The sequence below is a fragment of the Rhinoraja longicauda genome, chromosome 41 (assembly GCF_053455715.1).
Source record: "Rhinoraja longicauda isolate Sanriku21f chromosome 41, sRhiLon1.1, whole genome shotgun sequence".
In the NCBI taxonomy this organism is placed as follows: Eukaryota; Metazoa; Chordata; class Chondrichthyes; order Rajiformes; family Arhynchobatidae; genus Rhinoraja; species Rhinoraja longicauda.
Window position 1 is genome coordinate 6,998,457 of NC_135993.1, and position 71,395 is coordinate 7,069,851.

At 47.9% G+C, this 71,395-nt stretch overlaps 3 protein-coding genes across 3 annotated transcripts; 1 reads left to right on the forward strand and 2 right to left on the reverse strand.

The window, feature by feature from the left end:
- Positions 1-4,975: 4,975 nt before the first annotated feature.
- On the forward strand, positions 4,976-16,397 carry LOC144611810 (olfactomedin-4-like). The gene is made up of 5 exons (XM_078431077.1): positions 4,976-5,035; positions 9,095-9,247; positions 12,095-12,304; positions 14,061-14,208; positions 15,592-16,397. Exons 1-5 carry the CDS (start codon positions 4,976-4,978, stop codon positions 16,395-16,397), a joined length of 1,377 nt encoding a protein of 458 aa, XP_078287203.1.
- Positions 16,398-22,956: 6,559 nt separating this feature from the next.
- Positions 22,957-34,094, reverse strand: LOC144611751 (olfactomedin-4-like). The gene is made up of 5 exons (XM_078430988.1): positions 34,044-34,094; positions 30,254-30,406; positions 29,151-29,360; positions 26,614-26,764; positions 22,957-24,834 (listed from the first exon to the last, which is right to left on the reverse strand). The coding sequence occupies exons 1-5, from the start codon at positions 34,086-34,088 to the stop codon at positions 23,993-23,995; spliced, it is 1,401 nt and encodes a 466-aa protein (XP_078287114.1). The 5' UTR covers positions 34,089-34,094; the 3' UTR covers positions 22,957-23,992.
- Positions 34,095-38,356: 4,262 nt separating this feature from the next.
- On the reverse strand, positions 38,357-48,044 carry LOC144611803 (olfactomedin-4-like). Its single transcript, XM_078431061.1, has 5 exons — positions 47,994-48,044; positions 44,617-44,769; positions 43,514-43,723; positions 40,977-41,127; positions 38,357-39,198 (listed from the first exon to the last, which is right to left on the reverse strand). The coding sequence occupies exons 1-5, from the start codon at positions 48,036-48,038 to the stop codon at positions 38,357-38,359; spliced, it is 1,401 nt and encodes a 466-aa protein (XP_078287187.1). The 5' UTR covers positions 48,039-48,044.
- Positions 48,045-71,395: the final 23,351 nt, after the last annotated feature.

The following is a 71,395-nucleotide window of genomic DNA, read 5'->3' on the forward strand; positions in this document are numbered from 1 at the left end:
AGGCTAATAAATACCTTCGATTTGTACCAGCATCTGCAGTTATTTTCTTATACTACTTGGCTAATGAAGTATGATTATGATTTGAAAGTTGTAAGAAAATAACTGCAGATGCTGGTACAAATCGAAGGTTTTTATTTCACAAAATGCTGGAGTAACTCAGCAGGTCAGGCAGCATCTCGGGAGAGAAGGAATGAAGAAGGGTCTCGACCCGAAACGTCACCCATTCCTTCTCTCCTGAGATGCTGCCTGACCTGCTGAGTTACTCCAGCATTTTGTGAAATAAATGATTTGAAAGTTAATCAGCTGCATCTTGACAGGCAAACTTTAATCAAAATCCAGGCAACAAAAGAAGTTATCATGTGCTGTGGCCTCCGAAGCACAGTTGTCACCTGGTGAGGGTTTATTGGTGATCCTGGTGTTTGATCTCATGTCTCAGTTTACACATCCAGCTAACTGCTGGCACCATTAACAGCAGAGGGAGATAACGTTGTGACGTGCTCACAGTGTCCTGGCTATATAATGGACGGCCTCTGTGGAATCATTTACTGCACTGGGTGTCAACACTCCACAAGATCGGCAAACACTTCTCACCCACTGACAGACCGGTAAGTCAAAGTCTTCACCGTTTCAGAAGCAGAGATTATCTGATCGAAGGTTTGCTCGGGCTTTCAACCTGGTGCAACGAACAGCAAGAACCCAGACCATGTAAATCAGCCCATTAGGACACCAAATGCTGGAGTAACTCAGCGGGACAGGCGGCATCCCTGGAGAGAAGGAACGGGTGACGTCCCGGGATCGAGACTCTTTCCTCCGACTGAGAGCCAGGGGAGAGGGAAGCGAGGGACATGGGGAAGAGCAAGGTGCGAAAAGGAGAGATCAAAAGGGGACAAAGATCACGGCAAATGTAGAGTAGATCATTGTTAGCTGGATAAGAAAATAACTGCAGATGCTGGTACAAATCGATTTATTCACAAAATGCTGGAGTAACTCAGCGGGTCAGGCAGCATCTCGGGAGAGAAGGAATGGGTGATGTTTCGGGTCGAGACCTTTCTCCAGACTGATGTCAGGGGGGCGGGACAAAGGAAGGATATAGGTGGAGACAGGAAGATAGAGGGAGATCTGGGAAGGAGGAGGGGAAGGGAGGGACAGAGGAACTATCTAAAGTTGGAGAAGTCAATGTTCATACCACTGGGCTGCAAACTGCCCAGGCGAAATATGAGGTGCTGTTCCTCCAATTTCCGGTGGGCCTCACTATGGCACTGGAGGAGGCCCATGACAGAAAGGTCAGACTGGGAGTGGGAGGGGGAGTTGAAGTGCTCAGCCACTGGGAGATCAGTTTGGTTAATGCGGACGGAGCGCAGGTGTTCAGCGAAGCGATCGCCGAGCCTGCGCTTGGTTACGCCGATGTAAATAAGTAAATAAGAGCAGCGGATGCAATAGATGAGGTTGGAGGAGGTGCAGGTGAACCTTTGTTTCACCTGGAAAGACTGTTTGGGTCCTTGGATGGAGTTGAGGGGGGAGGTAAAGGGACAGGTGTTGCATCTCGTGCGGTTGCAGGGGAAAGTTGCCGGGGGTTGGGGTGGTTTGGGTAGGAAGGGACGAGTGGACCAGGGAGTTTCGGAGGGAACGGTATCTGCGGAACGCAGAGAGGGGAGGGGATGGGAAGATATGGCCAGTGGTGGGGTCCCGTTGTAGGTGACGGAAATGTTGGTGGATGATATGTTGGATGCGCTGGCTGGTGGGGTGGAAGGTGAGAACGAGGGGGATTCTGTCCTTGTTGCGAGTGGGGGGAGGGGGAGCAAGAGCGGAGCTGCGGGATGTAGAAGAGACCCTAGTGAGAGCCTCATCTATAATGGAGGAGGGGAAGCCCCGTTTTCTGAAGAACGAGGACATCTCGGAAGCCCTAGTGTGAAACACCTCATCCCGGGCGCAGATGCGGCGTAGACGGAGGAATTGGGAGTAGGGGATAAACATTTTGCAGGGGACCGGGTGGGAAGAAGTGTAGTCCAGATAGCTGTGCGAGGCGGCTGTGCGAGTTGTTAGCTGGCCTTGGGGGAAGGTGTCTGCGAGACGTAAAAAGTAATATTTCAACAGGAGGGCGGTTAAACTAGTCGGAGAACTAGGATGGGGGAGGGATGGAGAGAGAGAGAGGGAAAGCATGGGTTACTTGAGGTTAGAGAAGTCAATATTCATACCGCTGGGTTGTCATGGGGTCAGGAGGGCAAGCTGTATCTCATAAGGTCATCAGTGATAGGAGCAAAATTAGGCCATTCGGCCCATCAAGTCTACCCCGCCATTCAATCATGGCTGATTTATCTCTCCCTCCTAACCCCATTCTCCTGCCTTCTCCCCATAACCCCTGACACCCGTACTAATCAAGAATCGACCTATCTCTGCCTTAAAAATATCCATTGACTTGGCCACCACAGCCTTCCGTGGCAATGAATTCCACAGATTCACCACAGGAATTGAGGGGAGTTAACCAGTATAATCACCCTCCGCTCTTTCAGTCTAGATGAAGGGTCCCGACCCGAAAGGTCGACTGGGTGTTCCCTCCACAGATGCTGCCTGACCCGCTGAGTTCCTCCGGCAGATTTTTGGTTTCCAGCTACTGTGGTCTCCAACGACCAACGATCCAAGATGGCGGCCAAGCCAGGCGACTGTTTGTGCGCTAGTCACAGACGTGGAATCTGCAATGATGCTGCTGGCCTTGCCGAGGCAGCGTGAGGTATAAATGGAGTCAATGGAAGGGGGGGCGCCATTGATACCACACGCTGCCTCGGCAAGGCCAGCAGCATAATCAAGGACGAGTCGCACCCCGGCCACTCCCGCTTCTCCCCTCTCCCATCAGGCAAAAGGTATAGAAGTGTGAAAATGCACACCTCCAGATTCAGGGACAGTTTCTTCCAAAGATACTAGAGGAACAAGATAGACCACTCGACCCTAAAAACCGTAGTATGTCACGACGGCCATTTTAGTAGGCAGAAACTTGCAGAAATATTTTTAAAGAAAAATAACAAAAATCTGTGAATTGATAGATGAGATATATACTGCATTTTAATGGTATCATCACACATACTGTTCCCCCAAACACTGATTACACTGCGAGAGGCAGAGCGAACGGTGGGTTTTGCTTACTAAAATGGCTCCTTTGCGGACTACACTTCAGTATAGGTTATTTCAATGGTGTGGTCCATCTTGTTCCTCTAGTATCTTTGGTTTCTTCCCGGCTGTTATCAGGCAACTGAACCATCCTACCACATCCAGAGAGCAATAGACAATAGACAATAGGTGCAGGAGTAGGCCATTCAGCCCTTCGAGCCAGCACCGCCATTCAATGCGATCATGGCTGATCACTCTCAATCAGTACCCCGTTCCTGCCTTCTCCCCATACCCCCTCACTCCGCTATCCTTAAGAGCTCTATCCAGCTCTCTTGAAAGCATCCAATGAACTGGCCTCCACTGCCTTCTGAGGCAGAGAATTCCACACCTTCACCACTCTCTGACTGAAAAAGTTCTTCCTCATCTCCGTTCTAAATGGCCTACCCCTTATTCTTAAACTGTGGCCCCTTGTTCTGGACTCCCCCAACATTGGGAACATGTTTCCTGCCTCTAATGTGTCCAATCCCCTAATTATCTTATATGTTTCAATAAGGTCCCCCCTCATCCCCCCTCAGCAGTCCTGAGCTACCATCTATCTCATTGGTGACCCTCGGACTATCTTTGATCGGACTTTGCTGGCTTTACCTTGCACTAAACATATTCCCTTATCATGTATCTGCACACTGTAAATGGCTCGATTGTAATCAGGTATTGTCTTTCTGCTGGCTGGTTGGCACGCAACAAAAGCTTTTCACTGTACCTCGGTACACGTGACAATAAACTACACTGAACTCACCACGCACTACAATCCCTCCACTTTTAAATCTCTACATCGACAGCAGCATTTCTTACTTTAACCGCACTTCTGATGCACTAAACGTCATTCACGATATTCCCTTCATCCTGTGTCTGTACACTGTGGATGGCCTGATTGTAATCATGCATTGTCTTTCCGCTGACGTGTTAGCAAGCAGCAAAAGCTTTTATAGACAATAGACAATAGGTGCAGGAGGAGGCCATTCGGCCCTTCGAGCCAGCAACGCCATTCAACGTGATCATGGCTGATCATTCTCAATCAGTACCCCGTTCCTGCCTTCTCCCCAGACCCCCTGACTCTGCTATCCTTATGAGCTCTGTCTAGCTCTCTCTTGAATGCATTCAGAGAATTGGCCTCCACTGCCTTCTGAGGCAGAGAATTCCACAGATTCACAACTCTCTGATTGAAAAGGTTTTTCCTCATCTCAGTTCTAAATGGCCGACCCCTTATTCTTAAACTGTGGCCCCTGGTTCTGGACTCCCCCAACATTGGGAACATGTTTCCTGCCTCTAACGTGTCCAACCCTTTAATAATCTTATACGTTTTGATAAGATCTCCTCTCATCCTTCTAAATTCCAGTGTATACAAGCCTAGTCGCTCCAGTCTTTTAACATATAACAGTCCCACCATTCCGGGAATTAACCTAGTAAACCTACGTTGCACGCCCTCAATAGCAAGAATATCCTTCCTCAAATTTGGAGACCAAAACTGCACACAGTACTCCAGGTGCAGTCTCACTAGGGCCCAGTACAACTGCAGAAGGACCTCTTTGCTCCTATACTCAACTCCCCTTGTTATGAAGGCCAACATTCCATTGGGTTTCTTCACTGCCTGCTGTACGTGCATGCTTCCTTTCAGTGACTGATGCACTAGGACACCCAGATCTCGTTGTACGTCCCCTTTTCCTAACTTTTCACTGTACCTCGGCACACGTGACGATAACCTAAACTCAAATGCTTCCGTTTCCATTCGGTGTGGTTTCCTGACTTTCTGGAGGGCCAGGTATTTAATCTCTTCTGAAACTCCTCCTTCTGCAGGTGAACGGGGAGGGAGATAATGGCGATATCGTTCCTACTTCTGATCGTGGCCATCTTGGAACCCACGGCGCAGACTTATGTGAGTTTGTTTCTCATTTTCACTTACCTGAAATAACCTTGTCCCCTTCACACCCCCCCCCCCCCCCCCCCCCTTCTCCCCAGTTCTTTCTGTGTTTGAGTAAAGTGAAGTTCACTGTGACTGACGAATGCACAAGAGCCGTCAATCTCCTCCAGGCTGTGTCTCCAAGACTGTTCTGGTCAATGCAACACAACACGCAGAAGAAGGGTCTCGACCCGAAACGTCACCCATTCCTTCTCTCCACACACGCTGCCTGTCCCGCTGAGTTACTCCAGCATTTTGTGTCTACTCACAAAATGCTGGAGTAACTCAGCGGGTCAGGCAGCATCTCGGGAGAGAAGGAATGGGTGACGTTTCGGGTCGAGACCCTTCTTCAGACTGATGTCAGGGGGGCGGGACAAAGGAAGGATATAGGTGGAGACAGGAAGATAGAGGTAAAACTGGGAAGGGGAGGGGAAGAGAGGGACAGAGGAACTATCTAAAGTTGGAGAAGTCAATGTTCATAGAAACATAGAAACATAGAAAATAGGTGCAGGAGTAGGCCATTCGGCCCTTCGAGCCTGCACCGCCATTCAATATTATCATGGCTGATCATCCAGCTCAGTAACCTGTACCTGCCTTCTCTCCATACCCCCTGATCTCTTTAGCAAAAAGGGCCAAATCTAACTCCCTCTTAAATATAGCCAATGAACTGGCCTCAACTACCTTCTGTGGCAGAGAATTCCACAGACTCACCACTCTCTGTGTGAAGAAATGTTTTCTCATCTCGGTCCTGAAAGACTTCCCCCTTATCCTTAAGCTGTGACCCCTGGTTCTGGACTCCCCCAACATCGGGATCAATCTTCCCGCATCTAGCCTCTCCAACCCCTTAAGAATGTTATATGTTTCTATAAGATCCCCCCAAGCTGCCCAAGCGAAATATGAGGTGCTGTTCCTCCAATTTGCAGTGGGCCTCACTGTGACACTGGAGGAGGCCCATGACAGAAAGGTCAGAGTGGGAGGGGGAGTTGAAGTGCTCAGCCACCGGGAGATCAGGTTGGTTAAGGCGGACTGAGCGAAGGTGTTGAGCGAAACGATCGCTGAGCCCGCGTTTGGTTTCGCCGATGGAAACCTTTGATTTGTAGCGGCATCTGCAGTTATTTTCTTACACCAGCATTTTGTGTTTATCTCTGCAATTTCTTGCGGTCTTGGGTGGTGCTGTTCCCAAACCGAGCTGTGGTGCATCCCGATAAGATGCTTTCTACGGCACATCTGTCGGTGTTGGTGAGAGTTGTAGAAGGGGATGTATAGGAAGGGGCCGGGCAGCACACGGCCGCAGTACGTGCCGGCAGTAGCCGTTAGCCAAGGAGAAGTGTCTAGTGCCTCTCGCGTTCACTAAATGTAAATCGTCTGCCCTGAACAACTCTTTACTCAGGAAGACTAGATAACGTTTAGCTCCTTTCCACCCTCTTGTGGCCAAAAGAAGAATCTGCAACACTCAGTCAGTCTGAAGAAGGGTCTCGACCCGAAACGTCACCCATTCCTTCTCTCCAGAGATGCTGCCTGACCCGCTGAGTTACTCCAGCACTTTGTGTCTATCTGCAACCACAACCAGACTGTCTGGGTGGAAATGCCTGACTACACACGGTGTGAAGCAAACTAGCCCCTTCTTCCCCTGTAATGTGTCAGACTGTAACGTTCGTCTTGTGCTAAAGGACTGAATGCTTCCTGAGCTTTTTATATACAGATGTTCAGTTTGGCTGAGATAGACACAAAATGCTGGAGTAACTCAGCAGGTCAGGCAGCATCTCTGGAGAAAAGGAGTAGGTGACATTTTGGGTCAGAACTAGGGTTGCCAAATGTCCCGTATCAGCCGGGACATCCCGTATTTTGGGCTAAATTAGTTTGTCCCGCCCTCGTCCCGTATTAGTAGGGTTGCCAACTTCCTCACTCCCAAATACGGGACAAAGGGTGACGTCACCGCCCCGCGCCCCACGTGACCTCACCCAGCCAGCGGCCACGTGCTACGCAACCCGCCTCCCGGCCCGGGCGGCCGCCATTGGTGGAGCGGGAGCACGTGGCCGCTGGCTGGGTGAGGTCACGTGGGGCGCGGGGCGATGACGTTACCTTGTCCCCTATTTGGGAGCGAGGAAGTTGGCAACCCTTCCTCAGACTGGAAATTACTCCAGCTCTTTGTATCGATCTTTGGTATAAACCAGCGTCTGTAGTTCCTTCCTTGCAGTCGTTTACTTTGGTTTAGTTTTGTTTATTATTGTCACGTGTACCCTCCCATTGGCAGTTTTATCCTTCACCCCACCAAGGCTCAATGGCCTCAGCCTTGCCCCCTCTCCCACTAGGCTTGTATACACTGGAATTTAGAAGGATGAGAGGAGATCTTATCGAAACGTATAAGTTTATTAAGGGGTTGGACACGTTAGAGGCAGGAAACATGTTCCCAATGTTGGGGGAGTCCAGAACAAGGAGCCACAGTTTAAGAATAAGGGGTAGGCCATTTAGAACGGAGATGAGGAAAAACTTTTTCAGTCAGAGAGTTGTGAATCTGTGGAATTCTCTGCCTCAGAAGGCAGTGGAGGCCAATTCTCTGAATGCATTCAAGAGAGAGCTGGATAGAGCTCTTAAGGATAGCGGAGTTAGAGGGTATGGGGAGAAGGCAGGAACGGGGTACTGATTGAGAATGATCAGCCATGATCACATTGAATGGCGGTGCTGGCTTGAAGGGCCGAATGGCCTCCTCCTGCACCTATTGTCTTTTGTCTATTGTCTAACTATGGTGTCACTGTGTGGTGAGCAGGCTCAGAAGGCTGAGGAAGTTTGGCGTGTCCCCTGCGACCCTCACCAACCTCCACAGATGCACCGGAGAAAGCATGTTATCGGGATGCATCACAGCACGGTTTGGCAACAGCTCCATCCAAGGCCGCAAGAAATCTCAGCGAATTGTGGACGCAGCCCAGACCATCACACAAAGCAACCTCCCTTCCACTGACTCCAACTACACCTCACGCTGCCTCGGCAAGGCCAGCAGCATCATCAAGGACCAGTCTCACCCCGGCCACTCCCTCTTCTCCCCTCTCCCATCAGGCAAGAGGTGCAGAAGTGTGAAAACACACACCTCCAGATTCAGGGACAGTTTCTTCCCAGCTGTTATCAGGCAACTGAACTACCCTACCACAACCAGAGAACAGTGCTGAACTACTATCCACCTCTTTGATTAACCTTGGTCGGACTTTGCTGGCTTTACCTTGCACTAAACATTATTACCTTATCATGTATCTATACACTGCGTAAATGGGTCAATTGTAATCATGTGTTGTCTTTCTGCTGACTGGTTATAGACAATAGGTGCAGGAGGAGGCCATTCGGCCCTTCGAGCCAGCACCGCCATTCAATGTGATCATGGCTGATCATTCTCAATCAGTACCCCGTTCCTGCCTTCTCCCCATACTCCCTGACTCCGCTATCCTTAAGAGCTCTATCCAGCTCTCTCTTGAATGCATTCAGTTAATTGGCCTCCACTGCCTTCTGAGGCAGAGAATTCCACAGATTCACAACTCTCTGACTGAAAAAGTTTTTCCTCATCTCAGTTCTAAATGGCCTACCCCTTATTCTTAAACTGTGGCCCCTTGTTCTGGACTCCCCCAACATTGGGAACATGTTTCCTGCCTCTAACGTGTCCAACCCCTTAATAATCTTATACGTTTCGATAAGATCTCCTCTCATCCTTCTAAATTCCGGTGTATACAAGCCTAGTCGCTCCAGTCTTTCACCATATGATAGTCCCGCCATTCCGGGAATTAACCTAGTAAACCTATGCTGCACGCCCTCAATAGCAAGAATATCCTTCCTCAAATTTGGAGACCAAAACTGCACACAGTACTCCTGGTGCGGTCTCCTTGGGCAACAAAAGCTTTTCACTGTACCTCGGTACACATGACAATAAACTAAACTGAAACTGAAGCTGAAACTGAGATGCTAATGTAACTGAACGGGAATTACTCAGGAACGGGAATGCACCACCAGAATCTTTGCTCTGCTATTAACCCAATGTTGATGTGGTTACAGACCTCCAAGGTTGCCAATGGGACCGTTAACAGTGATGGAGTGTGTGTCTGCTCAGTGATACTGCCCGACACCACGTTCCCAGCGGATAAAATGGAATATCTGGAAGAAACAACATCGGAACTCAATATCAGTGTCCAGGCCGAAATCACCAAGGTATGCACAAATCTAGCATTTATTTTGAGAACACTAGAATATGAAAACAGGGATGTCTTATAAGGTCTGAAGAAGGGTCTCGATCCAAAACGTCACCCATTCCTACCCTCCAGAGATGCCGCCTGTCCCGCTGAGTTACTCCAGCATTTTGTGTCCATCTTCGATGCTTTATAAGACCCTGGTCAGATGGCATTTGGAGTATTGAGAACAATTTTGGGCCCCTTAACTCAGGAAGGGTGTGCTGGCTCTGGAGAGGATCCAGAGGAGGTTTACAAGAATGATCCCAGGAATGATTGGGTTGATATGTGATGATCGTTCAATGGCAAGTCAATGGATGTTGGGAGCAGGGCCGTCTTAACGCATGGGCCTGATGGGCACTTGCCCGGGGCCCCACGAGCATAGGGGCCCCATGCTGATCTGTGTATGTTAAGTGACTTGCAATAAATAAATACTATTTTAAAAATGTAGGTTCAATAAGTTCTTTTTTCGCAACATTTTCGGTCCCTAAGTGCTTCTCACAGCGATCTGTTTCGCAACAATTAGCTCCCTAAGTGCTTTGCTTTTCCATCCCTAAGTGCTTCTCACAGTGATCTGTAAGTGCTTTTCGCAACAATGTAGCACCCTAAGTCCATCGCTAAGTGCTTTTCGGTAAGTGCTTTTCGCCGGCACGACAGGGGGGGGCTGGTAGGGAAAGGGGGGGTGGGGGAGAGTAACGGTAGGGGCCCCAGTACACTGCTTTGCCCAGGGGCCCATAATGCTGTAAAAACGGCCCTGGTTGGGAGGCCAAGTCAATGGATATTCTTAAGGTGGAGATAGATAGATTCTTGGCTAGTACGGGTGTCAGGGGTTATGGCGGAGAAGGCAGGAGAATGGTTGGTGAGAGGGTGATTCACTTGCAACTGGGAAAGAACTGTCTCTGAATCTTGAAACTTGCATTTTCACGCTTCTGTATAGGGTTGCCAACATCCTCATTCCCAAATACAGGACAAGGTGACGTCACCGCCCCTGCGCCCCACGTGACCTCACCCAGCCGGCGGCCACGTGCTCCCGCTCCACCAATGGCGGCCGCCATTGAAACGTATAAGATCGTGAGGGGCCTTGATCGGGTGGATGCGCTAAAGATGTTTCCGATGATCGGGGAGACCAGAACTAGGGGGCATAGTCTTAGAATAAGAGGGGGCTCTTTTAAAACTGAGATGAGGAGAAACCTCTTCACTCAGAGGGTGGTTGGTCTGTGGAATTCGCTGCCTCAGGGAGCTGTGGAAGCAGGAACGTTAAATAAATTTAAAACGGAAATAGATTGTTTTTTAATAGACAAGGGAATTAGGGGTTACGGGGAGCGGGCAGGGAAGTGGACATGAGCTATGGTTAGTATAGTAAGACCTGAGTAATCTCCTGGACAAGTTTCGATCGCCTAGCTTGGGGTCGGAGAGGAATTTCCAGGATTTTTTTCCCAAATTGGCCTGGGTTTTTATCCTGTTTTTCGCCTCTCCCAGGAGATCACATGGTTCTTTTGGGTGGGAAGAAGGGCGATAGTGGGAAGGGGGTTGGGGTGGGATCAGCCATGAACGTATTGAATGGCGGAGCGGGCTCGAGGGGCCGGTTGGCCTACTCCTGCTCCTATTTTCTTGTGTTCTTGTGTCACGTGGGGTCGCGGGGCAGTGACGTCACCCTTTGTCCCTTATTTGGGAGCGAGGAAGTTGGCAACCCTACTAACTCGGGGCAAGGGCATGACAAACTAATTTAGCCCAAAATACGGGATGTCCCGGCTAACACGGGACAGTTGGCGACCCTACTTCTGTATCTTTTGCCTGACGGGAGAGGGGAGAAGAGGGAGTGAGCCTGGTCCTTGGATCATGCTGTTGGCCTTGACGAGGCAGCGTGAAGCCTTTACAGGAATGGTTACACATTGGATCAACACCTACTCATTCTAACAACAGCTGCACAATACAGGGATGCTGACACATCACAACAAGGTTGTGGATAAAAGAGAAAGCCAAATTCAAAATGTAGGCCTTTTATTTTGAGATGTAAACGGCTCTCCATTCTCCATTATCTGAATGGTGTCAAGTTAGGAAGAGGGGATGTTCAACGAGATCTGGGTGTCCTAGTGCATCAGTCACTGAAAGGAAGCATGCAGGTACAGCAGGCAGTGAAGAAAGCCAATGGAATGTTGGCCTTCGTAACAAGAGGAGTTGAGTATAGGAGCAAAGAGGTCCTTCTACAGTTGTACCGGGCCCTGGTGAGACCGCACCTGGAGTACTGTGTGCAGTTTTGGTCTCCAAATTTGAGGAAGGATATTCTTGCTATTGAGGGCGTGCAGCGTAGGTTCACTAGGTTAATTCCCGGAATGGCGGGACTGTCGTATGTTGAAAGGCTGGAGCGATTAGGCTTGTATACACTGGAATTTAGAAGGATGAGGGGGGATCTTATTGAAACATATAAGATAATTAGGGGATTGGACACATTAGAGGCAGGAAACATGTTCCCAATGTTGGGGGAGTCCAGAACAAGGGGCCACAGTTTAAGAATAAGGGGTAGGCCATTTAGAACGGAGATGAGGAAGAACTTTTTCAGTCAGAGAGTGGTGAAGGTGTGGAATTCTCTGCATCAGAAGGCAGTGGAGGCCAGTTCGTTGGATGCTTTCAAGAAAGAGCTGGATAGAGCTCTTAAGGATAGCGGAGTGAGGGGGTATGGGGAGAAGGCAGGAACGGGGTACTGATTGAGAGTGATCAGCCATGATCGCATTGAATGGCGGTGCTGGCTCGAAGGGCTGAATGGCCGACTGCTGCACCTATTGTCTATTGTCTATTGAAGGTGAGTGTAACTCACGGGTGTTGTCCGCAGGTGAAGGAATACGGGCAGATTCTGTCGGTTCTGACGTCCAGGCTGGTGAACCTGACCCGGCGGGTGGAGAGCATCGAGACCGGGGGCTTCTACACCCAGCTCGACTTTGAGCTGCTCAAGCTGGAGATACGAGAGCTGGTGTCCCTCACCGCCCAGCTGAATGCCACGCTCAACGGGAGCAACACCATCATCAACCAGCTCTACAAAGAGGTCAGGAGCATCGCCCACAGGAACATGATTCAATTTACTGCACCTAGGGGTTGCCAACTATCTCACTCCCAAATAAGGGACGAGGCGACGTCGCCGCCCCGCGCCCCATGTGACCTCATCCAGCCAGTGGCCACATGCTCCCACTCCACCAATGGAGGGCGCCTGGGCCGGGAGGCGGGTTGCTAGGCAACCTCTGTTAGGCGGTGCCCGGGCCTACTGTCCAGACCTACACTGTCCAGACCTACACTGTCTGGGCCTACACTGTCTGGGCCTACACTGTCCAGACTTACAGTGTCCGGGCCTACAGTATCTGGGCCTACAGCGTCCGGGCCTACAGCGTCCGGGCCTACAGCGTCCGGGCCTAAAGCGTCCGGGCCTACAGCGTCCGGGCCTACCGCGTCAGGGCCTACCGCGTCAGGGCCTACAGCGTCCGGGCCTACAGCGTCCGGGCCTACAGCGTCCGGGCCTACAGCGTCCGGGCCTACAGTGTCCGGGCCTTCAGCATCCGGGCCTTCAGCGTCCGGGCCTACAGCACCCCCGCGGCCTAATACGGGACAAGGGCGGTCCCGCACAGGACAAACCAATTTAGCCCAAAATACAGGAAGTCCCGGCTAATACGGACCAGTTGGCAACCCTAACTGCACCACTCTTCTCTATCCTAAAAACATACACAAAGTGCTGGAGGACCTCAGCGGGTCAGGCAACATCTCTGGAGTTTAGAGTTCAGAGATACAGTGTGGAAACAGACCCTTCGGGCCACTGAATCCGTGCCAACCAGCGACCGCCCCTACACTCGTTCTATCCTGCACTGGGGACAATTTCACAGCAGACAATTAACCTACAAATCCGCACATCTTTGGAATGTGGGAGGAAACCGGAGCACCTGGAGAAAACCCAGCTCTAAACTGAGTTCAGGAGGACACACTTCACACACTCGATTCTGCTTGTGTCCAGGAGACCCGGGTTCAAAACTGATGAGGGGTGCTGTCTGTACGGAGTTTGTACGTTCTCCCTGAGACCGCGTCGGTTTTCTCCGGGTGCCCCGATTTCCTTCCACACTCCAAAGACGTGCGGGCTTGTGGGTTAATTGGCCTGTGTAAAATTGCTCCTACTGTGTAGGATTGGAAACATAAAACTAGTGTGCGGGTGATTGCTGGTCGGCACGGACTCGATGGGCTGAAGGGCCTGTTTCCACGCTGTATTGCTAAACTAAACACACCTCACAAACCCGATTCACTCGAGTCTAGAGTTGGTGTTTCATTCTTGGTGGAAGGTGGCACAGCTGCCAGAGCCCCATGGGTTTCAGGGCTCTCACAGCGCCAGAGACCCGAGTTCGATCCTACCCTCGGGTGAAGTCAATAGACAATAGGTGCAGGAGGAGGCCATTCGGCCCTTCGAGCCAGCACCGCCATTCAATGCGATCATGGCTGATCATACTCAATCAGTACCCCGTTCCTGCCTTCTCCCTATACCCCCTGACTCCGCTATCCTTAAGAGCTCTATCTAGCTCTCTCTTGAATGCATTAAGAGAATTGGCCTCCACTGCCTTCTGAGGCAGAGAATTCCACAGATTCACAACTGAAAAAGTTTTTCCTCATCTCCGTTCTAAATGGCCTACCCCTTATTCTTAAACTGTGTGGCCCCTGGTTCTGGACTCCCCCAACATCGGGAACATGTTTCCTTTCTCTAACGTGTCCAACCCCTTAATAAGTCAGTTGTGTAATCCTCCTCCTCCAGCGTTCCCTTTGTGTTTCAGATCGAGAACATGTCCCTCATCGTCCACCAGCTGGAATCGCACGACACGAACAACGTGCTGCAAATCCGGAAGGACATGGCGGCCCTGAGGGAGCGGCTGGAGGAGTGTGAGCAGGAGCAGGCCGTAACCCCTCCACCCATCGACTACGGTCAGTTATCCAACACCACGCGCGGCCCCACAGTGACCGGGGAGGGAGGCACTGACCACCTGAGTCAGGACGTCTGTTACACTAACCGTAACACAATGACGTCACTGACTCGGGTCGCCAACTGTCCCGTATTAGCCGGGACATCCCGTATTTTGGGCTCAATTGGTTTGTCCCGTACGGGACCGCCCTTAGAAACATAGAATCATAGAAAATAGGTGCAGGAGTAGGCCATTCGGCCCTTCGAGCCTGCACCGCCATTCAATATGATCATGGCTGATCATCCAACTCAGTATCCTGTACCTGCCTTCTCTCCATACCCCCTGATCCCTTTAGCCACAAGGGCCACATCTAACTCCCTCTTAAATATAGCCAATGAACTGGCCTCAACTACCTTCTGTGGCAGAGAATTCCACAGACTCACCACTCTCTGTGTGAAGAAATGTTTTCTCATCTCGGTCCTAAAAGACTTCCCCCTTTTCCTTAGGCTGTGACCCCTGGTTCTGGACTTCCCCAACATCGGGAATAATCTTCCCGCATCTAGCCTCTCCAACCCCTTGTCCCGTATTAGGCCCGGGGGCCGCTGTCGGCCGGGACAGTGTAGGCTAACGGAGTGTGTTCGGGGAGCAGGGCCGAGTGTGTTCGCCTCACGGAGGTTGCGTAGCGATCCGCCTCCCGGCCCGGGCGGCCGCCATTGGTGGAGCGGGAACACGTGTCCGCTGGCTGGTTGAGGTCAGGTGGGGCGCGGGGCGATGACGTCACCTTTTGTCCCTTATTTGGGAGTTCAAAAGTTGGCAACCCCAGTGGAACGTGCTGCCAGGGCTAGTGGTGAAGGCAGATACGAGAGTGGTGTTCAAAAGGCTTTTAAACGCGCACATAGATAGGCAGGGAATGGAGGGATATGGATTGCATGCAGGCAGACGAGATTAGTTTATCTTGGCAAAATGTTCGGCAGAGACATTGTGGGCCAGAGGGCCTGTGCCGTTATACAGATAGACACAAAATGCTGGAATAACTCAGCGGGACAGGCAGCATCTTTAAAGAGAAGGAATGGGTGATGTTTTGAGTCGTGACCCTTCTTCAGACTTCTTCAGGTACATGGATAGGACAGGCTTGGAGGGATATGAACCAAATGCAGGCAGGTGGGACTAGTGTAGCTGGGACATGTGGGCACGTTGGGCCGCAGGGCCTGTTTCCATGCTGTATCACTCTACCTGTCACCTATGTGGAAACATTGGTATTGTTGCCTTTTCTAATTTAATTTAATTTTAGATGTATATACTGTGTACTGTATGTGTATTCTAATGGACCATGAGTCTGCTTAATAATTTTTTTTAATAATAATAATAATATGACTCCAAATGTCTCGTTTCGATTTCTTAACAGGGAGTTGCAATCATGGCGGCCTACTTAATATAAGCGAACCTTTCATTGTGCAACAGAACTGGATGGGGTCGAGATACCAAAGTGGGGCATGGGGAAAAGAGCCCCTTCCCACTGGACAGGAGACGTATTTTGTGGCTCCCTCAATTGGGGGATCTTCATTAGAAACCTTCCGTCTCTACTCCTCTTATGACGATTTACTGCTCCTCCAAAATGGGACTGATAGGAGGCCCGGGAATTATGACTACTACAGTACTGTACAGGGGGGGGGGGTGGTTTTGTACAATAACTCTTTGTACTACAACAGTTACCAAAGCAGGAGGATGTGCAGGTACAACATAGATACAGGGACCACCATGAAAAGGACTCTGGATAACGCGGGCTATAACAACCGGTTCTCATACTACAACGAGAACTACCAGGACATGGACTTTGCTGTCGACGAATACGGCCTTTGGGTCATTTACTCCACTGAGGAGCATGCTGGGAATATGGTTCTCAGCAAAATCAACACGGCCGACTTCACCGTAGGGAGGACCTGGGTCACCAGGCAGCTCAAACCCGGCGTCTCCAATGCCTTCATGATCTGCGGGGTGCTGTACGCCATTAGGCCTTTGAGCACACGGTCGGAGGAGATCTTCTACACGTTTGACACCAGGACGGGCGAGGAAGGCAGGGCCGCCGTCAGGATGGAGAAGGTGAAGGAGACGCTGCGCAGTGTCAGCTACAACCCGTCCGATCACAAGCTGTACGTGTACAACGACGGCTATCAGGTCTCCTACGATGTGACGTTTAAACCGGAACAATAGTCGGCCGCCAGTTGAAGTGGAATTCCTGATGACCGACTTCTCCTGACCTATCTTCCATGTTTCTACGTTTCCATGTCACGCTGCACAGAAACAGGCTCTTTAGCCCACTGAGTCCTCCCTCTACTAATCCCATAGAGTCACACAGCATGGGACTGGCCCATCGGCCCGACTTGCCCTTGCCAACCAAGATCAATAAGCACAGAACATGGTCGATGCTATCAGTAATATGCAGTTATGCCAGGTATCGCTAATTAACGATGCATACAGTCTCTTGCCCAGAGTAGGGGAATCGAGGACCAGAGGACATAGGTTTAAGATGAAGAGGAAAAGATTTAATAGGAATCTGAGGGGTAATTCTTTCACACAGAGGGTGGTGGGTGTATGGAACAAGCTGCCAGAGGAGGTAGTTGAGGCTGGGACTATCCCAACCTTTCAGTAGCAGTTAGGCAGACGCATGGAAAGGTCAAGTATGTCCTCTCCACATCCACTCAAGCCAGCTTCTTCCAACTTCGAACCATAGCTAAAATCAAACCTTTCCTCCAATTCGACGACACAGAAAAAATCATTCACGCTTTCATTTCCTCCCGCCTAGACTACTACAACTCCCTATACACTGGGATCAGCCAATCTTCCCTGTCCCGCCTGCAACTGGTCCAAAACGCCGCAGCGAGACTCCTGACGGGTACCCGTAAAAGGGACCACATCACCCCGATTCTGGCCTCTCTCCACTGGCTCCCTGTACGGTACAGAATCAACTTCAAGCTCCTCCTATTCACGTATAAAGCCCTAAATGGACATTCCCCCCCCTACATCAAAAATCTTCTAACCCCCCTCTCTAACTCCAGGTCCCTCAGGTCGGCCGACTTGGGGCTACTCACTATCCCGCGGTCTAGGCTTAAGCTCAGGGGTGACCGCGCTTTTGCGGTTGCAGCTCCTAGACTGTGGAACAGCATCCCTCTCCCCATCAGAACTGCCCCCTCCATCGACTCCTTTAAGTCCAGGCTCAAAACCTATTTCTACTCCCTAGCGTTTGAGGCTCATTGAGGAGGCGCTGTGAACTGTTTGCGTGCTACTGTATGTTTCATTTTTTTCCTTAGTACCTAATCAGATGTACAGCACTTTGGTCAACGTGGGTTGTTTTTAAATGTGCTATACAAATAAAATTGACTTGACTTGACTTGACTCTATCCAGGCCTTTCACTATTCTATTATGTACATGGTGTAGATAGAGCGGCTTTGGAGGGAGCAAACGCTGACAGGTGGGACTAGTGTAGCTGGGACATGTTGGCACCAAGTTGGGGCGAAGGGCCTGTTTCCACGCTGTATGACAGAACCTGGGTAGAAAATCAGGGACTTAAAGCTGAATTTCTGTAGCTGACTTTCATTGGGTTACATTTAATAAGCGAGTTTGGTATCTCGATAGACGCAAGGAATCATGGGATTTGTCAAAGGCCATTCGGGATAAACAAAGATCACGAGGGCAGCCCTGTATAAACTGTGGGTACGTATTTGGCGGAACTCTGTGTAACTACGTCTAAACGTATACATGTAACTTGATGGCTAATGTACACTGAAACAAATGGTTGAAAAATGATTAAATGAAATGAAAGCAATCAAGCGTTGTATGAACTTCTGTACATTTACTGATTGAGTTCTGGATTTCAGTTCATATCAAATCTGGTTGAACATAAAGTTGAACTTCTGATCAAAATGAGCTGCAAGAGCAACAACATCTTATTAACACACCAATGGAGGAAGTAAATAGACAATAGGTGCAGGAGGAGGCCATTCGGCCCTTCGAGCCAGCGCCGCCATTCAATGTGACCATGGCTGATCATTCTCAATCAGTACCCCGTTCCTGCCCTCTCCCCATACCCCCTGACTCCGCTAGCCTTAAGAGCTCTATCTAGCTCTCTCTTGAATGCATTCAGAGAATTGGCCTCCACTGCCTTCTGAGGCAGAGAATTCCACAGATTCACAGCTCTCTGACTGAAAAAGTTTTTCCTCATCTCAGTTCTAAATGGCCGACCCCTTATTCTTAAACTGTGGCCCCTTGTTCTGGACACTGTTACATAACATTGTGTTACATAACACTGTGCAGACGGTGAAAATAGCATCAATATGCGGAACTAAAGAGATGGGTAAAGTGTTTCTCAGGATGTTAAACCACTTTAGACGACCTGTAAATGTGGACATTGGCAATCTTCTTGGTTTTGTGTACTTTTTCTCTGGTCATTTGCTGATAACCACCGCTGGGAAGGGGAATCTCTAAATAGGCTTGGCGAAACATCAAGTCTTCTTGAATGGGAAATCCTCTATCCGCCATTATGCAATCCCCCAGGATCAACTAAGTTCAAAAATCCAACAATTGGTGTATCATAGAAACATAGAAACATAGAAAATAGGTGCAGGAGTAGGCCATTCGGCCCTTTGAGCCTACACCGCCATTCAATATGATCATGGCTGATCATCCAACTCAGTATCCCGTACCTGCCTTCTCTCCATACCCCCTGATCCCTTTAGCCACAAGGGCCACATCTAACTCCCTCTTAAATATAGCCAATGAACTGGCCTCAACTACCCTCTGTGGCAAAGAATTCCACAGACTCACCACTCTCTGTGTGAAGAAATGTTTTCTCATCTCGGTCCTAAAAGACTTCCCCCTTATCCTTAAACTGTGACCCCTTGTTCTGGACTTCCCCAATAACGGGAACAATCTTCCTGCATCTAACCAATAGTTTCACGGTGTGGTGTTTCTTGTAGTTGGTCCATGTCAAAGCCTGCAAATGTCGATGCCGTTTATTCACAAAATGCTGGAGTAACTCAGCGGGTCAGGCAGCATCTCAGGAGAGAAGGAATGGGTGACGTTTCGGGTCGAGACCCTTCTTCAGACTGTCAATGCCGTGGTCGTTCCATAAATATCTCTGTGCAGTGGAGAATGTATCTCAGTGCTGGGCATTTATGTATTATCTGTCTCGGCTGTGCGGACCTTATCATATCATATCATATATATACAGCCGGAAACAGGCCTTTTCGGCCCTCCAAGTCCGTGCCGCCCAGTGATCCCCGTACATTAACACTATCCTACACCCACTAGGGACAATTTTTACATTTACCTAGCCAATTAACCTACATACCTGTACGTCTTTGGAGTGTGGGAGGAAACCGAAGATCTCGGAAAAAACCCACGCAGGTCACGGGGAGAACGTACAAACTCCTTACAGTGCAGCACCCGTAGTCAGGACCGAACCTGAGTCTCCGGCGCTGCTAAGCACGCCCATTACGTACATGTCCAAGTTACAATGCAAAAGAAAATGGTGCAAGTATATTGAGCTAATTTATACCAATCACAAGATTATAACTGAAAATTAGAATGTCAAATACTAATTAAAATTATCCAAGGTAATGGGAATCAGAAGAGACACGATTAGTCAGGAGACTCGTGACTAGGTTTTGTACTGCACAACTTTGTACATGCAGAACTCTTTCAGAAGTCAACAAACGTGCACACAGCCCATGCCCTTGGACTAGTATAGTAAAGAGGTGAAAACCCCACAAATACTCCAGCTTTTTGTGTCTATCTCCAGATGAAACCAGCATCTGCAGTTCCTTCCTACACAGTGTGTTGCTGAACCATCGCAACCCTACAGGAACGGACTCTGCATGCAGGGCAGAGCAAGCCACTGAACTCATCAAGGGTTCGAGACCCGTCAGCTGCCCTCGCCTGGTTTAGCCCGCCAGCCAAATCGGTATTTCCAGGGTGTGGCCAACGTAGCATGCTGACAGTATCTCGCAGCCACTGAAGAAGGGTCTCGACCCGAAACGTCACCCATTCCTTCTCTCCCGAGATGCTGCCTGACCCGCTGAGTTACTCCAGGATTTTGTGTCTACCTTCGGTTTAAACCAGCATCTGCAGTTTTTTCTCCTTCCTTGCGCAAAAGTTGCACTGGCACTTCGTGGCTTCATTGATTAGTAAAAAGCAACATCCACAAAGGATCTGTGTGTCTCTTATTCACAAAATGCTGGAGTAACTCAGCAGGTCAGGCAGCGTTTCGAGAGAGAAGGAATGGATGACGTTTCGGGTCGAGACCCTTCTTCAGACTGGTTTCAGACTGTCTCTCTTGTGACTACTCATTGCTACAGGAGTAGTTGGCAATGAAGGTTTCAGAAGGAGCTGGCTTGAAAAGAAAGCTGTCTCGATGCTGTTTCAAGAATGAGGAACCTTTACTGAGGCTGGTAACAGGGGGGGAAAGAATGCAGACTTTAACATCGTGGAGCTCGCAGTCTCGGGTTGAGACCGATGTCGGGAAGCTCCACGTTCGACTAGCCCCGACCCGGGGTAGATCGGCCGGCGATGGGGAGCTGAGATTCCCCCCCCGATGCAGGAGCTTGATCGCCCCGACAAGGAAGGCCCAATCACCGGCTACGGGAGTCAAGATCGTCCCGTCTGGGTGGCAGTGTTAGCTGCGAGGAGGATGCTAGGAGGCTGCAGAGTGACTTGGATAGATTAGGAGAGTGGGCAAATGCATGGCAGATGCAATATAATATGGATAAATGTGAGGTTATCCACTTTGGCGGCAAGAACAGGAAAGCAGAGCTTTACCTGAATGGTGGCCAATTAGGAAAAGGGGAGATGCAACGTGACCTGGGTGTCATGGTGCACCAGTCATTGAAAGCAAGCGTGCAGGTGCAGCAGGCAGTGAAGAAAGCGAATGGTATGTTGGCATTCATAGCAAGAGGATTTGAGTATAGGAGCAGGGAGGTTCTGCTGCAGTTGTACAGGGCCTTGGTGAGACCGCACCTGGAGTATTGTGTACAGTTTTGGTCTCCTAATCTGAGGAAAGACATTCTAGCCTTAGAGGGAGTACAGAGAAGGTTCACCAGATTGATCCCTGGGATGGCAGGACTTTCATATGAAGAAAGACTGGATAGACTAGGTTTATACTCGCTGGAATTTAGAAGAATGAGGGGGGATCTTATTGAAACATATAAAATTCTTAAGGGGTTGGAGAGGCTAGATGCGGGAAGATTGTTCCCGATGTTGGGGAAGTCCAGAACCAGGGGTCACAGCTTAAGGATAAGGGGGAAGTCTTTTAGGACCGAGATGAGAAAACATTTCTTCACACAGAGAGTGGTGAGTCTGTGGAATTCTCTGCCACAGAAGGTAGTTGAGGCCAGTTCATTGGCTATATTTAAGAGGGAGTTAGATGTGGCCCTTGTGGCTAAAGGGATCAGGGGGTATGGAGAGAAGGCAGGTACAGGTTACTGAGCTGGATGATCAGCCATGATCATATTGAATGGCGGTGCAGGCTCGAAGGGCCGAATGGCCTACTCCTGCACCTATTTTCTATGTTTCTATGTTTCTATGTTTCTATGTTTCTATGTTTCTATGACCCGCTGAGCTACTCCAGCACTTTTGTGACTCAAGGGCTGGACGTTGGTTAGCACAGTTGTCCCTTGGTACGATGCGGTCAGGTATCGCGTAAAGGGGACATGGACTGCATAGAACTTGATTATAGACAATAGACAATAGGTGCAGGAGGAGGCCATTCGGCCCTTCGAGCCAGCACCGCCATTCAATGTGATCATGGCTGATCATTCTCAATCAGTACCCCGTTCCTGCCTTCTCCCCATACCCCCTGACTCCGCTATCCTTAAGAGCTCTATCTAGCTCTCTCTTGAATGCATTCAGAGAATTGGCCTCCACTGCCTTCTGAGGCAGAGAATTCCACAGATTCACAACTCTCTGACTGAAAAAGTTTTTCCTCGTCTCAGTTCTAATGGAGTTTGACCAAGGCATATCAGCAGGATCGGGCAGGGATGAAAAGGAAGCAGAGGGGAAATCCAGAAGATGAGAAGGGTTTTTTCAGTTTGATACAACAACCGAAGGCACAGTAGCTCAGTGGTAGAGTTGCTGCCTCAGAGACCTGGGTTCATAGAAACATAGAAACATAGAAACATAGAAAATAGGTGCAGGAGTAGGACATTCGGCCCTTCGAGCCTGCACCCCCATTCAATATGATCATGGCTGATCATCCAACTCAGTATCCCGTACCTGCCTTCTCTCCATACCCCCTGATCCCTTTAGCCACAAGGACCACATTTAACTCCCTCTTAAATATAGCCAATAAACTGGCCTCAACTACCTTCTGTGGCAGAGAATTCCACAGATTCACCACTCTCTGTGTGAAGAAATGTTTTCTCATCTCGGTCCTAAATGACTTCCCCCTTATCCTTAAGCTGTGTCCTGGGTTCGATCTTGACTACAGGCGCTGTCTGTTCAGAGTTTGTATGTCCTCCCCTGACCTGCGTGTGTTTTCTCCGGTGCTCCAGTTTCCTCCCACACTCCAAAGACGTACAGGTTGGTAGGTTAATTGGCTTGGTATAAATGTAAAATTGTCCCCAGTGTGTGTAGGATAGTGTTAGTGTGCGGGGATCGCTGGTCGGCGCGGACTCGGTGGGCCGAAGGGCCTGTTTCCGCGCTGTATCTCTAAACTAAACTAAACCAGCCAGCTGAGACTCAATTTTGACGTTGTTTATTAACATATTAACATCTCATTTTACAAGTAAGATCATATCAACTTAAACTAACAACCATTAGTTCACCTGAGTGATATTCAATGACAGAAAAAGACATAGGATTGTGCATCAAAGACTGGATCTGAAAAATATTTCTCCCAAATTAATGTTCAGGACATTATTCCTTCATGTTTACACCCAGTCTTACTACAGTCATTGTGCAGTTGTGAGATGTTATATTGATTACATGAAAAGCAATTATTAGCAACATTGTAGCGTGTTGATAAAGGCAAGGAGCCAGGTATTTCGGGAAGGTATATTTATTGTATCGTGGGTCTCAGACGGGTCTAGTCTGCCGGAATGGCATGGCGCCCAAACCTTGTCCTTATATCCCTGAGTCCAGGACCGCCTCCCGGGACTGGTCCATTCCCGTGCCGAGGGGTCGGTAGCAGTATGGCCCTACCCTTGGGAGCCGCCACAACATAATTAAAAGTCTATGCACCTTAAGTTTGTATTAATTTGATGGAGTGTTGCACATGGATATGCTGGATATTCTGCATTTTAATGGTATCACCACACATACTGTTCCCCCAAAACACTAATTACACTGCGAGAGGCATAGCGAACGGCGGGGTTTGCTTACTAAAATGGCGGATGTTACGCTCCTTTGCGTACTACACTTCAGTATAGGCGATTTCTACGGAGTGGTTCATCTTGCTCCTCTAGTGTCTTTGGGTGGGACTAGTGTGGATGGGACATGTTGGCCGGTGTGGGCAAGTTGGGCCAAGAGCCTGTTTCTACACTATACGTCTCTATGACTCTATGACACCAGAACAAGTGAAAGTGGGTGTCAAACGCTCCCACTCCCATAACTTGAATCTCCCGAGAGGAAAAATACCTTTGGCTCACACAAGCCGCCCAAATTTGAGTTATTTTTTGTTGTAGAACCATTGGTGTGCTGTTGAAACTTTGACGTTAAGATGGAAATGAAACGAAATCCTAGATTCGGCCACAGAAATTCCAAGCTAGACCCTGATTTCCCAATGACACTGACAATCGGCTTTGATGTCTTGCCATTATCTTTTGGAGGGTGAAGGGGCGTAAGGTTTAAATATCACATCGTACGTCACCTCGTAGGCGTCGTTGTACACGTACAGCTTGTGGTCGGATGGGTTGTAGTTGACACTCTGCAAGAGCTCCAGCATTTTATTCATCCTGATGGAGACCCTGCCTTCCTCGCTGGTCCTGGTGTCAAATGTAAAGAAGATCTCCTCCTCCCTCGTGTTCACAGGTCTAACTGCGTACAGCACCCCACAGATCATGAAGGCATTGGAGACGCCTGGTTTGAACTGTTTGGTGATCCATGTCCTCTCTACAGTGAAGGAGGTCACGTTAAGTTTACTAATGACCATATTGCCAGAATTCGCCTCAGTGGAATATATCACCCACACTCCAGACTCATCAACTGCAAAATCCATGTCCTGGTACTTCACACCCTGGTATGAGAACCTGTTATTATAGACTGCGTCAGCCAGGGTCTGTCTCTCTAGTACACCGGTGTCCACATTATACCTGCACATGTCCCTAGTGTTGTAACAGTTGTAGTACAAGGAGTTATTGTACAAGATCATCCCGCTGCCCTGCCCTGTCTTTACATAGCTCGGGTGACGGCCAGGAATCACCAGGCTCTTCTCGATCGGGTTCTTGTAGAGCAGCAGCTCGTCGTACGAAGAGTGGAGTCTGAAGATGTCCATTCTCTGTTCGCCCACCAGTGGTGCCACCCAGAAGAGTTCCTCTTTCGTGGGCAGAGGAGAGGGGTCCTTGCCCCAGCCTCCGTACTTAGCACCAATCCCTTTCCAGTTCTGTTGTACCACGAAAGGCTCGGATACATTGAGTAGGCCGCCATGTTTGCAGCTTCCTGGTGGAACAGAATAACATTGCGTCGAGATTTGGGTGTTCACCTTTCCTGAATATATCATTCTTGGGCGTCAATGGTTATGGGGAGAAGGCAGGGGAATGGGGTTTGGAAGGAGAGATCGATCAGCCATGATTGAATGGCGGAGTAGACTTGATGGGCGGAATGGCCTAATTCTGCTCCTATCACTTACAACATGATCTTATGACCTTAGAACTGAGTCATAGCCAGGACTGATGCCAAGATTCGAGGACCTGAGCCACAGGGAGAGGTTGCCGGTACTCGAAGGTCGAACTGAGGGCATTTCGTAGAGATCGGGCAGGCTAGGATTTTATTCCTTGGAGTGCAGAAGGATGAGGGGTGATCTTATCGAGGTGTATCAAATCATGAGGGGAATAGACAGGGTGAACACTCAGCCTTTTACTCTGAGTTGGGGAATCACGAACCAGGGGACATACTGTAGATTTAAAGAGAGGGGGGAAAGATTTAATAGGAACCTGACGGGCAACTTTAGCAGATAGTGGGTATGTGGAATGGGCTGCCAGAGGAGGTACTTGAAGCAGATACAATGAGAACATTGGCTGTAAAAGTTACTTGGACAGGTACATGGATGGGAAAGGATTGGAGTCATTGGGGCAAGCTTAGATGGGGCAGCATTGACAAGCTGGGCCGAAGGATCTGTTTCCATGCTACAAGACTCTAAGACTCTATGACTCTAGTCTATGGAGTCTTCTGTCCATAATGGACACACTTTTGTCTACTTTTCACCTCCACACCTCATACGTCTATAAAAATGATGAGAGGCTTTGATAGGGTGGACATTCAGAAACTTTTCTCCCATGGTGGAAATATAGTGCTCTCCATAACGTTTGGAACACATGGCTTCACAGGTGTTTGTAATTGCTCAGGTGTGTTTAATTGCCTCCGTAACGCAGGTACAAGATTGCTCTCAGAACCTGGTCTTTCCTCCAGTCTTTCCATCACCTTTGGAAACTTTTATTGCTGTTTATCAACATGAGGACCAAAGTTGTGCCAATGAAAGTCAAAGAAGCCATTATGAGACTGAGAAACAAGAACAAAACTGTTAGAGACATCAGCCAAACATTTTTGGTGCCCTGAAATGGGGGGACTATGTATAAACACTGCTGTAATTTATACATGGTGAAACCAAAATGTATAAAAATGGCCTTTATTAAAATCTGACAAAGTGCACTTTAACCACATGTGATTTTTTTTCTATTACAAATCTCAAATTGTGGAGTACAGAGGCAAATAGATAAATGATGGGTTTTTATTCCAAACATTATGGAGGGCGTTGTATGTGTGACCCAAGCGTCATAGCTGCTCGGAGAAAGAAGAGGCAAGTCCCACTCTCTAATGTGGAGGATGGGTTTCTAAGGACCCTGTTTCCTGCATGTTTCAGAAGCTACAAGTAGCCAGGTGGAGGGATACAAGATCTGATATCAAATATTAGAGGGCACAGCTTTAAGGTGAATGGGGGGCAACGTTTAAAGGAGATGTGTGGGGCAAGTTTTTTGACACAGTGGGGGTAATGGGTGCCTGGAATGGTGGTGCCAGGGGCGGTGGTGGACGCAGATTCTACCAGGGGTGCCAGGGGTGGTGGTGAAATTCAACAGACTTCCAGATACGTATATGGGTATGCAGGGAATAGAGGGATATGGATTATACGCAGGCAGATCAGAGTTGGCCTTGGCATCTTGTTCGGCTCGGACTCTGTGGCCAAGGTGCCTTCTCTGTGGGGCCCCGTGCTCTGAAACTCACCGTAGTCAATGGGCTTGGGTATCGGGGAAGCTCGATCCTCTTCACAGTCGCTCAGTCTCTGCCGCAGGACGGTGATCTCCCTGCGGATCGCCAGCACGTTCAGCTTATCGTACGACTCCAGCTTACTGACAGTCAGCGATATGTTCTCAATCTGGAACGGACAGGACGGGTCAGAGTGAGCAACGAGCAGAGGCATAAGACCACCCAAAGACTTCCTACATTCAATGAGTACATTCAGTGGCGCAGCGGTAGAGTTGCTGCCTTACAGCGAATGCAGCGCCGGAGACCCGGGTTCGATCCCGACTACGGGTGCTGTCCGCCCGGAGTTTGCACGCTCTCCCCGTGACCTGCGTGGGTTTTTCTCCGAGATCTTCGGTTTCCTCCCACACTTCAAAGATGTACAAATGTAGGCTAATTGGCTTGGTAAATGTAAATATTGTCCCTAGTGGGTGTAGAATGGTGTTAGCGTGCGGGGATCGCTGGTCGGCGCGGACCCGGTGGGCCGAAGGTCCTGTTTCCGCTCTGTATCTCTAAACTAAACTAAACAACTCTGTACAATTCCGACAACACATGAACTCCATATTCCTGCCTTGACTCTACAATGCGTTTCACCATCAAATATTAATCAATTGCTCAAAAATCTTTTTTCCAAGGCTAGAAGTTTCTAAAACTAGAGGACATAGGTCGACCGTGAGAAGGGAGGGTTTTAAGAGGGGTGACACAGATTTGGGATAGGGTTGCCAACTGTCCCGTATTAGCCGGGACATCCCGTATTTTGGGCTCAATTGGTTTGTCCCGTACGGGACCCGCCCTTGTCCCGTATTAGTAGGGTTGCCAACTTCCTCACTCCCAAATAAGGGACAAAGGGCGACGTCACTGCCCCCGCGCCCCACGTGACCTCGCCCAGCCAGCGGCCACGCGCTCCCACTCCCGCTCCACCAATGGCGGCCGCCATTGGTGGAGCGGGAGCGCGTGGCCGCTGGCTGGGCGAGGTCACGTGGGGCGTGGGGCGGGTAGAGCCGCTGCCTCACAACGCCACAGAACCAAGTTCAATCCTGACTGCGGGTCCTATCTGTATGGAATTTGTACCAAAGATAACAGAACAGAGCAAGATAGACCACTCGACCCTAAAAACCGTAGTACGTCACGGCGGCCATTTTAGTAGGCAGAAACGTGCCGAAACATTTAAAAATAAAAATAACAACAATCTGTGAATTGATAGATGAGATATATTCTGCATTTTTATGGTATCATCACACATACTGTTCCCCAAAACACTGATTACACTGCGAGAGGTAGAGCGAACGGCCGGTTTTGCTTACTAAAATGGCGGACGTTACGCTCCTTTGCGTACTACACTTCAGTATAGGCCATTTTGAAGGAATGGTTCATCTTGCTCCTCTAGTATCTTTGGTTTGTACCTTCTCCCTCTAACTACATGGGTTTTCCCAGGGTGCTCCGGTTTCCTCCCACGTTCCAAAGACTTGCGAATTTGTAGGTTACTTGTCCTCTGTAAAATTGGCCCTAGTGTTGGATAGAACCAGTGCATGGATGATCGATGGTTGACGTGGACTCGGTGGGACGAAGGGCCTGTTTCCACGCTGTATCTCTGAACTTTAAACTCCAGAGATGTTGCCTGACCCGCTGAGGTCCTCCAATGCTTTGTGTATGTTTTTAGGATAGAGAAGAGTGGTTGCCAACTGTCCCGTATTAGCCAGGACATCCTGTATTTTGGGCTAAATTGGTTTGGCCTGCATGGAACCTCCCTTGTCCTGTATTAGGCCCGGGGGGCTCTGTAGGCCCAGATGTTGTAGGCCCGGAAACTGTAGGCCCGGACACTGTAGGCCCGGACACTGTAGATCCGGACAGTGTAGGTCTGGACAGTGTAGGCCCGGACAGTGTAGGTCTGGACAGTGTAGGCCCGGACAGTGTAGGCCCGGACACTGTAGGTCCAGACAGTGTAGGTCTGGACAGTGTAGGCCCGGACACTGTAGGCCCGGACAGTATAGGTCTGGACACTGTAGGCCTGGACAGTGTAGGTTTGGACAGTGTAGGTCCAGACAGTGTAGGTCCGGACACTGTACGTCCGGACAGTGTAGGTCTGGACAGTGTAGGCCTGGACAGTGTAGGTCTGGACAGTGTAGGTCCCGACAGTGTAGGCCCGGACACTGTAGGCCCGGACAGTATAGGTCTGGACAGTGTAGGCCTGGACAGTGTAGGTCTGGACAGTGTAGGTCTGGACAGTGTAGGCCCGGACACTGTAGGCCCGGACACTGTAGGTCCGGACACTGTAGGTCCGGACAGTGTCGGTCTGGACAGTGTATGCCCAGGTGCCACCTGACGGAGGTTGCATAGCAACCCGCCTCCCGGCCCGGGCGGCCACCATTTGTGAAGCGGGAGCACGTGGCCACTGGCTGGATGAGGTCACATGGGGCGCGAGGCGGTGATGTCGCCTCGTCTCTTATTTGGGAGTGAGATAGTTGGCAACCCCTAGGTTCAGTAAATTGAATTATGTTCCAGTGGGCGATGCTCCTGACCTCTTTGTAGAGCTGGCTGATGATGGTGTTGCTCCCGTTGAACGTGACCCTCAGCTGGGCGGTGAGGGACACCAGCTCTCGTATCTCCAGCTTGAGCAGCTCAAAGTCGAGCTGGGTGTAGGAGCCCCCGGTCTCGATGCTCTCCACCCGCCGGGTCAGGTTCACCAGCCTGGACGCCTGAACCAACAGAGTGCGTGTGTACTCCCTCACCTGCGGACAACACAGCAAACACAAGCGGCTCACAACCTACAGGAGGCAGCACGGTGGCGCAGCGGTAGAGTTGCCACCTTTACAACGCTAGAGATCTCTACCATGGGCGGCACGGTGGCCCAGCGGTAGAGTTGCTGCCTTACAGCACTTGCAGCACCAGGGACCCGGGTTCGATCCCGACTACGGGCGCCGTCTGTACGGAGTTTGTACGTTCTCCCCGTGACCTGCGTGGGTTTTCTCCGAGATCTTCGGTTTCCTCCCACACTCCAGAGACGTGCAGGTTTGTAGGTTAATTCTGTCTTAAAACTGTTACAATTTGTTTCGTTGGGTTGATGTTGTTTAAATTAAATTAATACTGACTAGCTAATTAAATTATTGCATCGTATGGGAGGCGCATTCCCAATCTCGTTGTACCCCTGTACAATGACAATAAAGATATATTGTATTGTATTGTATTGTAATTGGCTTGGTGAAAGTGTAAATTGTCCCCAGCGTGTGTGTGGGATAGTGTTAGTGTGCGGGGATCGCTGGTCAGCGCGGACTCGGTGGGCCGAAGGGCCTGTTTCCGCGCTGTACCTCTAAAACTAATAGAAAACTAAAAAAGCCCGGGATCAATTCTGACCTCGGGTGCTGTCTGTACGGAGTTTGTACGTTCTCCCCGTGACCGCGTGGGTTTTCTCCAGGTGCTCCGGTTTCCTCCCACACTTCGAAAACTTGCCGGTTTGTAGGCTAATTGGCTTCGGTAAAATCGTAAGTTGTCCCTGGTGTGTAGGGTAGTGCTAGTGTACGGGGGGATCGCTGGTCGGCGCGGGCTGGGCGGGCTGAAGGGCCTGTTTCCGCGCTGTATCTCTAAAGTCTAAAGAGTACGGGCGGACGGTAGCGCGAATCCTTACCTTGCTGATTTCAAGTTGCACGCTGAGATTGAGTGTCCGTGATGTCCTCTCCAAGTATTCCATTCTTTGCACCGGGAAGGTGTTGTCGGGCAATATCACCGCGCATTCACAGACGCCATCTTTGTTGACCGCCCCGCTGGCAGTCTGACCAAACTGCAAACCGTAGACATTGACATTAGCATCAGCCTCCCCTGAGCCAGTATCACTGTGACACCCATTACACAGCCCAGTCATCCCATACACAATGACAAGAGTCAAGAGTCAAGAGTCAAGAATGTTTCATTGCCGTGTGTCCCAGACAGAACAATGAAATTCTTACCTGCAGCATCACGACAGAATACGTAAACATAGTGCACTGTAAACAACACAATAAACGAGAGACATGGGCGGTCACGGTGGCGCAGCGGTAGAGTTGCTGCCTCACAGCGCTTACAGATCCTGACTACGGGCGCCGTCTGTACGGAGTTTGTACGTTCTCCCCGTGACCGCATGGGTTTTCTGCGAGATCTTCGGCTTCCTCCCACACTCCAAAGACGTGCAGGTTTGTAGATTAGATGGCTTGGTACACACACACACATATACACGTATATATATTGTATGTGTATGTGTAGGTGTATGTTTTTTGTTTTTTTTCTCATTTCTATCATTTTATTTCGTACATGTCAATTAAAAAACAAAATAAACAAAAAAATAACAGAAGAAATACAAAGAATTTCATCCATTACTTGACGTCTTTACATGTGCGAAAAGGAGTAGGAAGAAGTGTGAACTTATTTAATCCGACCCCCATTCCCTAATCAATATTTATCAAGTATTATCTATAATAACTAATACCTAAAATACATATATAACTACATATATATTCACTCATCCCTACAATCATATGAATATACCTATTTACACAATAATGTCTATATTAACTACATCTGATATATATACATTATACATTAGGCCAATCATATATATACATATAACCAACCATTTACATACAAAATATAAATACAAATATTGTCACCCACCCGTATAATAAGTCAAATATTAATACAAAAATACTCATACACCCTTATATGTTCATATAGATATACTTATTTAAATAATGATGTGTTATTATATGTAGACCCCTGGTGACTGTTAATCCCCTTACTCACTGTACCTAGAAAAAATCATGTGTTTATATTTGTTTTTAAACTGGATGATGTTTGAACATAGTTTTAATTCCGCATTCATTCTGTTCCATAGCTTTACTCCACTGATTGATATAGAAAATCTTTTCATTGTTGTTCGAGTATTGCGAATCTTGAAATTTAATGTTCCCCTTAAATTATACCCCCCCCCTCTCTTTCATAAAACATTTCCTGTAAGTTACTTGGTAGAAAATTGTTTCTCACTTTGTACATGAATTGAGCTGTTTGATATTCCACAATGTCATAAAATTTGATTAGTTTAGACTTTATAAATAATGAGTTGGTGTGTTCACAAAAACCGACATTATGAATGATTCTAATGGCTCTTTTTTGCAGTATGAATAGTGGTTGTAATGAACTTATATATGTACTTCCCCACACCTCTATACAGTAACTTAAATAAGGTGAAACTAGTGAACAGAACAGAATGCGAAGTGATTTGTTATCTAGGAAATGTTTTGCTTTGGCCAGAACTGAAATGCTTCTAGATACTTTACTGTGGATATGTTTAATGTGAGATTTCCAGCAATTTTTTTCATCTATTATCACCCCAAGGAATTTAGTTTCATTTACTCTTTCTATGTTAACACCCTCTATCTGTACCTGTGCTTGATTGTTTATCTTACTGTTCCCAAATATCATAATTTTTGTTTTGCTCAAGTTTAGTAATAATTTGTTAATGTCAAACCATTTTTTAATTTTGCAAAATTCTGAGGTGATACTGTCCAAAAGTTGCTGTAAATTTCCACCAGAACCAAGAATGTTAGTGTCATCAGCAAATAGGATGAATTTCAATATTTTTGATAATTTACATATATCATTGATGTAGATGATGAAGAGTTTAGGACCCAACACTGACCCCTGGGGGACTCCACACACAATGTCCAAACATCCAGACTGATATTCTCCCATCTTCACAAATTGTTTCCTGTTCTTTAAATAACTTCTAACCCACTTCATACACATGTGTATGTGTATGTGTATGTGTATATGTATGTGTATGTGTATGTGTATGTGTATGTGTATGTGTATGTGTATGTGTATGTGTATGTGTGTGTGTGTGTGTGCGAGTGCGTGTGTTTGTGTGTGTGTGTGCATATGTGTGTATGTGTATATGTATGTGTGTGTGTGTGTGTGTGCGTGTGTGTGTGCGTGTGTGTGTGCGTGTGTGCGAGTATGTGTGTGTGTGTGCGTGCGTGTGCGTGCGTGTGCGTGCATGTGCCTGCGTGCGTGTGCTTGCGTGTGCGTGCGTGCGTGCGTGTGTGTGTGCATATATAATACCCACTGTGTCAAACTGACCCCTTCCATGTTTCTACGTTTCCTTTGACACCCGTACTAGTCAAGAATTTGTCATTCTCCGCCTTAAAAATACCCAACGATTTGGCCTCCACAGCCGCCTGTGGCAATGAATTCCACAGATTCATCACCCTCTGACTAAATAAATTTCTCCTCATCTTCTCTCTAAAGGTACGTTCTTTTATTCTGAGGCTGTGGCCTCTGGTCCTAGACACTCCCACCAGTGGAAACATCCCGCGGCAATAGACAATAGACAATAGACAATAGGTGCAGGAGGAGGCCATTCGGCCCTTCGAGCCAGCACCGCCATTCAATGTGATCATGGCTGATCATTCTCAATCAGTACCCCGTTCCTGCCTTCTCCCATTACCCCCTGACTCCGCTATCTTTAAGAGCTCTATCCAGCTCTCTCTTGAATGCATTCAGAGAATTGGCCTCCACTGCCTTCTGAGGCAGAGAATTCCACTCTGAGGCAGAGAATTCCACAGATCCATCACTCCTTGACCAGAGAAATCCCTCCTCATCTCCTCTCTAATGGTGAGTCCTGACCTCGGGTGCTGTCTGTGTGGAGTTTGCACACTCTCCCTGTGACCACGTGGGTTTTCCTCCAGGTGCTCTGGTTTCCTCCCACATCCCAAAGACGTGCGGGGTTCGTGGGTTAATTGGCTCCGGTAAATTGGCCCCCTTGTGCGTCGGGAGTGGATGAGAAAGTGGGCTAACACAGATACAGTGCGGACTAGCTGGTGGGACTCTGGGGAAACTAGCCCACCCTTGCCAAGACGAGGGGGACCTGTTACATCTACCCAATGGAGAGATGGGGGGGGGGGGGAGGGGGGAGGGAGGTCCTAGTTTGACACCTCCAACGGTGTAACATAGATGCTCTTGCCCAGAGTAGGGGAATCGAGGACCAGACGACATAGGTTCAAGGTGAAGGGGAAAAGATTTAATAGGAATCTGAGGGGTACATTTTTCATACAAAGGGTGGTGGGTGTATGGGACGAGCTGCCAGAGGAGGTAGTTGAGGCTGGGACTATCCCAACTTTTAAGAAACAGTTAGACAGGTGCATGAGTGGGACAGGTTTGGAGGGATATGGCAGGTGGGACTCGTCTAGCTGGGACATGTGGGCAAGTTGGGTCGAAGGGGCCTGTATCACTCTATGATTCTAACGTGTCCCAGTGTTGGGGGAGCAGAGCAGAGGGTGGGCAAGTGAGCCAGGGTTGATGCAAGACCACGCACATACACAAAGCACCCGGGACGGAACTGGACCCAACACGTACGCAGGAGTAACAAGGATGAGAAGTGAACTTACAGAAGGCAGGGCAGCACCAGCCAACAGCAGCAGCAGGAACAACATGGCTCCTCAGTCCTCAGCTCCGATGCACCTGAACCTGCCGAAAGGGGGTTTAAATAGGTGCCATGGCAGAAACTCCTCCCTGTCTCCACAGACACATTCCTTTGTGATGAAATCACACTGCGGTCTTTCGGGCAAACAGTACTCAAAGTACGGGAATTACTTGTGCAATTTCTCACGATTGTTGCATCAGTACATGAAGAGATTCTGCCCATTGCCCAACTTGCTTTCACGTGCAGGCATCAGTTAAACATCAAGGTGGCGCAGCGGTAGAGTTGCTGCCTTACAGCGCTTACAGCGCCGGAGACCCGGAGTTTGAAGAAGGGTCTCGACCCGAAACGTCACCCATTCCCTCTCTCCTAGATGCTGCCTGACCCACTGACCTGACCTGTCCGTACAGACAGCACCCTGTAGTCGGGATCGAACCCGGATCTCCAGTGCAGGAAAATAATAATAGACAATAGACTATAGGTGCAGGAGGAGGCCATTCGGCCCTTCGAGCCAGCACCGCCATTCAATATGATCATGGCTGATCATTCTCAATCAGTACCCCGTTCCTGCCTTCTCCCCATACCCCCTGACTCCGCTATCCTTAAGAGCTCTATCCAGCTCTCTCTTGAATGCATTCAGAGAATTGGCCTCCACTGCCTTCTGAGGCAGAGAATTCCACAGATTCACAACTCTCTAACTGAAAAAGTTGTTTCTCATCTCAGTTCTAAATGGCCGACCCCTTATTCTTAAACTGTGGCCCCTTGTTCTGGACTCCCCCAACATTGGGAACATGTTTCCTGCCTCTAACGTGTCCAACCCCTTAATAATCTTAATTTGTGTTCCAGCACTCCACACTCCAGCATTTTGTGATGCCTTCAATTTGTACCAGCATCTGCAGTTATTTTCCTGCACTGGAGATCCGGGTTCGATCCCGGCTACGGGCGTTGTCTGTACGGAGTTTGTACGTTCTCCCCGTGACCTGCGTGGGCTTTCTCCGAGATCTTCGCTTTCCTCCCACACTCCAAAGACGTGCGGTTAATTGGCTTGGTATAAATGTAAATTGCCCCTAGTGGGTGTAGGATAGTGTTAGTGTGCGGGGATCGCTGGTCGGCATGGACCCGGTGTATCTCTAAACTAAACTAAACAGGCGAGCTCTGGGTTAATTCTTGCCTCAGCTTCCATTCCCAACCTTGCCCATCAATAAAATAACGCAAAGTGCTGGAGTTGTGCTGACCAAGTGGTGGCCATATTCTTGATTAGTACGGCTGTCGGGGGGTTATTGGGAGAAGGCAGGAAAATGGGGTTGAGGGGGAAAGATAGATCAGCCACGATTGAATGATGGAGTAGACTCGATGGGCCGAATGGCCTAATTCCACTCCCAGAATCGATGAGATGAATTCAGTTATGTCAGGCAGCATCACTGGGGAAAATGATTGAGTTACGGAGTAGAATTGATGGCCGAACGGCCCATTTCTGCTCCAAAATCACATGATCTTATAAACATATAACATGTCAACAGGAGGCATTGGGTCTTTTCAATGACTAGATTGGGTAAGGCCAATCTACAGGAACTCCATGCCCAGCATTAGCCAAGGCACAGTGGTCTGTAGAAGGGTCTCGACCCGAAATGCCACCCATTTCTTCTCTCCAGAGGCAGAGAACTCCACAGATTCACAACTCTCTGACTGAAAAAGTTTTTCCTCATCTCAGTTCCAATTGAGTTTGACCAAGGCATATCAGTAGGATCGGGCAGGGATGAAAAGGAAGCATAGGGGAAATCCAGAAGATGAGAAGGGTTTTTTCAGTTTGATACAACAACCGAAGGCACAGTAGCTCAGTGGTAGAGTTGCTGCTTCAGAGACCTGGATTCATAGAAACATAGAAACATAGAAAATAGGTGCAGGAGTAGGCCATTCGGCCCTTCGAGCCTGCACCGCCATTCAATATGATCATGGCTGATCATCCAACTCAGTATCCCGTACCTGCCTTCTCTCCATACCCCCTGATCCCTTTAGCCACAAGGGCCACATTTAACTCCCTCTTAAATATAGCCAATGAACTGGCCTCAACTACCTTCTGTGGCAGAGAATTCCACAGATTCACCACTCTCTGTGTGAAGAAATGTTTTCTCATCTCGGTCCTAAAAGACTTCCCCCTTATCCTTAAGCTGTGTCCTTGGTTCGATCTTGACTACAGGCGCTGTCTGTTCAGAGTTTGTATGTCCTCCCCTGACCTGCGTGTGTTTTCTCCGGTGCTCCAGTTTCCTCCCACACTCCAAAGAAGTACAGGTTGGTAGGTTAATTGGCTTGGTATAAATGTAAATTTGTCCCCAGTGTGTGTAGGATAGTGTTAGTGTGCGGGGATCGCTGGTCGGCGCGGACTCGGTGGGCCGAAGGGCCTGTTTCCGCGCTGTATCTCTCAACTAAACTAAACCAGCCAGCCTGAGAATCAATTTTGACGTTGTTTATTAACATATTAACATCTCATTTTACAAGTAAGATCACATCAACTTAAACTAACAACCATTAGTTCACCTGAGTGATAATCAATGACAGAAAAAGACATAGGATTGTGCATCAAAGACCGGATCTGAAAAATATTTCTCCCAAATTAATGTTCAGGACATTATTCCTTCATGTTTACACCCAGTCTTACTACAGTCATTGTGCAGTTGTGAGATGTTATATTGATTACATGAAAAGCAATTATTAGCAACATAATTAAAAGTCTATGCACCTTAAGTTTGTATTAATGTGATGGAGTGTTGCACATGGATATGCTGGAAATGGAGTGATATGGATCATGTGTAGGCAGGTGAGATTAGTTTATCTTGGCTGAGACACCAAATGCTGGAGTAACTCAATGCTGGGACAGGCAGCATCTCTGGATAGAAAGAATGGGTGACGTTTTGGGTGGAGATCCTTCTTCAGAAGAAGGGCCGCATCCTGAAAGGCCACCCATTCCTTCCATCCAGAGGTGCTGCCTGTCTGTCCCGCTGAGTTACTCCACCATTTTGAGTCTATCGTCGATGTAAACCAGCATCTGCCGTTCCTTCCTGCACACTTTGTCTCGGCATCATGTTCAGCGTGGATATTACCAAAGGTGTGGTTCCTTGGAGATACTTGAATGGAACATCTCAAGATCCCATGGAGTATTTTGGAGAACAGGGAATTCCTCCCAGTTCGACCAATAATTCTCTGTCACCCAACTCGGCTTCGGTCCTGACCACGGGTGCTGTCCGTACGGAGTTTGTACATTCTCTGCATGACCTGCGTGGGTTTTCTCCGGGTGCTCCGGTTTCCTCCCACACTCCAAAGACATACTGGCTTGTAGGTTAATTGGCTTCTGGAAAATTTGTAAATTGTCCCGAATGTGGGATGGTGTTAATGTGCGGGAATCAAAAAATATATGTTTATGGTGTTGTTGGGGGGGGGGCTAAAGATTTAATAGGTACCTGAGGGGTAACTTTTTCACACAGAGGATGGTGGGGGTATGGAACGAGCTGCTGGAGGAGCTAGTTGAGGCTGGGACTATCGCAACGTTTAAGAAACATTAGGACAGGTACTTGGATAGGACAGGTTTGACAGGTTGGGCCAAATGCAGGCAGGTGGGACCAAAGATACCAGAGGAGCAAGATAGACCACTCCACCCTAAAAACCGTAGTACGTCACCGCGCCATTTTAGTAGGCAGAAACACGCAGAAACATATAAAAAGAAAAGTAACAAAAATCTGTGAGTTGATAGATGAGATATATTCTGCATTTTAATGGTATCACCACACATACTGTTCCCCCAAAACACTAATTACACTGCGAGAGGCATAGCGAACGGCGGGGTTTGCTTACTAAAATGGCGGATGTTACGCTCCTTTGCCTACTACACTTCAGTATAGGCGATTTCTACGGAGTGGTCCATCTTGCTCCTCTAGTGTCTTTGGGTGGGACTAGTGTGGATGGGACATGTTGGCCGGTGTGGGCAAGTTGGGCCAAGAGCCTGTTTCTACACTATATGTCTCTATGACTCTATGACACCAGAACAAGTGAAAGTGGGTGTCAAACGCTCCCACTCCCATAACTGTTGAATCTCCCGAGAGGAAAAATACCTTTGTCTCACACAAGCCGCCCACATTTGAGTCATTTTTTGTTGTAGAACCATTGGTGTGCTGTTGAAACTTTGACGTTAAGATGGAAATGAAACAAAATCCTAGATTCGGCCACAGAAATTCTAAGCTAGACCCTGATTTCCCAATGACACTGACAATCGGCTTTGATGTCTTGCCATTATCTTTTGGATGGTGAAGGGGCGTAAGGTTTAAATATCACATCGTACGTCACCTCGTAGGCGTCGTTGTACACGTACAGCTTGTGGTCGGATGGGTTGTAGTTGACACTCTGCAAGAGCTCTAGCATTTTATTCATCCTGATGGAGACCCTGCCTTCCTCGCTGGTCCTGGTGTCAAATGTAAAGAAGATCTCCTCCTCCCTCGTGTTCACAGGTCTAACTGCGTACAGCACCCCACAGATCATGAAGGCATTGGAGACGCCTGGTTTGAACTGTTTGGTGATCCATGTCCTCTCTACAGTGAAGGAGGTCACGTTAAGTTTACTAATGACCATATTGCCAGCATTCGCCTCAGTGGAATATATCACCCACACTCCAGACTCATCAACTGCAAAATCCATGTCCTGGTACTTCACACCCTGGTATGAGAACCTGTTATTATAGACTGCGTCAGCCAGGGTCTGTCTCTCTAGTACACCGGTGTCCACATTATACCTGCACATGTCCCTAGTGAGGTAACAGTTGTAGTACAAGGAGTTATTGTACAAGATCATCCCGCTGCCCTGCCCTGTCTTTACATAGCTCCGGCGACGGCCAGGAATCACCAGGCTCTTCTCGATCGGGTTCTTGTAGAGCAGTAGCTCGTCGTACGAAGAGTGGAGTCTGAAGATGTCCATTCTCTGTTCGCCCACCAGTGGTGCAACCCAGAAGAGTTCCTCTTTCGTGGGCAGAGGAGAGGGGTCCTTGCCCCAGCCTCCGTACTTAGCACCAATCCCTTTCCAGTTCTGTTGTACCACGAAAGGCTCGGATACATTGAGTAGGCCGCCATGTTTGCAGCTTCCTGGTGGAACAGAATAACATTGCGTCGAGATTTGGGTGTTCACCTTTCCCGAATATATCATTCTTGGGCGTCAATGGTTATGGGGAGAAGGCAGGGGAATGGGGTTTGGAAGGAGAGATCGATCAGCCATGATTGAATGGCGGAGTAGACTTGATGGGCGGAATGGCCTAATTCTGCTCCTATCACTTACAACATGATCTTATGACCTTATAACTGAGTCATAGCCAGGACTCATGCCAAGATTCGAGGAACTGAGCCACAGGGAGAGGTTGCCGGTACTCGAAGGTCGAACTGAGGGCATTTCGTAGAGATCGGGCAGGCTAGGATTTTATTCCTTGGAGTGCAGAAGGATGAGGGGTGATCTTATCGAGGTGTATCAAATCATGAGAGGAATAGACAGGGTGAACACTCAGCCTTTTACCCTGAGTTGGGGAATCACGAACCAGGGGACATACTGTAGATTTAAAGAGAGAGGGGAAAGATTTAATAGGAACCTGAGGGGCAACTTTAGCAGATAGTGGTATGTGGAATGGGCTGCCAGAGGAGGTACTTGAAGCAGATACAATGAGAACATTGGCTGTAAAAGTTACTTGGACAGGTACATGGATGGGAAAGGATTGGAGTCATTGGGGCAAGCTTAGATGGGGCAGCATTGACAAGCTGGGCCGAAGGATCTGTTTCCATGCTACAAGACTCTAAGACTCTATGACTCTAGTCTATGGAGTCTTCTGTCCATAATGGACACACTTTTGTCTACTTTTCACCTCCACACCTCATACGTCTAAAAAAATGATGAGAGGCTTTGATAGGGTGAACAGTCAGAAACTTTTCTCCCATGGTGGAAATATAGTGCTCTCCATAACGTTTGGAACACATGGCTTCACAGGTGTTTGTAATTGCTCAGGTGTGTTTAATTGCCTCCGTAACGCAGGTACAAGATTGCTCTCAGAACCTGGTCTTTCCTCCAGTCTTTCCATCACCTTTGGAAACTTTTATTGCTGTTTATCAACATGAGGACCAAAGTTGTGCCAATGAAAGTCAAAGAAGCCATTATGAGACTGAGAAACAAGAACAAAACTGTTAGAGACATCAGCCAAACATTTTTGGTGCCCTGAAATGGGGGGACTATGTATAAACACTGCTGTAATTTATACATGGTGAAACCAAAATGTATAAAAATGGCCTTTATTAAAATCTGACAAAGTGCACTTTAACCACATGTGATTTTTTTTCTATTACAAATCTCAAATTGTGGAGTACAGAGGCAAATAGATAAATGATGGGTTTTTATTCCAAACATTATGGAGGGCGTTGTATGTGTGACCCAAGCGTCATAGCTGCTCGGAGAAAGAAGAGGCAAGTCCCACTCTCTAATGTGGAGGATGGGTTTCTAAGGACCCTGTTTCCTGCATGTTTCAGAAGCTACAAGTAGCCAGGTGGAGGGATACAAGATCTGATATCAAATATTAGAGGGCACAGCTTTAAGGTGAATGGGGGGCAACGTTTAAAGGAGATGTGTGGGGCAAGTTTTTTGACACAGTGGGGGTAATGGGTGCCTGGAATGGTGGTGCCAGGGGCGGTGGTGGACGCAGATTCTACCAGGGGTGCCAGGGGTGGTGGTGAAATTCAACAGACTTCCAGATACGTATATGGGTATGCAGGGAATAGAGGGATATGGATTATACGCAGGCAGATCAGAGTTGGCCTTGGCATCTTGTTCGGCTCGGACTCTGTGGCCAAGGTGCCTTCTCTGTGGGGCCCCGTGCTCTGAAACTCACCGTAGTCAATGGGCTTGGGTATCGGGGAAGCTCGATCCTCTTCACAGTCGCTCAGTCTCTGCCGCAGGACGGTGATCTCCCTGCGGATCGCCAGCACGTTCAGCTTATCGTACGACTCCAGCTTACTGACAGTCAGCGATATGTTCTCAATCTGGAACGGACAGGACGGGTCAGAGTGAGCAACGAGCAGAGGCATAAGACCACCCAAAGACTTCCTACATTCAATGAGTACATTCAGTGGCGCAGCGGTAGAGTTGCTGCCTTACAGCGAATGCAGCGCCGGAGACCCGGGTTCGATCCCGACTACGGGTGCTGTCCGCCCGGAGTTTGCACGCTCTCCCCGTGACCTGCGTGGGTTTTTCTCCGAGATCTTCGGTTTCCTCCCACACTTCAAAGATGTACAAATGTAGGCTAATTGGCTTGGTAAATGTAAATATTGTCCCTAGTGGGTGTAGAATGGTGTTAGCGTGCGGGGATCGCTGGTCGGCGCGGACCCGGTGGGCCGAAGGTCCTGTTTCCGCTCTGTATCTCTAAACTAAACTAAACAACTCTGTACAATTCCGACAACACATGAACTCCATATTCCTGCCTTGACTCTACAATGCGTTTCACCATCAAATATTAATCAATTGCTCAAAAATCTTTTTTCCAAGGCTAGAAGTTTCTAAAACTAGAGGACATAGGTCGACCGTGAGAAGGGAGGGTTTTAAGAGGGGTGACACAGATTTGGGATAGGGTTGCCAACTGTCCCGTATTAGCCGGGACATCCCGTATTTTGGGCTCAATTGGTTTGTCCCGTACGGGACCCGCCCTTGTCCCGTATTAGTAGGGTTGCCAACTTCCTCACTCCCAAATAAGGGACAAAGGGCGACGTCACTGCCCCCGCGCCCCACGTGACCTCGCCCAGCCAGCGGCCACGCGCTCCCACTCCCGCTCCACCAATGGCGGCCGCCATTGGTGGAGCGGGAGCGCGTGGCCGCTGGCTGGGCGAGGTCACGTGGGGCGTGGGGCGGGTAGAGCCGCTGCCTCACAACGCCACAGAACCAAGTTCAATCCTGACTGCGGGTCCTATCTGTATGGAATTTGTACCAAAGATAACAGAACAGAGCAAGATAGACCACTCGACCCTAAAAACCGTAGTACGTCACGGCGGCCATTTTAGTAGGCAGAAACGTGCCGAAACATTTAAAAATAAAAATAACAACAATCTGTGAATTGATAGATGAGATATATTCTGCATTTTTATGGTATCATCACACATACTGTTCCCCAAAACACTGATTACACTGCGAGAGGTAGAGCGAACGGCCGGTTTTGCTTACTAAAATGGCGGACGTTACGCTCCTTTGCGTACTACACTTCAGTATAGGCCATTTTGAAGGAATGGTTCATCTTGCTCCTCTAGTATCTTTGGTTTGTACCTTCTCCCTCTAACTACATGGGTTTTCCCAGGGTGCTCCGGTTTCCTCCCACGTTCCAAAGACTTGCGAATTTGTAGGTTACTTGTCCTCTGTAAAATTGGCCCTAGTGTTGGATAGAACCAGTGCATGGATGATCGATGGTTGACGTGGACTCGGTGGGACGAAGGGCCTGTTTCCACGCTGTATCTCTGAACTTTAAACTCCAGAGATGTTGCCTGACCCGCTGAGGTCCTCCAATGCTTTGTGTATGTTTTTAGGATAGAGAAGAGTGGTTGCCAACTGTCCCGTATTAGCCAGGACATCCTGTATTTTGGGCTAAATTGGTTTGGCCTGCATGGAACCTCCCTTGTCCTGTATTAGGCCCGGGGGGCTCTGTAGGCCCAGATGTTGTAGGCCCGGAAACTGTAGGCCCGGACACTGTAGGCCCGGACACTGTAGATCCGGACAGTGTAGGTCTGGACAGTGTAGGCCCGGACAGTGTAGGTCTGGACAGTGTAGGCCCGGACAGTGTAGGCCCGGACACTGTAGGTCCAGACAGTGTAGGTCTGGACAGTGTAGGCCCGGACACTGTAGGCCCGGACAGTATAGGTCTGGACACTGTAGGCCTGGACAGTGTAGGTTTGGACAGTGTAGGTCCAGACAGTGTAGGTCCGGACACTGTACGTCCGGACAGTGTAGGTCTGGACAGTGTAGGCCTGGACAGTGTAGGTCTGGACAGTGTAGGTCCCGACAGTGTAGGCCCGGACACTGTAGGCCCGGACAGTATAGGTCTGGACAGTGTAGGCCTGGACAGTGTAGGTCTGGACAGTGTAGGTCTGGACAGTGTAGGCCCGGACACTGTAGGCCCGGACACTGTAGGTCCGGACACTGTAGGTCCGGACAGTGTCGGTCTGGACAGTGTATGCCCAGGTGCCACCTGACGGAGGTTGCATAGCAACCCGCCTCCCGGCCCGGGCGGCCACCATTTGTGAAGCGGGAGCACGTGGCCACTGGCTGGATGAGGTCACATGGGGCGCGAGGCGGTGATGTCGCCTCGTCTCTTATTTGGGAGTGAGATAGTTGGCAACCCCTAGGTTCAGTAAATTGAATTATGTTCCAGTGGGCGATGCTCCTGACCTCTTTGTAGAGCTGGCTGATGATGGTGTTGCTCCCGTTGAACGTGACCCTCAGCTGGGCGGTGAGGGACACCAGCTCTCGTATCTCCAGCTTGAGCAGCTCAAAGTCGAGCTGGGTGTAGGAGCCCCCGGTCTCGATGCTCTCCACCCGCCGGGTCAGGTTCACCAGCCTGGACGCCTGAACCAACAGAGTGCGTGTGTACTCCCTCACCTGCGGACAACACAGCAAACACAAGCGGCTCACAACCTACAGGAGGCAGCACGGTGGCGCAGCGGTAGAGTTGCCACCTTTACAACGCTAGAGATCTCTACCATGGGCGGCACGGTGGCCCAGCGGTAGAGTTGCTGCCTTACAGCACTTGCAGCACCAGGGACCCGGGTTCGATCCCGACTACGGGCGCCGTCTGTACGGAGTTTGTACGTTCTCCCCGTGACCTGCGTGGGTTTTCTCCGAGATCTTCGGTTTCCTCCCACACTCCAGAGACGTGCAGGTTTGTAGGTTAATTCTGTCTTAAAACTGTTACAATTTGTTTCGTTGGGTTGATGTTGTTTAAATTAAATTAATACTGACTAGCTAATTAAATTATTGCATCGTATGGGAGGCGCATTCCCAATCTCGTTGTACCCCTGTACAATGACAATAAAGATATATTGTATTGTATTGTATTGTAATTGGCTTGGTGAAAGTGTAAATTGTCCCCAGCGTGTGTGTGGGATAGTGTTAGTGTGCGGGGATCGCTGGTCAGCGCGGACTCGGTGGGCCGAAGGGCCTGTTTCCGCGCTGTACCTCTAAAACTAATAGAAAACTAAAAAAGCCCGGGATCAATTCTGACCTCGGGTGCTGTCTGTACGGAGTTTGTACGTTCTCCCCGTGACCGCGTGGGTTTTCTCCAGGTGCTCCGGTTTCCTCCCACACTTCGAAAACTTGCCGGTTTGTAGGCTAATTGGCTTCGGTAAAATCGTAAGTTGTCCCTGGTGTGTAGGGTAGTGCTAGTGTACGGGGGGATCGCTGGTCGGCGCGGGCTGGGCGGGCTGAAGGGCCTGTTTCCGCGCTGTATCTCTAAAGTCTAAAGAGTACGGGCGGACGGTAGCGCGAATCCTTACCTTGCTGATTTCAAGTTGCACGCTGAGATTGAGTGTCCGTGATGTCCTCTCCAAGTATTCCATTCTTTGCACCGGGAAGGTGTTGTCGGGCAATATCACCGCGCATTCACAGACGCCATCTTTGTTGACCGCCCCGCTGGCAGTCTGACCAAACTGCAAACCGTAGACATTGACATTAGCATCAGCCTCCCCTGAGCCAGTATCACTGTGACACCCATTACACAGCCCAGTCATCCCATACACAATGACAAGAGTCAAGAGTCAAGAGTCAAGAATGTTTCATTGCCGTGTGTCCCAGACAGAACAATGAAATTCTTACCTGCAGCATCACGACAGAATACGTAAACATAGTGCACTGTAAACAACACAATAAACGAGAGACATGGGCGGTCACGGTGGCGCAGCGGTAGAGTTGCTGCCTCACAGCGCTTACAGATCCTGACTACGGGCGCCGTCTGTACGGAGTTTGTACGTTCTCCCCGTGACCGCATGGGTTTTCTGCGAGATCTTCGGCTTCCTCCCACACTCCAAAGACGTGCAGGTTTGTAGATTAGATGGCTTGGTACACACACACACATATACACGTATATATATTGTATGTGTATGTGTAGGTGTATGTTTTTTGTTTTTTTTCTCATTTCTATCATTTTATTTCGTACATGTCAATTAAAAAACAAAATAAACAAAAAAATAACAGAAGAAATACAAAGAATTTCATCCATTACTTGACGTCTTTACATGTGCGAAAAGGAGTAGGAAGAAGTGTGAACTTATTTAATCCGACCCCCATTCCCTAATCAATATTTATCAAGTATTATCTATAATAACTAATACCTAAAATACATATATAACTACATATATATTCACTCACCCCTACAATCATATGAATATACCTATTTACACAATAATGTCTATATTAACTACATCTGATATATATACATTATACATTAGGCCAATCATATATATACATATACCCAACCATTTACATACAAAATATAAATACAAATATAGTCACCCACCCGTAAAATAAGTCAAATATTAATACAAAAATACTCATACACCCTTATATGTTCATATAGATATACTTATTTAAATAATGATGTGTTATTATATGTAGACCCCTGGTGACTGTTAATCCCCTTCCTCACTGTACCTAGAAAAAATCATGTGTTTATATTTGTTTTTAAACTGGATGATGTTTGAACATAGTTTTAATTCCGCATTCATTCTGTTCCATAGCTTTACTCCACTGATTGATATAGAAAATCTTTTCATTGTTGTTCGAGTATTGCGAATCTTGAAATTTAATGTTCCCCTTAAATTATATCCCCCCCCTCTTTCATAAAACATTTCCTGTAAGTTACTTGGTAGCAAATTGTTTCTCACTTTGTACATGAATTGAGCTGTTTGATATTTCACAATGTCATAAAATTTGATTATTTTAGACTTTATAAATAATGAGTTGGTGTGTTCACAAAAACCGATATTATGAATGATTCTAATGGCTCTTTTTTGCAGTATGAATAGTGGTTGTAATGAACTTATATATGTACTTCCCCACACCTCTATACAGTAACTTAAATAAGGTGAAACTAGTGAACAGAACAGAATGCGAAGTGATTTGTTATCTAGGAAATGTTTTGCTTTGGCCAGAACTGAAATGCTTCTAGATACTTTACTGTGGATATGTTTAATGTGAGATTTCCAGCAAATTTTTTCATCTATTATCACCCCAAGGAATTTAGTTTCATTTACTCTTTCTATGTTAACACCCTCTATCTGTACCTGTGCTTGAATGTTTATCTTACTGTTCCCAAATATCATAATTTTTGTTTTGCTCAAGTTTAGTGATAATTTGTTAATGTCAAACCATTTTTTAATTTTGCAAAATTCTGAGGTGATACTGTCCAAAAGTTGCTGTAAATTTCTACCAGAACCAAGAATGTTAGTGTCATCAGCAAATAGGATGAATTTCAATATTTTTGTGTGTGTGTGTGTGTGTGTGTGTGCGTGTGTGCGAGTATGTGTGTGTGTGTGCGTGCGTGTGTGCATATATAATACCCACTGTGTCAAACAGACCCCTTCCATGTTTCTACGTTTCCTTTGACACCCGTACTAGTCAAGAATTTGTCATTCTCCGCTTTAAAAATACCCAACGACTTGGCCTCCACAGCCGCCTGTGGCAATGAATTCCACAGATTCATCACCCTCTGACTAAATAAATTTCTCCTCATCTTCTCTCTAAAGGTACGTTCTTTTATTCTGAGGCTGTGGCCTCTGGTCCTAGACACTCCCACCAGTGGAAACATCCCGCGGCAATAGACAATAGACAATAGACAATAGGTGCAGGAGGAGGCCATTCGGCCCTTCGAGCCAGCACCGCCATTCAATGTGATCATGGCTGATCATTCTCAATCAGTACCCCGTTCCTGCCTTCTCCCCATACCCCCTGACTCCGCTATCCTTACGAGCTCTATCCAGCTCTCTCTTGAATGCATTCAGAGAATTGGCCTCCACTGCCTTCTGAGGCAGAGAATTCCACTCTGAGGCAGAGAATTCCACAGATCCATCACTCCTTGACCAGAGAAATCCCTCCTCATCTCCTCTCTAATGGTGAGGCCTGACCTCGGGTGCTGTCTGTGTGGAGTTTGCACACTCTCCCTGTGACCACGTGGGTTTTCCTCCAGGTGCTCCGGTTTCCTCCCACATCCCAAAGACGTGCGGGGTTCGTGGGTTAATTGGCTCCGGTAAATTGGCCCCCTTGTGCGTCGGGAGTGGATGAGAAAGTGGGCTAACACAGATACAGTGCGGACTAGCTGGTGGGACTCTGGGGAAACTAGCCCACCCTTGCCAAGACGAGGGGGACCTGTTACATCTACCCAATGGAGAGATGGGGGGGGGGGAGGGAGGTCCTAGTTTGACACCTCCAACGGTGTAACATAGATGCTCTTGCCCAGAGTAGGGGAATCGAGGACCAGACGACATAGGTTCAAGGTGAAGGGGAAAAGATTTAATAGGAATCTGAGGGGTACATTTTTCACACAAAGGGTGGTGGGTGTATGGGACGAGCTGCCAGAGGAGGTAGTTGAGGCTGGGACTATCCCAATGTTTAAGAAACAGTTAGACAGGTGCATGAGTGGGACAGGTTTGGAGGGATATGGCAGGTGGGACTCGTCTAGCTGGGACATGTGGGCAAGTTGGGTCGAAGGGGCCTGTATCACTTTATGATTCTAACGTGTCCCAGTGTTGGCGGAGCAGAGCAGAGGGTGGGCAAGCGAGCCAGGGTTGATGCAAGACCACGCACATACACAAAGCACCCGGGACGGAACTGGACCCAACACGTACGCAGGAGTAACAAGGATGAGAAGTGAACTTACAGAAGGCAGGGCAGCACCAGCCAACAGCAGCAGCAGGAACAACATGGCTCCTCAGTCCTCAGCTCCGATGCACCTGGACCTGCCGAAAGGGGGTTTAAATAGGCGCCATGGCAGAAACTCCTCCCTGTCTCCACAGACACATTCCTTTGTGATGAAATCACACTGCGGTCTTTCGGGCAAACAGCCTCCTCTATGGCGCACCCTCAAAAATCATCAGTAAACTTCAATACATTCAAAACTCCGCTAACCGTCTACTCACTCACTCCCCGATCCGTGACCATATCACCCCCGTCCTTTACAAACTCCACTGGCTCCCCATCCCCCAGAGAATCCAGTACAAAATCCTCCTCATGACCTACAAAGCCCTCCATAACCTGGTCCCATCCTACCTGACTGACCTCCTCCACAGGCACACTCCCACCTGCACCCTCCGCTCTGCTGCTGCCAATCTCCTATCCCCCCCATCCGGACCAAACTCAGATCCTGGGGGGACAGGGCTTTCTCCATCGCTGCTCCCACCCTATGGAACTCACTACCCCAAACCATCAGAGACTCCTCCACACTCACCACATTCAAAACATCACTGAAGTCTCACCTGTTCAGTACTGCCTTCAACCACTGAAGGTCACCTCACCTTCTGTCTCCTTTCTCTGTTCGTTTGCTTATTTATCTATTTATTCACTTCCCTATGTTCTTTAAGTCCCTGTAAAGCGTCTTTGAGTGTATGAAAAGCGCTATATAAATGTAATGCATTATTATTATTATTATTATATAATTTCTCACGATTGTTGCATCAGTACATGAACAGATTCTGTCCATTGCCCAACTTGCTTTCACGTGCAGGCATCAGTTAAACATCAAGGTGGCGCAGCGGTAGAGTTGCTGCCTTACAGCGCTTACAGCGCCGGAGACCCAGAGTTTGAAGAAGGGTCTCGACCCGAAACGTCACCCATTCCCTCTCTCCTAGATGCTGCCTGACCCACTGACCTGACCTGTCCGTACAGACAGCACCCCATAGTCGGGATCGAACCCTGATCTCCAGTGCAGGAAAATAACAATAGACAATAGACAATAGGTGCAGGAGTAGGCCATTCGGCCCTTCGAGCCAGCACCGCCATTCAATGTGATCATGGCTGATCATTCTCAATCAGTACCCCGTTCCTGCCTTCTCCCCATACCCCCTGACACCACTATCCTTAAGAGCTCTATCCAGCTCTCTCTTGAATGCATTCAGAGAATTGGCCTCCACTGCCTTCTGAGGCAGAGAATTCCACAGATTCACAACTCTCTGACTGAAAAAGTTGTTTCTCATCTCAGTTCTAAATGGCCGACCCCTTATTCTTAAACTGTGGCCCCTTGTTCTGGACTCCCCCAACATTGGGAACATGTTTCCTGCCTCGAACGTGTCCAACCCCTTAATAATCTTAATTTGTGTTCCAGCACTCCACACTCCAGCATTTTGTGATTCCTTCAATTTGTACCAGCATCTGCAGTTATTTTCCTGCACTGGAGATCCGGGTTCGATCCCGACTACGGCCGTTGTCTGTACGGAGTTTGTACGTTCTCCCCGTGACCTGCGTGGGTTTTCTCCGAGATCTTCGCTTTCCTCCCACACTCCAAAGACGTGCGGTTAATTGGCTTGGTATAAATGTAAATTGCCCCTAGTGGGTGTAGGATAGTGTTAGTGTGCGGGGATCGCTGGTCGGCATGGACCCGGTGTATCTCTAAACTAAACTAAACAGGCGAGCTCTGGGTTAATTCTTGCCTCAGCTTCCATTCCCAACCTTGCCCATCAATAAAATAACGCAAAGTGCTGGAGTTGTGCTGACCAAGTGGTGGCCATATTCTTGATTAGTACGGCTGTCGGGGGGTTATTGGGAGAAGGCAGGAAAATGGGGTTGAGGGGGAAAGATAGATCAGCCACGATTGAATGATGGAGTAGACTCGATGGGCCGAATGGCCTAATTCCACTCCCAGTATTGATAAGATGAATTCAGTTATGTCAGGCAGCATCACTGGGGAAAATGATTGAGTTGCGGAGTAGAATCGATGGCCGAACGGCCCATTTCTGCTCCAAAATCACATGATCTTATAAACATATAACATGTCAACAGGAGGCATTGGGTCTTTTCCATGACTAGATTGGGCAAGGCCAATCTACAGGAACTCCATGCCCAGCATTAGCCAAGGCACAGTGGTCTGTAGAAGGGTCTCGACCCGAAATGCCACCCATTTCTTCTCTCCAGAGATGCTGCCTGTCCTGCTGAGTTACTCCGGCATTTTGTGTCCACCGATTTTCTGCACAGCGAGTTAGAGAGATGGTCTCGGGGGAGGATACACCTTGTTCTCTTTTGCCCTCCCCTCCTCTGAGCCCACAGTGAGCGTTTGTCGGCACTGGGCCTGTACTCGCTGGAGTTTAGAAGGATGAGGGGGGACCATCGTTGAAACTTACCGAATAGCGAAAGGCCTGGATAGAGTGGATGTGGAGAGGATGTTTCCACTAGTGGGAGAGTCTAGGACCAGAGGTCACAGCCTCAGGATAAAAGGATGTTCCTTTAGGAAGGAGATGAGGAGGAATTTCTTCAGTCAGAGGGTGGTGAATCTGTGGAATCCATTGCCACAGAAGGCTGTGGAGGCCAAGTCAATGGATATTTCTAAGGCAGAGATTGATAGATTTTTGATTAGTGCGGGTGTCAGGGGTTATGGGGAGAAGGCAGGAGAATGGGAGAGATAGATCGGCCATGATTGAATGGCGGAGTAGACTTGATGGGCCGAATGGACTAATTCTGCTCCTATCACTTATGAATTTCATGGACACACAAAGCACCTTGACTTAAACGGCTCTTTCGAGAGTTCAGTACAGTTTAGTTTATTGTCACGTGTACCGAGGTTAGGGTTGCCAACCGTCGCGTATTAGCCGGGACATCCCGCATTTTGGGGCTAAATTAGTTTGTCCCGTACGGGACCGCCCTTGTCCCCGTATTAGTAGGGTCGCCAACTTCCCTCACTCCCAAATAAGGGTGACATCACCGCCCCGCGCCCCCACGTGACCTCGCCCAGCCAGCGGCCACGTGCTCCCGCTCCACCAATGGCGGCCGCCATTGGTGGAGCGGGAGCACGTGGCCGCTGGCTGGGCGAGGTCACGTGGGGGCGCGGGGCGGTGACGTCACCCTTTTCCCTTGTTTGGGAGCGAGGAAGTTGGCAACCCTAACCGAGGTACAGTGAAACTCTGTTGTGCCTCGCTAAGTAGCCAGGGGAAAGACAAAACACGATTACAATAGGGACATTCTCATCATACAGATTCACGCGGGGAATAGTCCCCTCCTGTTGAACCTGTTCTGCCGGAGAAAATTACAAAACAACTGGGGGATTTTGCAAAAGGAAATATAGTGAAAGGCAGACAAAGTTTCTCGCAAACTCAAATCCAGTGCTAGCCAGTTCGAGTTGCTTAGCCAGCTTTAGGTGCAGTAAGACGTGTAGGATGTTTACACTGATATAACCCAGCATTACACAATCTTAGCCAAGTGCTTGAGTAACCCGAACCATCGAGTTCATAACAACTTTCCCAACGCGGTCTTTCCAAACACAGACTTTCCCAATCATTTCATGAAATCAACAGGCACAGCTACCCCTGACACTGGACTTCCCCTTAAGCTATCCCCCCCCCCCCCCCCCCCCCCCCCCTACATGTGCAGGAAGGAACTGCAGGTGCTCGTTTAAACCGAAGATAGACACAAAATGCTGGAGTAACACAGTGGGTCAGGTAGCATCTCTGGAGAGAAGGAATGGGTGACGTTTCGGGTCGAGACCCTTCTTCGGACTAGCTTCCTTCTATATATATACTGTGTGTGTGTGTGTGTATGTATATATTTCATATATATATATATATACACACACAGTATGTGTGTGTGTGTGTGTGTGTATATATATTTCATATATATATATACACAGTATGTGTGTGTGTGTGTGTTTGTATATATTTCATATATATATATATATACACACAGAGTATGTGTATGAGTGTGTGTGTGTGTGTATATATATTTCATATATATATATATATATTCACACACAGTATGTGTGTGTGTGTGTGTGTCTGTGTGTGTGTGTGTGTGTGTGTGTGTGTGTGTGTGTGTGTGTATATATATATATATTAGATAGAGCTCTAGGGGCTAGTAGAATCAAGGGATATGGGGAGAAGGCAGGTACAGGTTACTGAATGTAGATGATCAGCCATGATCACAATGAATGGCGGTGCTGGCTCGAAGGGCCAAATGACCTCCTCCTGCACCTATTTTCTATATATATATGTGTGTGTATACATACATACACATAAAAGCAAACGTTAATAGTGCAAAAAGACAAAACCAATCCCCCAAGTCTATATAGTTCTGAGCTTATTTGGAGGTTGTGGTGTTTAATAGCCTGATGGCCATGGGGAAGAATCTGTTCCTGAACCTGGACGTTACAGTTTTCAGGCTCCTGTACCTTCTTCCCGATGGCAGGGATGAAATGAGAGCGTGGCCAGGGTGGTGTGGGTCTCTGGTGATGCTGGCTGCCTTTGTGAGGCAGCGACTCCTGTAGATCCCTTCGATGGTGGGGAGGTCAGAACCCGTGATGGACCGGGGCAGTGTTCACCACTTTTTGCAAGTCCATGTTCTCCTGACCTGCTGAGTTACTCCAGCACTTTATGTCTTGTTGTGGATTAACCAGCAACTGCAGTTCTTTTTTTCCACTACTTATACAATCATACTACAATACATTACAATACAATATATCTTTATTGTCATTGTACAGGAGTACAACGAGATTGGGAATGTGCCTCCCATACGATGCAATAAATTAATTAGCTAGTCAGTATTCATTTAAACAACCCAATGAAACAAATTAGAACAGTTTTAAGACAGAATAAAGTGCAAGTTGATCTGTGCCAGTTCACTGTGCGATGTGACCATCCAGCTCAGCAGGACCGGTTCATGGCAGCTATGGCCCTGGGGATGAAGCTGTTCCTGAGTCTGGAGGTGCGGGCGTAGAAGGCCTTGTATCATCTGCCCGATGGTAGAAGTTCGAACAGACTGTTGCAGGGGTGTGAAGAGTCTTTGTGGATGCTGGTGGCTTTTCTGAGGCATCGTGCATTGTAGATGCCCTCCAAGGCTGGTAGCTGTGTTCCGATGGTCCTCTGAGCTCTATGGACTACCCGCTGAAGAGCTCTCCTCTCTGCCTCCGTGCAGCTGAGGTACCACACAGGGATGCCATGTGTTAGGATGCTCTCTATGGTGCAGCGGTAGAAGGTCGTCAGCAGCTGTTGGGGCAGACCAGACTTTTTCAGTGTTCTTAGGTAGAACAGTCGTTGCTGCACCTTCTTGACCAGCGCAGCAGTGTTAGTGGACCATGTTAGGTCCTCCGAAATGTGAGTGCCCAGAAACTTGAAGCTGGACACTCTCTCCACACTGTCCCCGTTGATAAAGATCGGGGCGTATTCCCCGTTGTGTGACCTACGGAAGTTGATGATCAGCTCCTTGGTCTTGGTGGTATTTAGGGACAGGTTGTTATCAGAGCACCAGTATCACTCAATAAACCCTTTCATGGTTATAGCAGACAATCTGTAATAATGGACACCATTCCCCCCCTCTATGGTCCGTTGTAACGAGGGTTTCGTGTTTAGTTACACGTGGCAAACGTGTACCATTGAAGAAGGGTCTCGACCCGAAACGTCACCCATTCCTGCCCTCCAGAGAGGCTGCCTGTCCCGCTGAGTGACTCCAGCATTCTGTGTCCATCTTAAGTGCCATTGACCCATTTAAGTATTGTTTAAGATGTCAATGGGATCGCTGGCAACCTGACTCAGACTCAGAAGAAGGAGGAGAGGGAAGGAGAGCTGGAGGTGGAGTTGGAGGAGAAATGAAGGGAAGGGAAAAGGAGACAGAGAGAGGGAGGGAGGTTGTGGAGTGAAGAAAGAGGGATGAGAGAGAGAGAGAGAGAGGGGAGAGGAGGTAGAGAAAGGGCGGCTCAGGGGAGGGAGAGAGAGAGAGAGAGTGTTGAGACCAGGAGAGGGAAGAGGTTGCCATTACGGATAGGGAGAAGGTGGGAAAAAAAGGAAGGAAGCTTTCGAAAGAAGTCAAGAGCAATTGGAAAGTGATTGATTAACAGCGGAGGGGGAACAGTGATTGAGATAGGCTGATTAGAGAGCTCTTTGTAAATGTGAACAGAGGCTAGATGGGCTGAATGTACCTCCTTTACCCTCTCCACCGGCCCAATAAAGCTGGGTCTGGACATAGACACAAAGTGCCGGAGCAACTCAGCGGCTCAGGCAACATCTCTGGAGAAAGTTTGAGTGGCAAATCCTCTCGGACGGCACGGTGGCGCGGCAGTACGTTCTCCCCGTGACCTGCGTGGGTTTTCTCCGAGATCTTCCGTTTCCTCCCACACTGCGAAGACGTGCAGGTTTGTAGGTTAATTGGCTTGGTGTAAGTGTAAATTGTCCCCAGTGTGTGTGGGATAGTGTTAGTGTGTATCTTCGGTGTAAACCAGCATCTGCAGTTCCTTCCTAAGCAGTACGTGTGAAAACGCACACCTCCAGAGTCAGGGACAGTTTCTTCCCAGCTGTTATCAGGCAACTGAACCATCCTACCACAACCAGAGAGCAGTGCTGAACTACTATCTACCTCTTTGGTGACATCTCAGACCATCCTTGTTCGGACTTTGCTGACTTTATGTTGCACTAAACGTTATTCACTTATCATGATGAAGGAATAACCTCAATTGTGATCATGTAGTGTGTGGGATAGTGTTGACTTAAACGGCTCTTTCGAGAGTTCAGTACAGTTTAGTTTATTGTCACGTGTACCGAGGTTAGGGTCACCAACCGTCGCGTATTAGCCGGGACATCCCGCATTTTGGGGCTAAATTAGTTTGTCCCGTACGGGACCGCCCTTGTCCCCGTATTAGTAGGGTCGCCAACTTCCCTCACTCCCAAATAAGGGTGACATCACCGCCCCGCGCCCCCACGTGACCTCGCCCAGCCAGCGGCCACGTGCTCCCGCTCCACCAATGTTTACACTAACCGAGGTACAGTGAAACTCTTTTGTGCCTCGCTAAGTAGCCAGGGGAAAGACAAAACACGATTACAATAGGGACATTCTCATCGTACAGATTCACGCGGGGAATAGTCCCCTCCTGTTGAACCTGTTCTGCCGGAGAAAATTACAAAACAACTGGGCGATTTTGCAAAAGGAAATATAGTGAAAGGCAGACAAAGTTTCTCGCAAACTCAAATCCAGTGCTAGCCAGTTCGAGTTGCTTAGCCAGCTTTAGGTGCAGTAAGACGTGTAGAATGTTTACACTGATATAACCCAGCATTACACAATCTTAGCCAAGTGCTTGAGTAATCCGAACCATCGAGTTCATAACAACTTTCCCAACGCGGTCTTTCCAAACACAGACTTTCCCAATCATTTCATGAAATCAACAGGCACAGCTACCCCTGACACTGGACTTCCCCTTAAGCTATCCCCCCCCCCCCCCCCCCCCCCCCCCCCCCCACCCCCCACCCCCTACATGTGCAGGAAGGAACTGCAGGTGCTCGTTTAAACCGAAGATAGACACAAAATGCTGGAGTAACACAGTGGGTCAGGCAGCATCTCTGGAGAGAAGGAATGGGTGACGTTTCGGGTCGAGACCCTTCTTCGGACTAGCTTCCTTCTATATATATACTGTGTGTGTGTGTGTGTGTATGTATATATTTCATATATATATATATATATACACACACTGGTGGAGCGGGAGCACGTGGCCGCTGGCTGGGCGAGGTCACGTGGGGGCGCGGGGCGGTGACGTCACCCTTTGTCCCTTGTTTGGGAGCGAGGAAGTTGGCAACCCTAACCGAGGTACAGTGAAACTCTTTTGTGCCTCGCTAAGTAGCATGGGGAAAGACAAAACACGATTACAATAGGGACATTCTCATCGTACAGATTCACGCGGGGAATAGTCCCTTCCTGTTGAACCTGTTCTGCCGGAGAAAATTACAAAACAACTGGGGGATTTTGCAAAAGGAAATATAGTGAAAGGCAGACAAAGTTTCTCGCAAACTCAAATCCAGTGCTAGCCAGTTCGAGTTGCTTAGCCAGCTTTAGGTGCAGTAAGACGTGTGGAATGTTTACACTGATATAACCCAGCATTACACGGTACGGCACGGTAGCGCAGCGGTAGAGTTGCTGCTTTACAGCGAATGCAGCGCCGGAGACTCAGGTTCGATCCTGACTACGGGTGCTGCACTGTAAGGAGTTTGTACGTTCTCCCCGTGACCTGGGTGGGTTTTCTCCGAGACCTTCGGTTTCCTCCCACACTCCAAAGACGTACAGGTATGTAGGTTAATTGGCTGGGTAAATGTAAAAAAAAAATTAAAAAATTGTCCCTAGTGGGTGTAGGATAGTGTTAATGTACGGGGATCGCTGGGCGGCACGGACTTGGAGGGCCGAAAAGGCCTGTTTCCGGCTGTATATATATGATATGATATGATATGATACACAATCTTAGCCAAGTGCTTGAGTAACCCGAACCATCGAGTTCATAACAACTTTCCCAACGCGGTCTTTCCAAACACAGACTTTCCCAATCATTTCATGAAATCAACAGGCACAGCTACCCCTGACACTGGACTTCCCCTTAAGCTATCCCCCCCCCCCCTACATGTACAGGAAGGAACTGCAGGTGCTCGTTTAAACCGAAGATAGACACAAAATGCTGGAGTAACACAGTGGGTCAGGCAGCATCTCTGGAGAGAAGGAATGGGTGACGTTTCGGGTCGAGACCCTTCTTCGGACTAGCTTCCTTCTATATATATACTGTGTGTGTGTGTGTGTGTATGTATATATTTCATATATATATATATATATACACACACAGTATGTGTGTGTGTGTGTGTGTGTGTGTTTGTATATATTTCATATATATATATATATACACACAGAGTATGTGTATGAGTGTGTGTGTGTGTGTGTATATATATTTCATATATATATATATATATATATTCACACACAGTATGTGTGTGTGTGTGTGCGTGTGTGTGTGTGTGTGTGTGTGTGTGTGTGTGTGTGTGTGTGTATATATATATATATATATATATTAGATAGAGCTCTAGTGGCTAGTAGAATCAAGGGATATGGGGAGAAGGCAGGTACAGGTTACTGAATGTAGATGATCAGCCATGATCACAATGAATGGCGGTGCTGGCTCGAAGGGCCAAATGACCTCCTCCTGAACCTATTTTCTATATATATATGTGTGTGTATACATACATACACATAAAAGCAAACGTTAATAGTGCAAAAAGACAAAACCAATCCCCCAAGTCTATATAGTTCTGAGCTTATTTGGAGGTTGTGGTGTTTAATCGCCTGATGGCCATGGGGAAGAATCTGTTCCTGAACCTGGACGTTACAGTTTTCAGGCTCCTGTACCTTCTTCCCGATGGCAGGGATGAAATGAGAGCGTGGCCAGGGTGGTGTGGGTCTCTGGTGATGCTGGCTGCCTTTGTGAGGCAGCGACTCCTGTAGATCCCTTCGATGGTGGGGAGGTCAGAACCCGTGATGGACCGGGGCAGTGTTCACCACTTTTTGCAAGTCCATGTTCTCCTGACCTGCTGAGTTACTCCAGCACTTTATGTGTTGTTGTGGATTAACCAGCATCTGCAGTTCTTTTTTTCCCACTACTTATACAATCATACTACAAAACAATACAATACAATATATCTTTTTTTTTTTTTACTTTATTTTTTTTAATTTTTTTTTACATACATACAAACAAAAACTAAACAAACATAGGAGATGCATATTGAATGTAAATACCCTTACTTTAAGTTCCCAAAAACGGAAGAGACTAGAGTCCCGGCATTGCCTGTATTAATAATGACCATCTTTTATCAAACATGTCTGTTGTCAACTGTAACCTTGCTGTGATTTTTTCCATTATATACACATTTTTTACCCTATCTCTCCATTGCATTATGCTTGGAGGCTGTGGTTTCAACCACGAAGTTGTTATCGTCTTCTTTGCTATCAGCAGCAGGATTGTCAGTAAATGTTTCGAATTCTTATCTGTCATACTGTCAGGAATTATACCCAAAATGTAAAGTGCTGGTTCCAGAGGGAAGTTAATGCCCATAATCTGTTTAATTTCCTTTTGAATATTCTTCCAAAAATCCTGTATTTTTGGGCAATCCCAGAATATATGAGTGGAGTCCCCAACTTCTCCACACTCCCTCCAACATAAATCAGTTGTATTACTATATTTCGATGTAATGAATGGAGTATAAAAGTAACGCATTTTAACTTTCCAGTCAAATTCCCTCCATGTTGGGCTCTTAGTTAGTTTATGTCCCTCTTTAAATGATTCCTCCCACCCTTCTTCTGATATTATGATATTCGCTTCCAGTTCCCATTTTTCTTTGATATGTAAGTTGTTCTCTTTGGATTCATGTTGTAGTGCTTCATAAATTTTTGATATAATCCCTTTTTTTGACTTGTCTTCCGAGAACCCCCACAACACTTCCTCTAATTTAGATGGAGTCTTGCAGATGTTCTCCCATTCCTGATGTTTCTGTAGGTAATCTCTTAGCTGTAAGAATTTGTAAAAGTCATGAGCAGGTAAATTGAATTCTTTTTGAAGTTGTGTGAATATTTTCATTGTTTGTCCCTGAAACATTTGATCTATGTATATTAGCCCTTTGTCAGCCCATCTGTCAAATCCTGAGTCCATGGTAGATGGTACAAAATCTGGGTTTTTTGCTATTCTAGTAGCCCTGCTTACAGAATTTGACAGCTTCAGCTTCTTTCTTACTGCTGACCAGATTTTCATTGTTACCCTAATCCACTCGTTGCCCATCCTGAGCCTCTTCAGGGCCTTCTCGTTTAAAAATGGGAGTGATTCTAAAGGCAAATTTTTACAAGCGTTTTGCTCCATCTCCACCCACATTGAATCTTTCTCTTTAGTGGTCCACATGATTAAGGCTCTGAGTTGCGTTGCCCAATAATAATTTCTTAAATTAGGCAAGTTCAACCCTCCCTTTTCTTTTTTGCTAAGAAGCGTCTTGTATTTAATTCTTGCTTTTTTACTTTGCCATAAGAATTTCGATATAATTTTATCCAGTTTTTTTAGAAAAGCTCCCGAGATCATAATAGGCAACGATTGGAACAAAAACAACAGTCTTGGCAATATATTCATTCTGACTGTTTCTACTCTTCCCACCAGAGTCAACGGTAAAATCTCCCATCCAGCCAAATCATCCTTTATCTCAGATATCAGTTTCCCATAATTAGCTTCAAATAGCTGTGCTGTATTCGAAGTGATAATTATACCAAGGTATCTAAACCCTTTTTTGGTCCATTTAAAATGGACTTTTTCTTTAAGTTCCACTGGACAATCTCCTGAGAGCATCATTGCTATTGATTTGGCTTCATTTGTCAAATATCCTGATATTTCACCATATTCTTTTAGGTTATCTAGTAGAGCTGGTATAGACGTGGAGGGCTCCACTATGTATATTAATAAATCGTCCGCAAATAATGACGTCTTGTGTTCTATGCCCCCTTCATCTTTTATTCCTTTAATGTTTTTATTTTGTCTTATTGACTCTGCTAACGGTTCAATACTTGCAGCAAACAGTAGCGGGCTCAGGCAATCTCCTTGCCTGACTCCTCTTTTGAGGTAGAAGAAGTCTGAGCAGCAGCCATTAATTCTGATCCGTGATTTGGGATTTTTATAAACAATTCTTACCCAGTCTATAAACGTTGAGTGAAACCCAAAAACCTTCAATGTTTGATATAAAAAGTTCCATTTCACACGGTCAAACGCTTTTTGTGCATCTAGGCTAAGCAGCATGGTAGGTCTGGGATTATTTTTAGCACATGATATAAGATTTAGTGTTCTCCTGATATTGTTAGCCCCCTGTCTCCCCGGGATAAACCCCGTTTGATCTGGCTTGATTAATTTAGTTATATGTTGTTGCATTCTCTGTGCTAGTATGCTTGTTAATATTTTTAAATCATTACAGAGCAAGCTGACCGGTCTATATCCCTCACATGAAGTCGGATCTTTGCCCTCCTTATGTAATACGGAAATTATGGCTTCTGACCAAGTATCTGGGCGGTTTCCTGTTGATAGCGCATAATTAAAAACTTTACATAATTCTGGTGTTATGTCTTCTGCAAAACATTTATAATACTCCCCTGAGAAGCCATCTGTACCTGGGGATTTGTTACTTTTAAGGGTTTTTATAGTATCGGCTATTTCTTGTGACGAAATTGGTTTTATCATTTCAGATGCTTCTTCTACCTTTAATGCTGGTAAATGTAGTTTTTTGAAAAATTCTTGTGTTTTGGTCTCAGTGAGATTAGATTCTGAGTCACTGTATAAGTTTTTATAATATTCTGCAAAGGCCTTTGCTATCTCTTTTGGCTTAGCCATAATAAAATTGGAAGTGGGATGTCTTATTTTTGTAACTATTCTATTTGTTTGAGCTTTTCGCAGTTGGAATGCCAGTAACCGGCTTGCTCTGTTACCCATCTCATAATATCTTTGATTTATAAAACGAAGAGCTCCTTCTGCTTTATATGTTAAAAGTTCGTCTAACTCTTGTCTCATTTTTTTTAATTCGACGAGAATAGAGTTGTTTCTTGTTCTTTTATGTTCTAACTCCAACTCTCTGATTTTACTTTCTAGCTTTCCTTGCCTTTCCATTCGGGTTTTTTTCAATCTGGAAGTTATCTCTATTATTTTCCCTCTCATGACTGCTTTTCCTCCCTCCCATAATGTCGATGGTGAGACCTCGCCATTGTCATTTATTTGAAAATATTCCTTTAAGTTTAGTTTTAGTTCTTTGACAACCTTTTCATCTGATAGGATTGACACATTAAGTCTCCAGTACTTAAAGAAGGATTCCCTGCCCAGCTCAATGGATAGTATGACAGGGGCGTGGTCACTTATAGTTATGGATTCTATACTGCAGTCCCTGACTGTATGTATCTGTTGTTTTGACACACAAAAAAAGTCTATTCTCGAATAACTCCCATGTGGGTTAGAATAAAAGGTAAAATCTCTTCCTTTAGGATTATTATGTCTCCATGGATCAACCAGACCTAATTCTTTTATAACATTATTTAGGACTCTGGATTTTTTTGTTTTTGGTCCCCTCTCAGATGGCAACCTGTCTAAGTTACCATTCTGTATGGTATTAAAATCCCCTCCCAAAATTATCATCCCTCGTCCGTTACTGGTAAGTATATTGGCTATGTTTTTAAAGAATGTTTCATTTTCTTCATTTGGGGCATAGATGTTTAATATTGAAATACTCATATCTCCTATTGTGCCAACCACCATGATATATCTTCCCATATCACCTTTAATCACTTTCTCTACAGAAAATGGTAGGGATTTATTAATTAGTATGGCCACCCCCCTTTTCTTGCCATATGAAGCATGGAATACTTGGTTGACCCATTCCCTTTTCAGTTTTTTATGTTCATTTTCACTCAAGTGAGTTTCTTGGATTAGTGCAATGGCACATTGTAGTTTCTTCAACTGACTCAATATTTTCTTTCTCTTAATAGGGTGATTTAGACCGTGCACATTATAAGAAACAAGGTTCAACTTATTCATGACATTTTAAGATGTCGGCCATAAACTCGGTTCCTCCTATAAATCAAAACAACTGTGCAAAACGATACCCAGCGAACAAACAAACAAACAAACAATACACATCTCCCTCTGAACTACTATACAAAAATAACATGTGACTCCCAAAAGTCCCGTCATCAGAGAGTGTGGCAATCTCTCTGGGGAAATAGCACAATGTGCACCTGCAACTTCTCAGAATTAAGTTGCTCCTTGCTCAAATTGAGATCCAGCTTTGCTCCTTCAACCAATTTTGACATTATTCAGTATAAGTGTTACTTAAATCCCATAACTAGCTCCTTTTCAATTCTTTGAACATTAAACATAAATTCAGATTGTCCGCATTATATATACTTCAGGATTGTCATTATTTTTTTACCCTTAGTTCCAGGCTGTTTTTTTTGTTTTTTTTTAGTCCTTACCACTGTGAACCTCAGAGTTCACAGACCGAGGGCTTGTATGTCCGCCTCTGTGATGGGTGGCTGTCTCCTCTTTCCCTTCTGTCCTGTCCCCGTAGTCCAGCAGCCCTCCATCCTCACTCTCTGTAGTTTCTCCCACTCGTCCTCCTCCACATGGATCCCCATGTCCTTCAGCATGGGGGCAGCCTCCATCAGTGTATTGAATGTCTTCGTCTCTGTTCCCAGAAACACCTTCAGTCTTGCAGGATATGGGGACTGTGCCTTTATGTTTTTCTCCTTCAACTTTTTTATTACATCCCGCACTTGTTTCCTCTTCTTCTGTATCTCGGTAGTGTAGTCATGGTTGAAGTAAATGGTCCGTTCCTCATATGTTATTTTTTGTTTCCATGCTTGTTGTATGATGCGGTCTTTCACCTGGTGGTCAATGAAGCGGGCGATGATGGCTCGCGGGGGAGCCGCACTCTCTTTCGGTTTGGTAGTCAGCGAGCGGTGCGCTCTTTCGATGCGGATATCTACGGCCGCCGAGATTTGTAATGTTGTTCGGATGAAATCAGTCACAAATCCTATGGTGTCGCCTTTCTCAGCGCCCTCCGGGATCCCATGTATCCGTATGTTATTACGTCTCGCTCTTGCTTCCAAGTCGTCACATTTTGCGGCTAACGCCGCCTCTCTTTGAAGAAGAAAGGCGACTGATCTTTCCAGCCGCGCTGCCCTGTCTTCCGTCTCCCCCAACCTTTCTTCTATGTTCACTGTTCGTCGCTCCAGTGAAGCGGTTCTCTCCAAAAGCTCCTTTAAATTAGTTTCTAGTCTCACCAGAGCTTTTTTGTTGTCATTTACCGCTTCTGTGTGCTCTTGTCTTAACTTGCGTAGCTCCGCCAATATTACGGAGTCTTGTTCCCCACAGCTGGTTCCCTTATCTGGCGTGGCTCTCTTTGCCGAGTCCGTAGCTTTAGTATCCGCATTATCCTTTTTGTTTAACCTTGTCTCCATATTTTTATTTATCGTTAACTTTCGTTGTCGATATAACTTGCGATTGGACCGCTTCCTGTTTAATGTTTAAAAGAGCTAGTTTTAATTGGTTTCTTTGAGAGCTAACTTTTTAGATTGTCTAGTCCAACATGGCGCCACCGGAAGTCTATACAATATATCTTTATTGTCATTGTACAGGGGTACAACGAGATTGGGAATGTGCCTCCCATACGATGCAATAAATTAATTAGCTAGTCAGTATTCATTTAAACAACCCAATGAAACAAATTGTAACAATTTTAAAACAGAATAAAGTGTAAGTAGATTTGTGCGATGTGACCATCCGGCTCAGCAGGACCGGTTCAAAGCAGCTATGGCCCTGGGGATGAAGCTGTTCCTGAGTCTGGAGGTGCGGGCGTAGAAGGCCTTGTATCGTCTGCCCGATGGTAGAAGTTCGAACAGACTGTTGCAGGGCTGTGAAGAGTCTTTGTGGATGCTGGTGGCTTTTCTGAGGCATCGTGTGTTGTAGATGCCCTCCAAGGCTGGTAGCTGTGTTCCGATGGTCCTCTGAGCTCTATGGACTACCCGCTGAAGAGCTCTCCTCTCTGCCTCCGTGCAGCTGAGGTACCACACAGGGATGCCATGTGTTAGGATGCTCTCTATGGTGCAGCGGTAGAAGGTCGTCAGCAGCTGTTGGGGCAGACCAGACTTTTTCAGTGTTCTCAGGTAGAACAGTCGTTGCTGTGCCTTCTTGACCAGCACAGCAGTGTTAGTGGACCATGTTAGGTCCTCCGAAATGTGAGTGCCCAGAAACTTGAAGCTGGACACTCTCTCCACACTGTCCCCGTTGATAAAGATCGGGGCGTATTCCCCGTTGTGTGACCTACGGAAGTTGATGATCAGCTCCTTGGTCTTGGTGGTATTTAGGGACAGGTTGTTATCAGAGCACCAGTATCACTCAATAAACCCTTTCATGGTTATAGCAGACAATCTGTAATAATGGACACCATTCCCCCCCTCTATGGTCCGTTGTAACGAGGGTTTCGTGTTTAGTTACACGTGGCAAACGGGTACCATTGAAGAAGGGTCTCGACCCGAAACGTCACCCATTCCTGCCCTCCAGAGATGCTGCCTGTCCCGCTGAGTGACTCCAGCATTCTGTGTCCATCTTAAGTGCCATTGACCCATTTAAGTATTGTTTAAGATGTCAATGGGATCGCTGGCAACCTGACTCAGACTCAGAAGAAGGAGGAGAGGGAAGGAGAGCTGGAGGTGGAGTTGGAGGAGAAATGAAGGGAAGGGAAAAGGAGAGAGAGAGAGGGAGGGAGGTTGTGGAGTGAAGAAAGAGGGATGAGAGAGAGAGAGAGGGGAGAGGAGGTAGAGAAAGGGCGGCTCAGGGGAGGGAGAGAGAGAGAGAGAGTGTTGAGACCAGGAGAGGGAAGAGGTTGCCATTACGGATAGGGAGAAGGTGGGAAAAAAAGGAAGGAAGCTTTCGAAAGAAGTCAAGAGCAATTGGAAAGTGATTGATTAACAGCGGAGGGGGAACAGTGATTGAGATAGGCTGATTAGAGAGCTCTTTGTAAATGTGAACAGAGGCTAGATGGGCTGAATGTACCTCCTTTACCCTCTCCACCGGCCCAATAAAGCTGGGTCTGGACATAGACACAAAGTGCCGGAGCAACTCAGCGGCTCAGGCAACATCTCTGGAGAAAGTTTGAGTGGCAAATCCTCTCGGACGGCACGGTGGCGCGGCAGTACGTTCTCCCCGTGACCTGCGTGGGTTTTCTCCGAGATCTTCCGTTTCCTCCCACACTGCGAAGACGTGCAGGTTTGTAGGTTAATTGGCTTGGTGTAAGTGTAAATTGTCCCCAATGTGTGTGGGATAGTGTTAGTGTGTATCTTCGGTGTAAACCAGCATCTGCAGTTCCTTCCTAAGCAGTACGTGTGAAAACGCACACCTCCAGAGTCAGGGACAGTTTCTTCCCAGCTGTTATCAGGCAACTGAACCATCCTACCACAACCAGAGAGCAGTGCTGAACTACTATCTACCTCTTTGGTGACATCTCAGACCATCCTTGTTCGGACTTTGCTGACTTTATGTTGCACTAAACGTTATTCACTTATCATGATGAAGGAATAACCTCAATTGTGATCATGTAGTGTGTGGGATAGTGTTGACTTAAACGGCTCTTTCGAGAGTTCAGTACAGTTTAGTTTATTGTCACGTGTACCGAGGTTAGGGTCACCAACCGTCGCGTATTAGCCGGGACATCCCGCATTTTGGGGCTAAATTAGTTTGTCCCGTACGGGACCGCCCTTGTCCCCGTATTAGTAGGGTCGCCAACTTCCCTCACTCCCAAATAAGGGTGACATCACCGCCCCGCGCCCCCACGTGACTTCGCCCAGCCAGCGGCCACGTGCTCCCGCTCCACCAATGTTTACACTAACCGAGGTACAGTGAAACTCTTTTGTGCCTCGCTAAGTAGCCAGGGGAAAGACAAAACATGATTACAATAGGGACATTCTCATCGTACAGATTCACGCGGGGAATAGTCCCCTCCTGTTGAACCTGTTCTGCCGGAGAAAATTACAAAACAACTGGGGGATTTTGCAAAAGGAAATAAAGTGAAAGGCAGACAAAGTTTCTCGCAAACTCAAATCCAGTGCTAGCCAGTTCGAGTTGCTTAGCCAGCTTTAGGTGCAGTAAGACGTGTAGAATGTTTACACTGATATAACCCAGCATTACACAATCTTAGCCAAGTGCTTGAGTAATCCGAACCATCGAGTTCATAACAACTTTCCCAACGCGGTCTTTCCAAACACAGACTTTCCCAATCATTTCATGAAATCAACAGGCACAGCTACCCCTGACACTGGACTTCCCCTTAAGCTATCCCCCCCCCCCCCCCCCCCCCCCCCCCCCCACCCCCCACCCCCTACATGTGCAGGAAGGAACTGCAGGTGCTCGTTTAAACCGAAGATAGACACAAAATGCTGGAGTAACACAGTGGGTCAGGCAGCATCTCTGGAGAGAAGGAATGGGTGACGTTTCGGGTCGAGACCCTTCTTCGGACTAGCTTCCTTCTATATATATACTGTGTGTGTGTGTGTGTGTGTATGTATATATTTCATATATATATATATATATACACACACTGGTGGAGCGGGAGCACGTGGCCGCTGGCTGGGCGAGGTCACGTGGGGGCGCGGGGCGGTGACGTCACCCTTTGTCCCTTGTTTGGGAGCGAGGAAGTTGGCAACCCTAACCGAGGTACAGTGAAACTCTTTTGTGCCTCGCTAAGTAGCCAGGGGAAAGACAAAACACGATTACAATAGGGACATTCTCATCGTACAGATTCACGCGGGGAATAGTCCCTTCCTGTTGAACCTGTTCTGCCGGAGAAAATTACAAAACAACTGGGGGATTTTGCAAAAGGAAATATAGTGAAAGGCAGACAAAGTTTCTCGCAAACTCAAATCCAGTGCTAGCCAGTTCGAGTTGCTTAGCCAGCTTTAGGTGCAGTAAGACGTGTGGAATGTTTACACTGATATAACCCAGCATTACACGGTACGGCACGGTAGCGCAGCGGTAGAGTTGCTGCTTTACAGCGAATGCAGCGCCGGAGACTCAGGTTCGATCCTGACTACGGGTGCTGCACTGTAAGGAGTTTGTACGTTCTCCCCGTGACCTGCGTGGGTTTTCTCCGAGACCTTCGGTTTCCTCCCACACTCCAAAGACGTACAGGTATGTAGGTTAATTGGCTGGGTAAATGTAAATTGTCCCCAATGTGTTTTCTCCGAGATCTTCCGTTTCCTCCCACACTGCGAAGACGTGCAGGTTTGTAGGTTAATTGGCTTGGTGTAAGTGTAAATTGTCCCCAGTGTGTGTGGGATAGTGTTAGTGTGCGGGGGGATCGCCGGCCGGCACGGACTCGGTGGGCCGAAGGGCCTGTTTCCGCGCTGTAATCTCTAAACTCAACGAAACTAAAGTGAAGTTTCTTGTTGGAACCCTTCTTCATGCTGTCTGAAGGGCTTGAAGAAGGCTCCCGACTCGAAACGTCACCTATTCCTTTTTCTCCAGAGACGCTGCCTGACCCGCCGAGTTACTCCAGCACTTTGTGTGTATCTTCGGTGTAAACCAGCATCTGCAGTTCCTTCCTATGCAGTACGTGTGAAAACGCACACCTCCAGAGTCAGGGACAGTTTCTTCCCAGCTGTTATCAGGCAACTGAACCATCCTACCACAACCAGAGAGCAGTGCTGAACTACTATCAACCTCTTTGGTGACCCTCTCAGACCATCCTTGTTCGGACTTTGCTGACTTTATGTTGCACTAAACGTTATTCACTTATCATGATGAAGGAATAACCTCGATTGTAATCATATATTGTCTTTCTACTGACTGGACAGTGTGCAACAAAAGCTTTTCACTGTACACATGATAATGAGCTAAACTAAACTAAACTAAACCAAATTAAACTAAGTCAAGCTAAACTAAATGTGTAGCTGTTGTTATAATATGTCCGTGGTGTTGCAATGAGGAGGTGATGTTCGATGTAGCTCTTGTCCCAATGTGTCTGTGTTAGTCACGGCACCAGGCAGAAGAGGGCTTTGCCCGTGCCAGATGCTTGCCCCTTTTCCGGGGTTATGTCCGCGCCCAGGTGGTGTTAGAAAGGGACATACTATAATAGTTTAGTAATTATTTCGTATATTTGTAATGATTGTAACATAGTTGTTTGAAAATTTAGCGTTCAGATAATTTCAAGTCAAGTCAAGTCAAATTTATTTGTCACATACACATACACGATGTGCAGTGAAATGAAAGTGGCAACGCCTGCGGGTTGTGCACAAAAAGAATTACAGTTACAGCATATATATAAAGTTAATAAGTTACTATTAGTGTCGACAAAAATTTAGTCTCTGGGGTTATAAAAGTTGACAGTCCTGATGGCCTGTGGGAAGAAGCTCCGTCTCATCCTCTCCGTTTTCACAGCGTGACAGCGGAGGCGTTTGCCTGATCGTAGCATCTGGAACAGTCCGTTACTGGGGTGGCAGGGGTCCCTCATGATCTTACTTGCTCTGGATCTGCACCTCCTGATGTATAGGTCCTGCAGGGGGACGAGTGTAGTTCCCATGGTGCGTTCTGCCGAACGCACTACTCTCTGCAGGGCCATCCTGTCCTGGGCAGAGCTGTTCCCAAACCAGACTGTAATGTTGCCGGACAGGATGCTCTCTACAGCCCCAGAGTAGAAGCAATGAAGGATCTTCAGAGACACTCTGAATTTCCTCAGTTGTCTAAGGTGGTAAAGGCGCTGCTTAGCCTTACCCACCAGTGCGGCAATGTGCGTTGCCCACGTCAGATCCTCTGCGATGCGGACTCCCAAGTATTTAAAACTGCTCACCCTATCCACAATCGACCCATTTATCTCCAGTGGCGTGTACGTCCTTGGATGTTTAGCCCTTCTGAAGTCCACAATCAGCTCCTTTGTTTTAGTGACATTCAAGAGGAGGCTATTGTCCTGACACCAGAGTGCCATATCAGCCACCTCCTCCCGGTAGGCCTTCTCATCGTTGTTGGAGATCCGGCCCACCACCACAGTGTCATCAGCAAGCTTGATGATGGAGTTTGAGCTGAACCTGGCCCCACAGTCATGTGTGTACAGGGAGTACAGTAGGGGGCTAAGGACGCAGCCCTGGGGGGATCCTATGTTCAGGGTGAGGGAGCTAGATATGTGTTCCCCCATCCTGACCACTTGGGGCCTGGCAGTGAGAAAGTCCAGGACCCAGGCACAGAGGGGTGCTAAGCTCCAGTTCCAGCAGCTTCTCAACCAGTCTGCTACGGACTATTGTGTTGAATGCTGAACTAAAGTCAATGAACAGCATCCTCACATAGCCCCCCTGGTGGCTGTCCAGATGAGAGAGAGCGGTGTGTAGAACCTGGGAGACCGCATCATCCGTGGACCTGTTCGGACGGTATGCGAACTGTAGTGGGTCCATGTTGTGAGGAAGGAGGGCGCAGATGTGCTTCTTGACTAGCCTCTCAAAGCATTTCATGACAACCGAGGTGAGGGCCACCGGTCGGTAGTCATTTAAACACGCTGGAGAGGCATTCTTTGGCACCGGTACAATGATGGATCTTTTGAAGCATGCAGGGACCACGGACTTTGCCAAGGAGAGGTTGAATATTGTGGTGAGCACTGGAGCAAGCTGAGTAGCACAAGACTTTAGTACTCGCCCAGATATACCATCTGGGCCTCCAGCTTTCCTCGTGTTCACACGCGTCAGAGCCCACCTCACCTCATGCTCGGACACCGAGAATGTGTGCACATCCCCGGCGGTGGATCCCCCTCCAGCCTCGCTAGCCAGCGCCCCATCGGTGCTGTTTTTAGACGGCGAGCTGGTGGTGTTACCCGTCTCAAACCGTGCATAAAAAGAGTTCAGGTCATCAGCTAAGGAGGAGCCGGCACCTCCGGTTGAGGGGGTGCTGGACCTGTAGCTAGTTATAGTCCGTAGCCCCTGCCAAAGGCGCCTGGTGTCCTGCTGCTCCATCTGTGACTCCATCTTGTCCCGGTACCTCCTTTTTGCATCCTTCACTGCCCTTCGCAGTCGGTAGGACTCTCCCTTGTAGTCGTCCATGTTGCCGGATGCCAGGCCGGAGTTGTAAGCAGCGGTGCGAGCATTCAAGGCCACGCGAATAGACCTGTCCACCCAGGGTTTTTGGTTAGGGAAGATACTGACCCTTACCGTGGGGATGATGGTATCGGCTATTGTGGCAATGAAGTCCGTAACCGCTTCCGCAAACTCATTTACGTCTCTGGAACTTGCTTGGAACATGGTGCTTTTGTACTCTGGTGGTGGGTGTGTCACCACGGGCTTTGTTTCGTCTCGTGATCGTAATTAAATAAATTATTTTTGATACAATGTGTTGTTGCAATGTGAACTGAACGATGCCATTGCGCGGCACGGTGGCGCAGCGGTAGAGTTGCTGCCTTACAGCGAATGCAGCGCCGGAGACTCAGGTTCGATCCTAACTACGGGCGCCGTCTGTACGGAGTTGGTACGTTCTCCCTGTGATCTGCGTGGGTTTTCTCCGAGATCTTCGGTTTCCTCCCACACTCCAAAGACGTACAGGTTAATTGACTGGGTAAACGTAAAAATTGTCCCTAGTGTGTGTAGGATAGTGTTCGTGTGCGGGGATCGCTGGGCGGCGCGGACTCGGTGGGCCGAAGGGCCTGTTTCCGCGCTGTATCTCTAAATCTAAAAAAAAAATCTAAAATCCTGGGCAGATGGGTTGGCTGTTGAAACAGCGTCCTCTCTCACGAGCGAGACCGATGCAACATCACCTGAAGTCTGTCAAACTGATTGAATATTGTCAATCAAAGCGATGCTGCCTCAGGGTCTCCCACGATTCCCACACGGCTCATGTTTTGAGAAGCGGTACAGCGGGTAAGAAAACCACACCATCATTGCGCAACCCATTTTCAAAAAGAAAGAAAGTGGGGATTTTCCACTGAACAACATCCTTGAACCTTGGCACAAGTTGGCCACGCTTGGAGATGTGACCGGCCACCATTTGGCTGCTTCAAGACTAATTTAGATCAGTTTAGTTCAGAGATACAGCACGGAATCAGGCTCTTCGGCCCACCGAGTCCGCGCCGACCAGCGACCCCCGCACACTAACACTATCCTACACGCACTAGGGACAATTTGCCTTTACACCAAGCCAATTAACCTACAAACCTGCAAGTCTGGAGTGTGGGAGGAAACCGAAGATCTCGGAGAAAACCCACGCAGGTCACGGGGAGAACGTACAAAGACAGTGACTCTGTGCTGCCCCAATAATCATTCCGAAAGAATAACTGTGGTAGGATTTCCAACGCTTTCTTTTTATATTAAACTAGAAGACCAACATCTTATCTTCCATTGTGGAACTTTGCAATGTTGAATCCTTGAACTAGACATAGATACAGCATGGAAACTGCCCCTTCGGCCCATCGAGTTCGTGCCATTCATTGATCACCCATTCACACTGCTTCAGAGGACAATTAATGTACATGCCCACCCGTCTTAGGGAAACCGGAGCACCCGGAGGAAACCCACGCGGTCACATGGAGAATGTGCAAACTCCACACACAGACAGCCACACACCCGAGGTCAGGCTTGAACCCAGCACTCTGGTGCTCTGGGGCAGCAACTCTACCAGTTGCGCCACCGTGCCGCCCAAAAGCCCACATACACCCGTGCCAAAATATGTACCTGTCCCATTTGCCTGCGGTTGACCCACAAGCCTCTCCCTCTCCCCCCTCAAGATGATTGATTATCATCCCTGAAGCCAGCTTACAA

Bases quoted from the DNA above. Each gene is read 5' to 3' on its own strand.
- LOC144611803 (XM_078431061.1), bottom strand. From the start codon at position 48,038: ATGTTGTTCCTGCTGCTGCTGTTGGCTGGTGCTGCCCTGCCTTCT. The intron at 41,128-43,513 runs GTCAGGAGCATC...TGTCCGTTCCAG, and splicing joins TCAGCCAGCTCTACAAAGAG to ATTGAGAACATATCGCTGAC. The intron at 39,199-40,976 runs GTGAGTTTCAGA...CTGTTCCACCAG, and splicing joins ACCCAAGCCCATTGACTACG to GAAGCTGCAAACATGGCGGC.
- LOC144611810 (XM_078431077.1), top strand. From the start codon at position 4,976: ATGGCGATATCGTTCCTACTTCTGATCGTGGCCATCTTGGAACCCACG. The intron at 5,036-9,094 runs GTGAGTTTGTTT...ATGTGGTTACAG, and splicing joins AACCCACGGCGCAGACTTAT to ACCTCCAAGGTTGCCAATGG. The intron at 9,248-12,094 runs GTATGCACAAAT...TGTTGTCCGCAG, and splicing joins TCCAGGCCGAAATCACCAAG to GTGAAGGAATACGGGCAGAT.
- LOC144611751 (XM_078430988.1), bottom strand. From the start codon at position 34,088: ATGTTGTTCCTGCTGCTGCTGTTGGCTGGTGCTGCCCTGCCTTCT. The intron at 29,361-30,253 runs GTAAGGATTCGC...TGTTGTCCGCAG, and splicing joins TGCAACTTGAAATCAGCAAG to GTGAGGGAGTACACACGCAC. The intron at 24,835-26,613 runs GTGAGTTTCAGA...CTGTTCCACCAG, and splicing joins ACCCAAGCCCATTGACTACG to GAAGCTGCAAACATGGCGGC.